The sequence below is a fragment of the Rutidosis leptorrhynchoides genome, chromosome 4 (assembly GCF_046630445.1).
Source record: "Rutidosis leptorrhynchoides isolate AG116_Rl617_1_P2 chromosome 4, CSIRO_AGI_Rlap_v1, whole genome shotgun sequence".
Lineage (NCBI taxonomy): Eukaryota > Viridiplantae > Streptophyta > Magnoliopsida > Asterales > Asteraceae > Rutidosis > Rutidosis leptorrhynchoides.
This window is the reverse complement of record NC_092336.1, coordinates 108,726,664-108,798,752: the sequence shown is the minus strand read 5'-3', so window position 1 is coordinate 108,798,752 and position 72,089 is coordinate 108,726,664. Positions and strand designations below refer to the sequence as shown.

The 72,089-nt window shown below is 32.1% G+C and overlaps 2 protein-coding genes, 1 long non-coding RNA gene and 1 pseudogene across 4 annotated transcripts; 1 reads left to right on the top strand and 3 right to left on the bottom strand.

The window, feature by feature from the left end:
* Nucleotides 1-11,655: 11,655 nt before the first annotated feature.
* LOC139844927 (uncharacterized) lies at nucleotides 11,656-13,570 on the bottom strand. Of its 2 annotated transcripts, none has more exons than XR_011758135.1 (4): nucleotides 13,235-13,570; nucleotides 13,083-13,134; nucleotides 12,878-12,948; nucleotides 11,656-12,333 (listed from the first exon to the last, which is right to left on the bottom strand). It is a non-coding gene; the product is annotated as an uncharacterized lncRNA (long non-coding RNA). The 2 variants fall into 2 exon arrangements; XR_011758134.1 differs by having other exon boundaries at nucleotides 11,656-12,112.
* A 32,879-nt stretch (nucleotides 13,571-46,449) lies between these two features.
* LOC139840319 (putative zinc finger protein At1g68190) lies at nucleotides 46,450-49,907 on the top strand. The gene is made up of 4 exons (XM_071830586.1): nucleotides 46,450-46,867; nucleotides 46,953-47,210; nucleotides 48,748-48,909; nucleotides 49,432-49,907. The coding sequence occupies exons 1-4, from the start codon at nucleotides 46,454-46,456 to the stop codon at nucleotides 49,696-49,698; spliced, it is 1,101 nt and encodes a 366-aa protein (XP_071686687.1). The 5' UTR covers nucleotides 46,450-46,453; the 3' UTR covers nucleotides 49,699-49,907.
* A 9,260-nt stretch (nucleotides 49,908-59,167) lies between these two features.
* On the bottom strand, nucleotides 59,168-60,413 carry LOC139840894 (WAT1-related protein At2g39510-like). Its single transcript, XM_071831135.1, has 5 exons — nucleotides 60,367-60,413; nucleotides 60,041-60,157; nucleotides 59,716-59,959; nucleotides 59,414-59,470; nucleotides 59,168-59,323 (listed from the first exon to the last, which is right to left on the bottom strand). The coding sequence occupies exons 1-5, from the start codon at nucleotides 60,411-60,413 to the stop codon at nucleotides 59,168-59,170; spliced, it is 621 nt and encodes a 206-aa protein (XP_071687236.1).
* LOC139840893 (uncharacterized) lies at nucleotides 59,830-67,532 on the bottom strand (annotated as a pseudogene).
* Between the last annotated feature and the right edge of the window lie 4,557 nt (nucleotides 67,533-72,089).

The window sequence follows — 72,089 nt, the reverse complement described above, 5'->3', positions numbered from 1 at the left end:
TCCGGTTCACTCCTTATATTCGGTTTGATCGCTTTAATTTTCAGTTTATATATTATGTATTATCAATTTATATAATAACATGCTTGTTAATTTGTGATCTGCTTAGGGGTGTTCATCGGTTCGGTTTTCGGTTTGTTCAGTGTAATTGGTTCGGTGCATTCGGTTTTGAATTTTTTTTGGGAAAACCGAAAACCGAATTCAAAGTTAAAACCGAACCAAACCGAAAACCGAATTCAAATTCGGATTCGGTTCGGTTTTCGATTAAAACCGAATATTATGAAAAAGTCGTGAACGATGGTAGTTTAATTGTGGCGTTACCGATGTCTTAGTTATATACAACCCAAAACAATGATGTACTATTAAATTATCAAGAATTCGATGATTTATTAATATTTACAGCTTAATTATGACGTTTATTGCTTCTGTTATTGAAAAGAATAACATAATAATTTGAGTAACATAATTATAATGTGAGCTATCAAATCGTCATATGGGTGAGAACATATTTTATTGATTGGATCCTAAATTATAGTGACATTTGAACATAAATATACAAATTAATTTTATATAAATTTTGAATTCGGTTTTCGGTTAAACTGAATTCAGAATTATCAAAACCGAAAATCGAACCGAAAACCGAATTCAAATTCGATTTCGGTTTGACTCGATCCGAAAACCATTTTTCAAATTCGGTTTAGTTTTTTTCCGGTTTGGTTTCGGTTTGGTTTGCGGGTTAAACGGTTTCAAACCAAATACTGACCACCCCTAGATCTGCTTGCTTAGTTTCATTATATATTTTTACATTAAGTATCACTCAATATGTTTGTAATAATACTATAAATATGCAATGTATATATGTTTCTGACTCTTTTAAGAGATGATAAACTTATGTCGTATTTAAAAAGAACAAATTTCTAGAATATTATGCAGTGTTACGTTATCACGTTTGTTAGAATGGTTATGATTGATCATCCATAAAATTCACTCAATGCACCTACTTATTACACTCTAAGTCATTTTGACTTTTTGAGTAACAACTTTATCGGTGAAATTAATTTAACACATGGTCATCTTTATCTTCAAGAACTTCAACTTATTAGCAAGTATATATAAATAACTTCTAACTTCAATATGATTATTTTATAAAATAATAATAACAATAATAGTAATAATAGTAATAGTAATAATAACACTAATATTTTCTTTTATTATTCAATTAATCCCTTTATTTTTTATTTACTAAAAAACGTGGGATATGTGCTCGTTTTTGTCTCCAGCCGTTTTCCAAACGACATCAAGCAACCAAGTTACAAAAACCCCCCTAAAGATTGTTTAATATGTCAACTTTTCAGGTGTAAAAACCGTTAAATTATTATTTTATGAATAAACTTAAATAAACTCTATCCCAAATTTTTAACGGGTCGTATCTTCTCGCTCGCCACGAGTTAAATTTTTCCGACATCACGGTTCAACTCGAAATAACTTTACGAACACAATGTAACTAACTATACGCGAAACGGACGTTTTTTAAAAATCGCTAAATATTTCGGGTTATCTTTTATACATATATATACAAGTATAATAAACAACTCAAACTAACTACATCATATCGATGGTTCCGTTCCCCTTTTTTTACGCGATTTTCTCGCCGTTAAAAATGTGCAAGTCATTAGATATACTAGGTATTATCCACATGTATTCAAACACACCCGTAGCAACGCGTTTTTTACTCCGTAAACACATAACGCTACACTAAACATGAATATGTAACCCGAAAGGCCCCGCTACATCGCGCGGGCCGATCCGGATCTAGTTATAATTATAATAGGGAAAATTGTTTAAAAATGCATTGAACTTTTACCATATTCCTATTATATGCATCCAACTTTCAAATCTCCTATTATATGTATTCTACTTTCTAAATTATTCTATTGTATGCATTTAACCTGTTATAACAGGTAAACTTCAAGACCTCAATGACAGAATTACATCATTGGTTTGTTTGTAAGATATTGCATATTAATCATTCATATTTGAAGTAAATTATATTAATAGTCCATGTGCTAAAACTGATCTCCTTTCAAAACATGAGAGGGTGATGAAGTCATCATCACATATCTTCTATAGCAAGCTCCCTTAAACACATATGAACAGTGGCGAAAACAGGAATTTTTTTCACCCGGGGCGAAAAATTTTTTAAAGCGTATCAATTTTTTTTTGGTAAAATATAGAGGTTTTGGTGAAAAATACGGTGATTTTTGAGCAAAATGTGGAGGTTTTTAGGCAAAATATGAAAGTTTTGGGGCAAAATACGGAGGTTTTGGGGCAAAATATGGTGGTTTTGGGGCAAATTTTTTTTCCACTGGGGCAAAATCGAAAAACCCAAAATTTTTACACTAAAAATTGCAAATCGACTGGGGGCATCTGCCCCCCCGCCCCATGCTGGTTCCGCCACTGCATATGAATCGAACACACCATCCGTTTACAAAAAAGAGATGATTATGCCACAAAACAAAATATACAAACAAAAAGATGTGGATGACTGTTTATTTTTCAAATCCTAAGAAATAATTTTTATATTATTTTCATATTCTAATTTATATGGTGATTAATCAAACTTCGGTTCCATATTTTTAGTTATGCATCACGTTAAACCACAAAACAACACATCTTCACTATCAAAAGAATAGTTCTCTACAAATTGAATAACACCTAAACATATTTACATTAAATCTCATACAAAGCCTAACCATTCAGATCTGATCGGATAAGCAGGTGGTGGTGGGTGGTGCCGGATTTGCAGGTGGTGGTGGGTGTCAGAATAAGTACTCGAATATGGTCGATTCCGAATATGGTGGGTGTCAGAATAAGTAGTCGAATATGGTCCATAGAATTGGATTGCTGAATTTTGGAGCTTTGGATTGTTAAATTTCGTGGCTAAAAAATTGGATGTTCATCATCTATTCTACATTAGATATGGAAATTGAAATGATTTAAATGTAACTGGTATATTTATGCAACAATCTTTGTGATTCATTCTTGTATGATATGCTTTTTTTCTTAACTTTTAATTATTGATTTTTGTGGTCAAGAAACAATAATTACGTTTATAGTGTTTGGGTTTTAAAAATTAGGTTTCTTATTTTTTGGCGATGAAGATGAAGATTTGAGTGGAAGAGATTGATGGTGAATGTTAAGACTTTCCGTGTCAAAAATAAACATTAGTGACTAATGTGCAATATTAGGAAACATAAAGGACCAATCACTAATTTTTTTATACATATTAACCTGATACCTTTTCAGCAAGTTGCTTATTACATATAATAGAACAATTTAGAAAGCTGAATGCATATAATAGAAGATCTGAAAGTTGAATGCATACAATAGGAATATAGTGAAAGTTCAATACATTTTCAAACAATTTCCCCGTTATAATATTTCAAATTGTAATGTCATTTATAATATTATTTTATATATTAGTTTCATCTTTCAATGCTTTTGTCACCTTCACCATTAATATTTTATTACTCCAATTTATTTATAAACATAAAATGTAAACATAATCAAGTAAACATTAATTAGGGTACCAGATAACAATCCCTTCTAAATTGACTACTAGAGTTTATGAAAGCATTAAGAGCATTCTCGAGTAATCCCATTGTAAGTATCATGATGCGTAAAATTTACGTTTTCATTTTATTATTCGTCCTTGCTAAAACTCAAGTCACTTATGAAACCAATGTTGATCATTCCTCGTCCCTGAACTTTACATCGATTTTGACTCCCTGCCCTTTTTCTTTTTTTTGTGCATCCCTCGTCACTAAACTATGAAAAGAGTACATCCCTCGTCCCCCGTTTACTTTCTGTCTATTTTTCTGTTAAATGAAGTCATGTGCTAAGCATGTGAGGGTAGTTTCGTCATTTTACATATTTCTTTTATTTTATTATTGTAATTATATAGTACAAAATAAACCCAAATTTCCTTTCACCTCTCCTTCACCTACCCTCCACCCTCTTTCTTCCACATTCTTCTACAGACTTCCCTCTTTCTTCAATTATTACAATTTGTGTAAATGGTTTAATTTTATTAGTTGAAATTACTCAAAAGATTTACCAATAAATGTTTTGGAGATGATCCAAGTGGATCTTATAGCATGTCGAAGATAGTCAACAAGAGGCATTTTACAAGATTGAAGAATCTTTTAGATGACCCCAAGGTCAAATCTTCGATCGTTTATGGTGGTTTGTTGGATGAAGAGAATTTGTAAGTTCAACTTTTGATGAAAACGTTATATAGAGTTCATGACCCAAAATGCACGTCGTAAAACATAACCACTATACTGTATAAAAGTCCTTCACCCTCTTGCTATTTTAAAGGTGTATTCTCATGTTTCAATCTCACTATTTGGTTTTTCTTTTTTTTTTGTTTGTTTTTTTTTCTTTAATTTTTTTGCGATTTTATTTTGAAAACTTGGTATAATCTCAGATCTGGAACTCAAGGTGCTGTTCTTGTCTATATTTTACTAGTTAATAATTAACTACTCCCTATATAATAATAAATCACAATACTTGTATTAATTCAAATTTAATTATTAATTTTGGTTGCAACAAATGGTAATGGTGGTGCAGGAAGCTGGGTGTGCAATTGGGAGAAGAATATGGCGTTTTTATTGATAAATTGAATCCATTTTATTTTATTGCAAGTTAAAATAGGAAATAAAAAAAAACAGTGAGCTGTATGAGTGAACGAATTTTTTTTTCCATTTTATGGAATTTGTATGAGAAGCTGTTGATGATACCATAAACTATGTCACCAACGAAAATTTTTTTCAGATGATTTTCGTCATCTTTTAATTTTCTATATAAATATAATAAATAAATATAAATTTAAGAGTAAATTACAAGCGATTCTCTTTGGTTTACACTAATTGTTTGAGCATTTTACCATGATTATTGAAGGATTTTAGTAACGAAACAAGGAGAATCAACCAAAAAAAGATGAAAAAGGAAGAAAGACTAGTAGGGATGAGGAATGATGAAGGGGTAAAGGGAACAAAGAGAAAGAAAGACTGAAATACCCTCACATGTTTTGCACATGCTTGACTTAACGGCTGAAATAGACAGAAAGTAGACGGGGGGACGAGGGATGTACTCTTTTCATAGTTTAGTGACGAGGGATGCACAAAAAAAAGAAAAAGGACAGGGAGTCAAAATCGATGTAAAGTTCAGGGACGAGGAATGAAATTTTGTCTTTTATATATTAGTTTCATCTTTCAATGCTTTTGTCACCTTCACCATTAATATTTTATTACTCCAATTTATTTATAAACATAAAATGTAAACATAATCAAGTAAACATTAATTAGGGTACCAGATAACAATCCCTTCTAAATTGACTACTAGAGTTTATGAAAGCATTAAGAGCATTCTCGAGTAATCCCATTGTAAGTATCATGATGCGTAAAATTTACGTTTTCATTTTATTATTCGTCCTTGCTAAAACTCAAGTCACTTATGAAACCAATGTTGATCATTTAGATAACCCTTGTATTATACTTACTCGATGGCATATTTTCGTCTTCAACGACATATCTGGGGATATTGTTATTCATGTAAGATCAAAAGACGACGATCTTGGAAATCATACTCTTTCTTTTCAACAAAGTTATGATTGGTCATTTTGTAATACAGGGAGAACATTATTTTCAAGTGAGTTTTGGTGGGGTTCAAAATTCCAAGGCTTAGCTTTGTTCGATCAGAATATAGAAGCATCGTGTGGATTTTCAATGGCTGGAGCAAAGAACTGTTATTGGTTAGTAAGAGAGGACGGATTTTATATGAGTTCGTATAACAACCCATGGCCTAGTGATAAATGGGAATTTGTAAAACCTTGGGCTTAAAAGTAATGTAATATGTTAACTTTATAATAAAACATGATCTTTATATTTGCATTTATATATGATCGTTATAAATTGACTATTCCGGATTTATTAGATCGTTATAAGCCATTAAAACATATTTGATTTTCTTCGTGTTGTTTAATAATAAATGTTCATTTAATCTTTATAAAAAATAGTATTAAGGTTGAAATGGACAATTCATTGTTGAATGATGAATCGTTCAACACATTTACTCCGTATTTGTTATCTCTGAATATCAAAAGCTGAATCACAATATAATGTGTACACAAGCGTTCAAATATGGAATACTCTATTAAGTAGTTGTCAAACGCATTGTAGGTGTTCATTTAAAAGGTTAACACGTTACTTTGACACTGTTTACAGTGTTCATTAATAACGATTATCAAACATGTTATTGTTATACAGAACTAAACAAATTCAGAACCTTTGATTCATTTGGATTTTGAGTTATTCAACACTTCATTTTGTTTTACCAAACGAATTGTGTAACACTGTGTTCCTGAATATTTTACGAAGAGAAATGAAGTGAAGAGAAATGAAAGTAAATAAGATAAACGAGTCATTTGGATTTGAAAGGGAGTGTTGGAGAGATTATCGTTCATATTATTCTTTCCACTTTTCTTCTAAAAAAAATGTAGGAACACAAACAAAAAAAAAAAGAAAAATATATGTTACATTCAGTTTTTTTTTTTAATTTATTTCTTCAAATCCAAACATAAACTGTGGAATGGAGTGTACTTGTTTCATGACTTGTTTTCCACACCAATAATAATTCACTTTTCGATAATTAGATTCCCGATGGATTGAATAATAATGCGTACATACTGTACATATTATTGTGTGATCTGGCCCATCTGAAAAGTTCATATTAGATAAAAGCCTTTCAATGTTTTCAGTTCGGCCCAATGTAGCCAATTTCTCAATTGTTTTCTCTAAGCCCAAGTTTGTTAAAGAAAGACTAACGTAGATCATACGGACCAACTTAAATTGTTTTTGGCCCAGCTGCTAAAGTGTAAGGGGGACGAAGTCCTTGGGTAAAAGAATTTTCATTTCTCATTTTCCATCCAACCCGCCTTTCCTTCTTAACCAGCCGCCGCCCCATCAATAACCATCAACCGCCGTCGTTCACCATCAACCACCTCCTATCGCCGCCTTAACTACCACCCTCAGCAGTTTATCTTCTCCCTTCCTTTCCCTTTCTGCCGCTTTTGACCACCACTAAACTGCTGAAAACTATCACCGCAGACTTAGTTCCTGTTGAAATCACTACCAACAAACAATTATTTATGTAACATCAAGCAGATCTACTCTCATCTTCCTCCGTCTCAACTCCGGCCATCTAACATATCTACCACATTCGGTCATAAAAAATGTAAGTTGTTGTTGTCGTGTTGGTTTCTGGCCATCACACAGGTGGTGGTGGTGGTGGTGGTGGTATCTAGCTACAGATCTGAAATAATCCTCCCTCACTTTGCCTGATCTGATTTTCTTAAAAATATTCGGCAACATCACAGGAGTGGTCGTTTTCCGAATAATTAAATTAAAAGTTGAATATTTCAGGGAAATATATCAGTGTTTATTGTTGTTGTAACTTGAATTAAAATGTATAGATAGTTTTAAGGATAACTTTTATGAAAAAGTAAAAATAAAAATTGGAAAGTAAAAAATAAACTTGAAAAGTAGGAAAATATAACTGATAAAAAATGATTGATTGAAAAGATGGTATAATGATGAATGGTCTTAAAAAATTTAACAAAAATAGTGTGATTTTGGACCAAGGTGGTTCATACTTCATACACCTAAACCCCTGCACTATTTTTAACCGTGACGGTTGTAGAAAAATATATAATTGAAAGCTTGGTCGTAGAAAAATAAATAATAATATATATAAATAGGTGTTAAATTGTGATTGGTTAAAATAACAATACGCTTAGTTTTTTTTTACCTCACCATTTCACTAACGCCATCGCGGCGTCAATCCGTACTCTTGGTTAATCGAGTTTGTTGGCGCATCTCATTTTTTTTTTTTTTTTTTTTTTTTTTTGCGTTAGAGAGCACCAATAACACGTGTTTTTTATTTTACAGAATGTAAAGATATTGACTACACTTCGAGGTCAATCCATCCATACTCATGGTTAATCGAGGTCAATGCAAAGATATTGGAAAATAGTAAAAGTTTGTTTTTTAAGGTACCTTTTTTTATCCTCTTTATTTTTTGCATTAAATATTTAATATACATGGAAAATAGTTTTATCTACATTTGAAGGTTAATCATATTTTAATTACCGTCTCAAGATTACGTTTTAAAAAAAGAAAAATTATTTATTTGATTCAGATTGAACTTAATTATTTATAAGTACTCGTTGTGATACATTATTATATGTCAATTTTAGTCCTCTTTATTATTGATCTGTGATACATATAGTCCATAAAGTTTTGACTTTAAACGTGTACTACTACACCTTATTCGACTTTGAGTTTACACTTCCTAAAAGTTCTAGCTTTAATCGATAAAAGATATTATTTGTTTTTTTTCTGAACGGCGATTTTTTTGGCATCAGTAGATCATTTCTTTCAACGACCCTCATCATTTGCACGTAACACACACGTTCGGGCGGAAACCCAAACCTGATCGACGGTACCGGGAACACATCCATTCGGGCAGTGGTTCCGGGTAGGGGTCCGTGAACGAATCCGTTAAAACCTCCCTATATGGTCAATATATACTACCATTATTGGTGTTCAATTGGTTTAAAGAAAATCATGTCATCCCTAAGGATCGAACCCATGACCTCTCCCTATCTCATGACACAAAACACATGGGGAGAATCGTTGGACTATGACCGCAAGTTCAAAAGATATCATTTGTTTGAAAGGGTTTTAGGTTGATAACATTGTTTTAAAAGTTGTAACTACGAATTGAACTTAAACTTCAACTTCACATTAATTTAATCAATTACGGAGTAAAATATTTTAGAGATATGTTAAAAAGAATTTTTAACGGAGTAAAATATTTTAGAGACATGTTAAAAAGAATTTTACAATTAGTAGAAGAATAATTCTAGATAGAATTGTATTCATTTGTATCCTTAATATTTGCATCTTTAATTTAAGTTGAGATTCAAGGGACAAATTCCAGTCCTTGAATCAGATTTCTATCACATGTGATTGAATTTTACAATCACATGTGATTGGATTTGACATGCAGAATCACATGTAATTGGGTTTTACAATCACATGTGATTGACATGCAGAATCACATGTGATTGAGTTTTTTCCAATCGCATGTGATTGAGTTTTTACAATAACATGTGATTAGCTTTTATCGAATTGTACTGATGATGAACAGTAGCGAGCGAGAGTCTTCATATGAACTCGAAGCATGATTTTTCGAAACAAACACTTTCAATCTGTGAGTCCTTCATCAAAGTTGTTCAAAATCAATCCATAAACACACGTGAATTATTAACTAAAGCTAAATCATCACATAATTCATCAATTTAATGATGAACACCTTTGACATTGAAATTAGAATTCGTTTCTTCGATTTAGAAACTGAGATTTTGCACATAGTTTCACGATGAGATTGAGAACACTTCTACAATTTCACATTTCCTCAAATCATTCCCGATTGATCCGAAGATCTAATCGCCTTAACTTTTTGAAGAACGAAGAACACGAATCAAATCTGTAGTTGATTCAATTTAATGATGAACGGGGTTTAGGATTATGATATAGATCATGTATTTCAGCTCAATTCATTGTAAGAATCATCTTGAGGAGAATTCACAATTTGAAGGTGGTGAAGAACATGAACGTACTGTTGCAGTTCCCCACAATTTGAAGGTGATGAGAAATCATTTGCAATTGATACAAGAGTTAGGATTTATTGATCCCTTGAATCTCAACTTAAACTAAGAATTCAAATGAATGTTGCTCGCAGATAAACAAAAGATGCTAAAACTTATATAAAAATGATGATGTATATAAGTGAAAAATTAAAAACATGCCATATGTGTGTAGTAAAACGTGGATTATTTTTTTTTAAGGGCGATGCCCCAAAGTTGTATACTATATGGAGATCAAACTTGAATCTCCACTAGAGATTCACAAGTCTCAACCACTAACCAACGAGCTTATAGCTCAGTGGTACCCGATGCCTTTGATCCCTGGGCCCACAGTGGGGGAAGCTTTGACCCAAGATAGGCGCAAGTTCGATTCTCAGTCTGGGCGCCCCGCATGGAATTATTTCTCCCTCCGGGGGGAAATTTGTGAAGTGTTTCGGGGGTCTAGCTAGCTGGGGTAAAAATCGCCTTGCCGTCACTGTGGGTACTGGGAGGAGGTACTTTGCCGGCACAGGTCTCTTTCGGGGTGGGATTGGTGGGTGCTACGGCACACAGGGTTAGCGTGTCCCTGCCAACTTACACGTTTTGACCCAAGTCTCAACCACTAAGCTACCTCTTGAAGTGATATAAATACATAAAAGCTGTATATAAACCAGCTTACATGTTTTTATACTAGATAGCATACAAGTATCAACTTGAGACAAACTCAAGCCATGAGTTATAAATAAAACTAGAAAGAGGTCCGGCGCACGCGTTGCTGCGCGTTACCCGGTTTTTCCTGTTCGACTGTAATAAAATTATATGTACATATGTTAAGAGTGGCTGCTTATACTACTACTGGTGTTACAAAAGAGTGTGAGTATTTTTAATTACAACAACATCACCTAGCAAAAGATAGCGTATATGGTTCTATCCTAGTACATAACGTAAAGATCAAACAAAAGGGTATTGGTACAACTTGTTTAAACGGTTGTTACTCCATTTTCTTTTCTGCACTTTGCCACTTTATGACGACTTCTCTTCTGCAAACATAACTTCATTTAACATAAAAAAAAAATCTGAACGTCGTGTGAACTTCAAAATCTTAAACTGATAGAAATAAACAAATGATTATTACGGTGTTGATACGGATTACCATAGCATTAATCTTACTGATATTCGGTGTCTCAGCAGCAGTCTCGAGAGCTGGGTTGTTTAGCAAAATGGTTTTTGTTTTAACATGAAATATATTGGGTATATTTTGTTAGTATGTGATATACGTTTTCGCAAAGTAATACAAACATATATTGATGGGTGGCACCTGATGTTTTAGAGTTTTAAACTCACAATGTTCGTTCAATTAAGATATATCATCAAAAAATCTTCTCTTAGAGTAAAGAAACACTAAATACACTAAGTGCCTACCGACGGGACCCAAGATGTGTAGTGTATATGGTTATTGGAATAAGTATGTTTTATTTCGCTACAGTTTTAGCATGTATATTTTTGGTTTTTGGAATAAGGCATGCCTGGTTCTTGGAATAAGGGTCTTTTGGTTGACGTTTTTAGATAGTCTGTTGTTGGTTCCTATGTCTGCGTCGTCTGTTGTTCTTCAGTTGGTCGTGAGCCTGGTGGTATATTAATTGTTGGTTCGATATAGTTAGTGTAATTTTGTATTGTTTTAAGTTCAAACCGAAACTATACACAAATACAATCGTCGTTTTTACAGTCTTGTGTAATTTGTAAAAAAAAAAAAAAAAATAAGAAAGAAAGATTCTAATCTATATAGCCTAATCACTTAATTTTATAAATTTACACAGAAGATGATCATAAACATTAGCTATCCTAGAATCCAACCTAATGTCTTTTATACTACTACTCTTAAAAATATAGACAATATAAAACGGCATGAACATGACAATATTAAAGAAGTTCAACGCAAAACTTTTGACTCTTCATATGTTGAACAAAGTTAGTCATTAAATCATTTAGTAAACAACAAACTATTCAATTCTTAAATATGCATCTAAAGTCAATACTTTATTGCGAACTTTCTGTAGCTTGTGTATGGTAGTAGATCATAGGAATTGAACCAAAATATTGACCTGAGAACAAATTCAGCTATAATACTCTCTATTTAATAATTTGGTATAAGTTGACATTTTTGTTGTACTTACATAATGGCCTAGCATAATGCAGCTGTAGTTCATTTCGACACCGGTTTTGACATTTCTTGTGATCCATGTACGGAAAACTTTAGCGTCTAGTGCTTTGTTGCTGGTACTCGGTCTTATGCCAGTTATTGACAGTGGTTGTTCCAATACTAAAAAGAGGTTCGACGTGCAATGTTGCGTTCTATGTTATAGGCTGCATTCAGGGGGTTATTAACAATTACATTACATATTACATATGCATATATAGATTGCATATTATTATATATATATATATATATTACATATATGTGTATATGTATATGTATTATAGGACACTACATAATAGTCAATCAAAGTATTCACATCTCTTGCGCATCTCGACATTTCTGCGTTCTCGGAAGAGAACTTCAAAGAACCCGCTAATAAAGCGAACTCCTGAAATTTTAAGAATGGGGAAACCAAATTTTTATAAATATATGTATTTGGGTAAAGATATACTGTCAAAGCTGATCACTTAATAATGGTGGAAAATATGACCCAGTCACTCATAAATGGGTTAATTTAGGTCTGCTTAAACCTAATGGGCCATATCATAAAATGGATAAGGAGTATGTTGAAAGTACTTTAAACTATTAGTAATGCCTCAAACTTCCAAATTGTTTGTATAAAAAGAACGTTATAGAGGTAAAAATATTGGTATACCAAATTTATTCATGTTTATTAAGCTATCATTTCTTGGTTTCAATTTCAGGTTTGTCAAATGTTACATTTTTAGTGAAATCAAAAATCAAAATAGTTGGTGCTGAATATTCTTTGTATATACTCCTTTGCAGTGTAAAAAGAATATATATATATATATATATATATATATATGTATGTATGTATGTATATATATATATATATATATATATATATATATATATATATATATATATATCTACTATCTACATATGTAATATGATGTACTTTGAAATCATACCTGTAAGGACTGACTTCTGATGTATCTTCTTTTTATGCAGACTGTATAGAGCTAAGCGAACATAGTGAGAGCTGTAAATTGTTGCAAGAATGTTCAAAAATTTTGTGTATTGATCTACTGATGATACACACACAAATCAGCTTATATAAATCACCAAACTTGATAAATAAAAACCTTTGTTCAAATATAGATACTTTGAACGCACCTCAAATCCCCAATCTTTAGAACATCTCAAATAAGCTTATTTTCCATAAATCCTAGATGTTTCACCCAAATATCAAAATACTAAATTAATATTCAAAAACCACCATTTAAAACACACAAAATTAAGCATATGAGTTACAGAATCAATCAAACCTGAAGATATAATAGCAGCGGTTCCATAAATCAAAATTTTATGACTAAACTTAACCGTGGTCATAAAAAACCCTAAAACCCCCAGTCTTCCGTTACAGACCAACCATAACATCAATCGACCAACAAACTTAAATCCGTAACCTTCTCCAATTTATGAAGTAGACGACCATTCAAAACACCAACGGGAAAGAACCCTAAATTTCCGGCGACGAAAGGAAAACAACAAAAAATTTACCATGAAAGAAGAGGATGACGATGACAAAGGAGAAAAAACATTGATTTCACTGAACGAATTGAGAAATCGCCATGAAGCGGTAACGATTGAGGAAGGGGTGTGTCTTTATTGTGTGTGTGTGTGTGTGTTTTTTTTTTTTTTTTTTTTTTTTTTTTTTTTTTGGCGTGCAACATATACGGGGAAAGAGGAAAAAGAGGTAAGGAAGCAACATTAATTCCATACCTAAAACCATGCCTAATTAGCCAATAGGATCCCACCCGAACCTCTCAAACGACAATAAAAAGACTAAAAACTACAAACCCCTTTTGGGCTGGTATACTTATTAATAATAATTATTTAAATAGAAACTGAGATGAGAATGCCTATAACGCATGTTGCCTCATTAGTTTATAGATTCAAATATCAAAATATCAAATAATTGTGCATATCACGAACGTTTAAAAAATACATGTATCATTCATGGATGACAAGTTTCACTATCATGAAAACTTGTCTTTGTCAAGATGATATCACGTGTTTCTGCAACTTCTTGAATGTCACTTATATAGCAAAGCATGATATAATAACATAAATAATAAATAACATAACATAATAACATATACGAAAACCAAATTCGTTTTAAAAAGGTAGATTGTGATACATTCTTTTTCAGCTTGATGATAATACGCAGCATTAACTTTACGATGGTGTTTGTTGAAAACCAAATTCGTTTACGATGGTGTTTGTTGAGACCCCGAATATGAGTGAGATTGCGTGGGTTTTGGATCCGAATAACTCGGGTATATTTATACAGGAATCTGTTATTTCTACCCATTCGCGTATATTCCCATCAATGGGTTAGAACTTTGAACTTATTTTGGCAGTATTTTTCTATGTACTGTTTTAGACTAATTGTGACGTTTACATGTTTTATACATAATGGTTGAGTTTGATAGCATCAAGTATATGTATGTTACTAAGTATCCACGAAATTTATCAATAAAAGAACTCTCTTTTGTAACAACCCAAACCAAACCACGAACAAACCCGCTTGAAATATCACAAAAAAAAAAAATTTATTTCTCTGTTCACCAAATGGCGCGGCGCCATATGGTAAACAACGAGATGGTAAGCTAACGCTTAGTGAATGCAATAATTACACACATACATATATAATATATCTATTTGCAAACACTTACACGCATACCGTATACATGCTAGCAAACACAATTAGCTTATCGTCATAAATACAAGCTATAACCACCAATAACCAACTAGCATAACAATAACATATTTAACTTGAACAAATATAATATGCTTACTCTACAACACAATAACCATGGTTAACCAATCGAACAAGGAACGGTGTTTAAAAACCGTCGGAGTTCATAACTACCATTAGTGCACTTAACACTTCGTACACTAACCCCACGGGTGGCATCTTAACACGTCGATACTTCATCCTGGGTGGCGTCTTAACACGTCGACACTTCACCCCGAGTGGTGTCTTAACACTTCGACACTTCACTCTTCATTTTACTTGAGGTGGCATCTTAACACGTCGATACTTCACCTCGAGTGGCGCCTTAACACATCGGTACTTCACGCGTTAATCTCTTGGAGTGGCATCTTAGCACATCGATACTTCACTCCGGGTGGTGTCTTAACACATCGACACTTCACCCCGGGTGGCGTCTTAACACATCGACACTTCACCCGTCACATTACTTTGAGTGGTGTCTTAGCACATCGACACTTCACTCGTCACGTGAAATGTGGTGTCTTAGCACATCGACACTTCACATCTCACGCTACAACAAATAAATACATTATATACCTACGCATATAATTATTCCACTCACCTTACGCCTATGGTGAATCAATAAACCAAGCTTGAATCTTCAAGGTAACGCACCTATTACAAAGTACATATAATCAATCAACCATCCAAGTTGGTCAAACCCACAACACTCACCACTACTAGGTCATTTTGACCCATTTGAACACTTAACCCTAAAATTGGGTCATCTTTTGCCAAAACCCTAACATTAGCCAAGTTAGGTCTTAAAACACCTTTTAACACTAAGTTTATGCATTAATCACAAACATTAACCAACCTAGGTCCATTTTGACCCGTTTGACCAATTTAAGGTAAACACACCCATTTCGGGTCACCCATTATGAAATGTCCCATTCTTATTGATTAAAAACGTTTCATATTAATTGATTTCGTTGCGAGGTTTTGACCTCTATATGAGACGTTTTTCAAAGACTGCATTCATTTTTAAAACAAACCATAACCTTTATTTCATAAATAAAGGTTTAAAAAGCTTTACGTAGATTATCAAATAATGATAATCTAAAATATCCTGTTTACACACGACCATTACATAATGGTTTACAATACAAATATGTTACATCGAAATCAGTTTCTTGAATGCAGTTTTTACACAATATCATACAAACATGGACTCCAAATCTTGTCCTTATTTTAGTATGCAACAGCGGAAGCTCTTAGTATTCACCTGAGAATAAACATGCTTTAAACGTCAACAAAAATGTTGGTGAGTTATAGGTTTAACCTATATATATCAAATCGTAACAATAGACCACAAGATTTCATATTTCAATACACATCCCATACATAGAGATAAAAATCATTCATATGGTGAACACCTGGTAACCGACATTAACAAGATGCATATATAAGAATATCCCCATCATTCCGGGACACCCTTCGGATATGATATAAATTTCGAAGTACTAAAGCATCCGGTACTTTGGATGGGGTTTGTTAGGCCCAATAGATCTATCTTTAGGATTCGCGTCAATTAAGGTGTCTGTTCCCTAATTCTTAGATTACCAGACTTAATAAAAAGGGGCATATTCGATTTCGATAATTCAACCATAGAATGTAGTTTCACGTACTTGTGTCTATTTTGTAAATCATTTATAAAACCTGCATGTATTCTCATCCCAAAAATATTAGATTTTAAAAGTGGGACTATAACTCACTTTCACAGATTTTTACTTCGTCGGGAAGTAAGACTTGGCCACTGGTTGATTCACGAACCTATAACAATATATACATATATATCAAAGTATGTTCAAAATATATTTACAACACTTTTAATATATTTTGATGTTTTAAGTTTATTAAGTCAGCTGTCCTCGTTAGTAACCTACAACTAGTTGTCCACAGTTAGATGTACAGAAATAAATCGATAAATATTATCTTGAATCAATCCACGACCCAGTGTATACGTATCTCAGTATTGATCACAACTCAAACTATATATATTTTGGAATCAACCTCAACCCTGTATAGCTAACTCCAACATTCACATATAGAGTGTCTATGGTTGTTCCGAAATATATATAGATGTGTCGACATGATAGGTCAAAACATTGTATACGTGTCTATGGTATCTCAAGATTACATAATATACAATACAAGTTGATTAAGTTATGGTTGGAATAGATTTGTTACCAATTTTCACGTAGCTAAAATGAGAAAAATTATCCAATCTTGTTTTACCCATAACTTCTTCATTTTAAATCCGTTTTGAGTGAATCAAATTGCTATGGTTTCATATTGAACTCTATTTTATGAATCTAAACAGAAAAAGTATAGGTTTATAGTCGGAAAAATAAGTTACAAGTCGTTTTTGTACAGGTAGTCATTTCAGTCGAAAGAACGACGTCTAGATGACCATTTTAGAAAACATACTTCCACTTTGAGTTTAACCATAATTTTTGGATATAGTTTCATGTTCATAATAAAAATCATTTTCTCAGAATAACAACTTTTAAATCAAAGTTTATCATAGTTTTTAATTAACTAACCCAAAACAGCCCGCAGTGTTACTACGACGGCGTAAATCCGGTTTTACGGTGTTTTTCGTGTTTCCAGGTTTTAAATCATTAAGTTAGCATATCATATAGATATAGAACATGTGTTTAGTTGATTTTAAAAGTCAAGTTAGAAGGATTAACTTTTGTTTGCGAACAAGTTTAGAATTAACTAAACTATGTTCTAGTGATTACAAGTTTAAACCTTCGAATAAGATAGCTTTATATGTATGAATCGAATGATGTTATGAACATCATTACTACCTTAAGTTCCTTGGATAAACCTACTGGAAAAGAGAAAAATGGATCTAGCTTCAACGGATCCTTGGATGGCTCGAAGTTCTTGAAGCAGAATCATGACACGAAAACAAGTTCAAGTAAGATCATCACTTGAAATAAGATTGTTATAGTTATAGAAATTGAACCAAAGTTTGAATATGATTATTACCTTGTATTAGAATGATAACCTACTGTAAGAAACAAAGATTTCTTGAGGTTGGATGATCACCTTACAAGATTGGAAGTGAGCTAGCAAACTTGAAAGTATTCTTGATTTTATGTAACTAGAACTTGTAGAATATATGAAGAACACTTAGAACTTGAAGATAGAACTTGAGAGAGGTCAATTAGATGAAGAAAATTGAATAATGAAAGTGTTTGTAGGTGTTTTTGGTCGTTGGTGTATGGATTAGATATAAAGGATATGTAATTTTGTTTTCATGTAAATAAGTCATGAATGATTACTCATATTTTTGTAATTTTATGAGATATTTCATGCTAGTTGCCAAATGATGGTTCCCACATGTGTTAGGTGACTCACATGGGCTGCTAAGAGCTGATCATTGGAGTGTATATACCAGTAGTACATACATCTAAAAGCTGTGTATTGTACGAGTACGAATACGGGTGCATACGAGTAGAATTGTTGATGAAACTGAACGAGGATGTAATTGTAAGAATTTTTGTTAAGTAGAAGTATTTTGATAAGTGTATTGAAGTCTTTCAAAAGTGTATAAATACATATTAAAAAACTACATGTATATACATTTTAACTGAGTCGTTAAGTCATCGTTAGTCGTTACATGTAAGTGTTGTTTTGTAACCTTTAGGTTAACGATCTTGTTAAATGTTGTTAACCCAATGTTTATAATATCAAATGAGATTTTAAATTATTATATTATAATGATATTATCATGTATGAATATCTCTTAATATGATATATATACATTAAATGTCTTTACAACGATAATCGTTACATATATGTCTCGTTTAAAAATCATTAAGTTAGTAGTCTTGTTTTTACATATGTAGTTCATTGTTAATATACTTAATGATATGTTTACTTATCATAGTATCATGTTAACTATATATATATCCATATATATGTCATCATATAGTTTTTACAAGTTTTAACGTTCGTGAATCACCGGTCAACTTGGGTGGTCAATTGTCTATATGAAACATATTTCAATTAATCAATTCTTAACAAGTTTAATTGCTTAACATGTTGAAAACATTTAATCATGTAAATATCAATCTCAATTAATATATATAAACATGGAAAAGTTCGGGTCACTACAGTACCTACCCGTTAAATAAATTTCGTCTCGAAATTTTAAGCTGTTGAAGGTGTTGACGAATCTTCTGGAAATAGATGCGGGTATTTCTTCTTCATCTGATCTTCACTCTCCCAGGTGAACTCGGGTCCTATACGAGCATTCCATCGAACCTTAACTGAAAGGACCCGTTCATATACATTATAAACGATTCACAATAGTTGATTACATTGCGAGGTATTTGACCTCTATATGATACATTTTACAAACATTGCATTCGTTTTTAAAAGACAAACTTTCTTTACATCGAAAATTGACAGGCATGCATACCATTTCATAATATCCACTATCCAACTATAAATTGATTTAATAATAATCTTTGATGAACTCAATGACTCGAATGCAACGTTCTTCAAAATATGCTATGAAAGACTCCAAGTAATATCTTTAAAATGAGCAAATGCACAGCGGAAGATTTCTTTAACACCTGAGAATAAACATGCTTTAAAGTGTCAATCAAAAGGTTGGTGAGTTCATTAGTTTATCATAATCATTTATTTCCATCATTTTAATAGACCACAAGAATTTCATTTTCAGTTCTCATAAATATACGTCCCATGCATAGAGACAAAAATAATCATTCATATGGTGAACACCTGGTAACCGACATTAACTAGATACATATAAGAATATCCCCTATCATTCCGGGATCCTCCTTCGGACATGATATAAATTTCGAAGTACTAAAGCATCCGGTACTTTGGATGGGGTTTGTTAGGCCCAATAGATCTATCTTTAGGATTCGCGTCAATTAGGGTGTCTGTTCCCTAATTTTTAGATTACCAGACTTAATAAAAAGGGGCATATTCGATTTCGATAATTCAACCATAGAATGTAGTTTCACGTACTTGTGTCTATTTCGTAAAACATTTATAAAAGTTGCGCATGTATTCTCAGCCCAAAAATATAAAGGGTAAAAAGGCAAATGAAACTCACCATACTGTATTTCGTAGTAAAAATACATATAACGTCATTGAACAAGTGCAAGGTTGGCCTCGGATTCACGAACCTAAATTAATTATATATATTTATATGTTGGTCAATATTTGTCTAACAAATTAGGTCAAGTCATAGTGTACCACAATCCTAATGCTCGAGACTAATATGCAAAAGTCAACAAAAGTAAATTTGACTCAAAATAATTTCTAAAAATCTATACATGATTAATATATAGTTTAAATATCATCGTTTTATATTTTTAAATATTTTAAAAAGATTTATTAGAGTAAATAATATAATTTATTTATTAATAAATAAAATTTTATATTAAATTTATATAATCAAATATACTTTTATATATATTAAGTAATAAAATTTATAGGGTTCATTTAATATCATAAAGATAATATGATAGGTATTATTAAAGTAAGTTATTACACGTAGTAAAATATGTTTGTATCACATATTTATTTTATAAAATAATATCTATAATGATAGTAAGTAAAAGTTGTATTATTTTGTAATAATAATTATTATTATAAAAATATCAATATTTATAATTACTAAGATGACATTATGATAAAACGATAATTCTAATTATGATAACTTTAATATTTACGATAATTTTTAATATTATCTTTAAAATAATAATTCTATTTAAAATAATAATAATAATGATATTTTATAGTAACAATGACATTTCTATTAAAATGATAATTTTTGTTAAAATGATAGTTTTAATATTAACGATACTTTTAATAATAATAGTAATGATAAAAATAATAAGAACGATAATTTTATCTAAATTAATATCTTATAATATTTTAATTTCATCATGATACTCTTACTCATTATTTCCTAATCATTTCGTTTAATAGCTTTTAATCGTCTTTTATATCGTGTTCATAATAATGATAATAATAGTAATCAAAATATTTAGGTGTTACAATTATTTATTTTAATTACACTAATATTAATAATGATAGTTACTATAATATTATTAACGATAATACTAATAATTATCTTAATGATAATATAGTAATAATAATAATAACAATAACCATAACCATTTTTAAATAATGATATATATATATATATATATATATATATATATATATATATATATATATATATTAATAATGATAATAATAATAATAATACTAATAATAATAATAATAATAATGATAATTGGATAATAATAATAATAATACTAATTATAACTTTAACGATAATAATGATAGTAATAAAAAAATAATTTTTAATGATAAATCCCTTTTATTGATAAAGATAATAATAATGATAATAATAAGATAAAACTAGAACGACGATAAAAACGACGATAATAATAATCATTTTTAATAAAAATATCGAAAATTCAATTGATTATAACTTCTAATCCGTTCATCGAAACCATTCGATATCTAAAGGAAAAGTTCTTAATTTTTCGCTAGCTTTCCAAGGACATGCATATCTTATATCTTATCTCAACCGCAAGTGTAACTAATTCAAGATTCAACCTAACCTGTCTAAGGGCAATATCAAAAGTACAAGCATGCATAATCCTAAATACTCGAGCACTAGTCAGGGATACACTATTAGTATGTAAAAGTTAAATTATGAGTACTCACGCATCAATATTGAGATTCAATATTGCAGGAAAGGTACGTAGACGCAACGGAAATGATAAACACTATATTGACCTCACGAGCATACCCATGAACCATACTCAATCACCTCCATAGCTATAACCCATAATTTCCTTAATCCTATCCTACTCGAAAAACAATTTCGATATCACTCGGACAACACTCCGTCGTAATATTTTATGTATACTAATAATATCTTGAAATAATACGGAGTAAATATATATATGTAAATCGATTGAGAGAGTTTAGAGAAAAATATTTTCAAGTTTCTATGAAATAATGAAACCTATTGAATTCTATTTATAATAGATTTTTGAATTATTAAAATGAATTATTAAAGTATGAATTATTAAAGTGAATTATTAAAGTATGAATTATTAAAGTGAATTATTAAAGTATGAATTATTAAAGTTAATTATTAAAGTATAAATTAAAGTAAAAATAAAGTAAAGGTAAAGTTTAAGTATAGTAAAAGTATAAAACTATGTACGTATTATACGCGTATAAATATATATAATATTAATTTAAATCGTTATATATATTTAATAAAATAAAATATAAATATCGTTATCTTTATCATACTAGTTAAGTAATGAGTTGTCAAAAGTGATTCTAGATATTTATAAAAATTATATACGTTTTAATAATAAATTTCTTTTTAAACTGAAAACGTTTTTGTACGTTTGAAACTAAATAGATCAATCGAGTCTTTATGAGATTCAATCTTCCACTATCCTTTGTCTAGTTCTCAATGATTGACAATTTGTTCTTATTTATAAATTACTTTACCATTTTCCGAATATTGTTAAAATGGAAAGATTTCTTAAATCAACGTGGGCCTTTCAACAGAGACTTGTAATCATAATTTAATATATCTGATAATTCAATCAGTTGATCTTATCTTCTAATTCCATTGATAAATATTTTGAAACAGATACAATCATATAAAGTATTTAATCTAATATTTCGTTTACGTTTCAAGTTATAATATATATATACACATATTCATATATAATCATATTCGTTTAATGGTTCGTGAATCGTTGGAACTTGGTCGAGGTTGAATGAATGTATGAACATAGTTTAAAATTCTTGAAATTTAACTTAACAAATATTGCTTATTGTGTCGGAAACATATAAAGATTAAAGTTTAAATTTGGTTGGAAATTTCCGGGTTGTCACAGTACCTACCCGTTAAAGAAATTTCGTCCCGAAATTTAAGTGGAAAGGTCGTGAATGATAATAAGTATGTTTTCATGATACATACGGGCTGAAAATTAGAGTTTTATCATCAGCGAATAATTTGGATAAACAATCCATTTATATGAAGAGTACGAATGAAGCTAACATAGAAGAGTGAAATGAGTAAGTGTAGATTCATCTTATCATTTGACGTAGATATGATTGATTCCCAGATTTCAAGGGATTTGAAGAAAATCTTCTTAATAAGATTTGACTCTCCGGTAATCAAGGAAATTAGGATCCGCTTTAAATGCGATCGTCCATTTTAATTATTCTGTCGGAGATTTTCTTATAAATTCACCTCCTTCGTTTCCTTACAACTCACACCTTCTGTTGATGCATTTTATGCAAGTCCCTAGACATCTACCCACGTCCATTGCAGGTACAACAGTTTACAGGCCACCATGATTGCTCATTATTATCCTGTGTTTGTATGTGGTTACAGGAACTGCAGGAACGAGATTTAGATGTTTGACTATGTTAGACTTAGTCAGACGTACGAATGAAGCCTCACTAGTACGGCTGACAGGCTCATACGCACGGTTGATGCTGAGCTAAGTCACAATTACAACCTAAATGAGAAGACACGAGTGAGTGATCACCCGTACGGCTGATGAAGCCAACTCGTACGTGTGATGAATGAATCGTATGGGTGAGTCAACAGCAGGGGTATATAAAGTCTTATGTTCTTCATTTTAGGTTAATCCTCTTATTTGTTACACACACTCAGATCTAGTGAGCTCCTCCGATTCTCTCTCAGTCCAAATCACCCATGTGGTGAATAATAGCTCTAGGTGTTGATCTAATCACACTTGATTTAGTTGTGGTTTGACTAAATTAATCAAAAAAAAACTTAACCTATTCACTAGGGGGTTTGATTCACTTATTCTGCCATTGTGTGAGTTAAATCTGTTGATTTCTAAGTTCCTAGTCATGTTTCATCACCTTCTATTCTTTCCCCCTCAACTCATATTTTAAAGTATTCATCAATATGCTCCATCCAGCTCTGATTCTCGATATACTTCTAACTTTCATATCGGTCATTCTTCTTTTTCATCTACCGCCGGAAGAATCTATTTACTTCTACTATACTCTTGGGTTTATAGTGTTTCTAGTTCTCCCGTGTCTTTATATTGCTATATGCATCGATATATGGTTTATAATTTCTGGTTTGTCGTTGAGCTTTATATGTTCCCTTATATTTCAAAGTCTCTGCTTCTGTCTTCTATAATCATTATCATTCACAGTTAATGCTCTCTTTTATTTGCTGCAATTTATACCCCAATTTCTATTTCGGAGTTTTGTCCTTTCGTTTCTTCTTCTTGCGATTAAGCACCGCTTGTAATGGTCCAGAATTCACAGATATGAATTTAGGAATGAACATTGTTAATGTTCTAGGAAGGAAATTGTGATGGCACGATCTTGACTTGTCAAATTACTAGAATACCTTGGAAAAGGCCGAATCATCAAGAAATATTTTCTTGATATTTTAGAGGTTAAATAGAATACAAGAGTCGTATAACATGGCACATGATGATGTTATGATCTGTGAATCATCACGTTCCATTTAGAAACTCAGCATGACTTACTGTAATATAATCACATTGATCAAGTGTCATTATATTATACTAATTCATGCTTCAGTTCTCAACACTACTTCAAAATATTCCTATTTTAAACTTGAATCTTTCAGAATTTAGAAACTAAAATAGTTTCTTTTATGATGTAATACAGATAGCGCGAAGAGGTAAATGATTTCAAATAAGAAAAATTAAGAAAATATCTTCAGAAATATGGAGGATATTTATAATGAAAGATATGATGATATTTTAGAATTTCTAATATCAGAGGATGATGAAGAATATTGTCCGCAGGGGTTTAGAGTCAGGAGCAAGGTATTCGTTAATGACTTCAGCAGGTACTGAATCATTTGGATCCTTTAAAGTCAAGGTTCAGTCTTTGTAATTTGTCCACAGCCTCCTTCCTACTTTGCTCAATCCGTTTTCCAGTTCCAAAACTTCTCTTTTTCTGCGCTTTGCCAGCACACTTCATCATTATCATCCAGCTTTTACCATTTAAAGTCGTTTATAGTTTTTGCTGCTTCATCAGCATTTTTTCCATTTTCGGAGAACCAATTCGTAGTTCGGAGTGTTTTTCAGAAACTTCACATTCAAATTAAGTCCAGAAGATAGACGTTATATATACACATATAACTGTTGGCGCAGACATGCTGCAAGATTTCAAAATACTGATTGCTAATTCCCAATGATTCGTATGGCAATTCTCATTACAAGATGCGAATGAGTAAATGATGGGGTTTCAATGAATAATTATGATGACTTTTTGGAGAGGCTAAAGTCAAAGGGTAATGAAGTTGTTGGTACATCTGCTAATAATATGGTGGAATGTAAAAGGTTCCCTGGTAACGATGGTGTATATCTCAAGGTTATAATAAGGTTAGTCTGACTGAAAAGTCGAAGTTGACTTGCTGGAGCTGTGACAAAACTGGCTACTTTGAATAGGAGTCGCAAAGTTATTTTTGCTAATAAATGCCAAAGAATCTGACGCGGATACGTTGTTTAAACTTTTACTTTGGTTTCAAGAGTTTTTCGGGTACATAACTGTGGGTAACATGTGGTTGGATCATCATCTCGATTGCTCATCATTCTAAGTGTCTTCAGAAATTTTCGAAGGGTTTGAACACAGATTGTAATCGTTAACATACATTTGATGTTCTAACACAGTTTTGAAGTCAAAATATAGCTTGTGAAAGATGTAAGGATCTAAGAGTGATGATTTTGGTCATATCTCAAGTTAAATTTTGAGATTTCAAAATCAGAATATGTAATTAAATTTTGAATGAGTATGGTTGTTTTGATTTCTATAAAAGAATGTATATTGTTGTGAAAGTAGGGAGTATAATGGATGATTTGCTGAATCAGATTCGAAGAATGTAACATATTAATTGTGAATTTATAAATCTCTCGGGTATTACCTACCCGTTAAAAAAAAATTTCACAATTAATATTTTGTACAAAAGAATTTTATTACAGTCTTTATGAAAATATATATATGTATATTTTCTTCAGATGTAACATAGATTTAATGAGTTAATGTTAAATTAAACTCATTTAATTTACGGTTGAAACTAGAATTGAATAATCCCTAAAGGCTTTAAAAAGTACATAACTTTTACGCAGTATTTCTTTAATGACATTAAAATTATGAATCAATACTTCGTTATTTGTTGATGTATGGTGTTCGGTTCGTGGAATTCTTGTGAATTTCGCAAAGTACGAATGATGTTATCTGAAAAGTTTCGGGTACATTGATGATGAAAGTGTAAAATCAAATATATACTTGATTTATTATGAATTGGAATTTGTTGAATTGCGACAGAGATTGTAGTTAACGCTGGTTAAGTTGCGGCCGAAGGACGTACATTATTGCATATTTGTAATATGAATTAACCGAGTAGTTAAGATTCACACACAATAGCTTAGCACTGAAAGATTTATTTCAATATATATATATATATATATATATATATATATATATATATATATATATATATATATATATATATATATATATATATATAATATACATATAATTTCTTCAGAGGAAATGAGTTAATTCTTCATAACTCGTTGATACAATATAAACGTTATTGATTCGTAATGATGTCCACAGTGATTCTTGAACTGACGGAGTTTGTGATGTTATCGGTGTTGTTGATTCGGATGTTGACTGTACTGACGATGCTGGTAACGCTGATGGTACTATTGATGTTGTTGGTAAAGCAAGTTTAGCTTGTTAATCACACACCATTTTTGTCAGGGTTTCTACTCTTCCTTCCATCATTTTGGTTCGCTTAACTGATTTATGGTTAGGGCTAGATTAGATAATCTCTAAGACTTTAGAGATTACATAATCGTCGCGGAATGTTTCTCCAATGAAGTTATGAATTAATACTTCGTCAGTTATTGTTGTTGGTACTCCTTGGTATCTATGGTGCGTATGACGTTGATGCTCGTGGGACAGATTGTGAAGTTGAGGTTTACGACGCGGTTGTGGTTGGAGGTGGCAATGGTACTGTTGGTGTTGATGATGGTGGTACTGGTTATGCTGCTGATGCTGCTGCTGGTGTTTGTAATCTCTGCACCATATTCTCCAAAGCCACTACCCGAGCGCGAAGCTCGTTGACTTCTTCTATTACACCGGGGTGATTGTCGGTTCGGACGAGCGGATAAATAAAATCTAAAATTTGATGTAATATATAATCGTGACGAGATACTCTGGAAATGAGCGAGAAAATGGTGTTTCGGACAGGTTCGCCGGTAAGTGCTTCAGGTTCTTCATCAAGAGGGCAATGTGGTGGATGGAAGGGATCACCTTCTTCTTGTCTCCAATGATTGAGGAGGCTACGAACCCATCCCCAATTCATCCAGAATAGGTGATGACTGATTGGTTGATCTATTCCGGTCACACTGCTTTCGGAGCTTGAATGGGATTCCATTTCAGAATCTGAGTGACTTGAACTGATGACGAATTCCATTTCGTACGATTGGATAAAGGATTTTTTTTTTCGATATGAAATGATTTTGGCTAACGGATGGTATTCTAATTACATAGAATATATATATATATATATATATATATATATATATATATATATATATATATATATATATATATATATATATATATATATATATATATATATATATATATATATATATATATATATATAGATCAAAAGATTTCGTAGATTACGGAGGACTTTGCGGGATATGTCAGGCAAAGTTTAAAGTAATAGATACGATAAGATATGATTTAGCAGATATGCTAAGATATGAATTTTTGTCTATACACTATTCATGCAATCAATACAGCAAGACGTGTCTTAGACTAAAAATGATAAGCAGGTAATTTTCTGAGGATGATAAGTAGTTAATTTTCGACACAAAATGATAAGCAAAACTTTTGACATGCAGATACGGTCGAAGTCCAGACTCACTAATGCATCCTATCGACTTATCAGTTAGACACACTAATGCAGACCTGGTTCGCTAAGACCACCGCTCTGATACCAACTGAAAGGACCCGTTCATATACATTATAAACGATTCACAATAGTTGATTACATTGCGAGGTATTTGACCTCTATATGATACATTTTACAAACATTGCATTCGTTTTTAAAAGACAAACTTTCTTTACATCGAAAATTGACAGGCATGCATACCATTTCATAATATCCACTATCCAACTATAAATTGATTTAATAATAATCTTTGATGAACTCAATGACTCGAATGCAACGTTCTTCAAAATATGCTATGAAAGACTCCAAGTAATATCTTTAAAATGAGCAAATGCACAGCGGAAGATTTCTTTAACACCTGAGAATAAACATGCTTTAAAGTGTCAACCAAAAGGTTGGTGAGTTCATTAGTTTATCATAATCATTTATTTCCATCATTTTAATAGACCACAAGAATTTCATTTTCAGTTCTCATAAATATACGTCCCATGCATAGAGACAAAAATAATCATTCATATGGTGAACACCTGGTAACCGACATTAACTAGATACATATAAGAATATCCCCTATCATTCCGGGATCCTCCTTCGGACATGATATAAATTTCGAAGTACTAAAGCATCCGGTACTTTGGATGGGGTTTGTTAGGCCCAATAGATCTATCTTTAGGATTCGCGTCAATTAGGGTGTCTGTTCCCTAATTTTTAGATTACCAGACTTAATAAAAAGGGGCATATTCGATTTCGATAATTCAACCATAGAATGTAGTTTCACGTACTTGTGTCTATTTCGTAAAACATTTATAAAAGTTGCGCATGTATTCTCAGCCCAAAAATATAAAGGGTAAAAAGGCAAATGAAACTCACCATACTGTATTTCGTAGTAAAAATACATATAACGTCATTGAACAAGTGCAAGGTTGGCCTCGGATTCACGAACCTAAATTAATTATATATATTTATATGTTGGTCAATATTTGTCTAACAAATTAGGTCAAGTCATAGTGTACCACAATCCTAATGCTCGAGACTAATATGCAAAAGTCAACAAAAGTAAATTTGACTCAAAATAATTTCTAAAAATCTATACATGATTAATATATAGTTTAAATATCATCGTTTTATATTTTTAAATATTTTAAAAAGATTTATTAGAGTAAATAATATAATTTATTTATTAATAAATAAAATTTTATATTAAATTTATATAATCAAATATACTTTTATATATATTAAGTAATAAAATTTATAGGGTTCATTTAATATCATAAAGATAATATGATAGGTATTATTAAAGTAAGTTATTACACGTAGTAAAATATGTTTGTATCACATATTTATTTTATAAAATAATATCTATAATGATAGTAAGTAAAAGTTGTATTATTTTGTAATAATAATTATTATTATAAAAATATCAATATTTATAATTACTAAGATGACATTATGATAAAACGATAATTCTAATTATGATAACTTTAATATTTACGATAATTTTTAATATTATCTTTAAAATAATAATTCTATTTAAAATAATAATAATAATGATATTTTATAGTAACAATGACATTTCTATTAAAATGATAATTTTTGTTAAAATGATAGTTTTAATACTAACGATACTTTTAATAATAATAGTAATGATAAAAATAATAAGAACGATAATTTTATCTAAATTAATATCTTATAATATTTTAATTTCATCATGATACTCTTACTCATTATTTCCTAATCATTTCGTTTAATAGCATTTAATCGTCTTTTATATCGTGTTCATAATAATGATAATAATAGTAATCAAAATATTTAGGTGTTACAATTATTTATTTTAATTACACTAATATTAATAATGATAGTTACTATAATATTATTAACGATAATACTAATAATTAGCTTAATGATAATATAGTAATAATAATAATAACAATAACAATAACCATTTTTAAATAATGATATATATATATATTAATAATGATAATAATAATAATAATACTAATAATAATAATAATAATAATAATAATGATAATTGGATAATAATAATAATAATACTAATTATAACTTTAACGATAATAACGATAGTTATAAAAAAAACAATTTTTAATGATAAATCCCTTTTATTGATAAAGATAATAATAATGATAATAATAAGATAAAACTAGAACGACGATAAAAACGACGATAATAATAATCATTTTTAATAAAAATATCGAAAATTCAATTGATTATAACTTCTAATCCGTTCATCGAAACCATTCGATATCTAAAGGAAAAGTTCTTAATTTTTCGCTAGCTTTCCAAGGACATGCATATCTTATATCTTATCTCAACCGCAAGTGTAACTAATTCAAGATTCAACCTAACCTGTCTAAGGGCAATATCAAAAGTACAAGCATGCATAATCCTAAATACTCGAGCACTAGTCAGGGATACACTATTAGTATGTAAAAGTTAAATTATGAGTACTCACGCATCAATATTGAGATTCAATATTGCAGGAAAGGTACGTAGACGCAACGGAAATGATAAACACTATATTGACCTCACGAGCATACCCATGAACCATACTCAATCACCTCCATAGCTATAACCCATAATTTCCTTAATCCTATCCTACTCGAAAAACAATTTCGATATCACTCGGACAACACTCCGTCGTAATATTTTATGTATACTAATAATATCTTGAAATAATACGGAGTAAATATATATATGTAAATCGATTGAGAGAGTTTAGAGAAAAATATTTTCAAGTTTCTATGAAATAATGAAACCTATTGAATTCTATTTATAATAGATTTTTGAATTATTAAAATGAATTATTAAAGTATGAATTATTAAAGTGAATTATTAAAGTATGAATTATTAAAGTGAATTATTAAAGTATGAATTATTAAAGTTAATTATTAAAGTATAAATTAAAGTAAAAATAAAGTAAAGGTAAAGTTTAAGTATAGTAAAAGTATAAAACTATGTACGTATTATACGCGTATAAATATATATAATATTAATTTAAATCGTTATATATATTTAATAAAATAAAATATAAATATCGTTATCTTTATCATACTAGTTAAGTAATGAGTTGTCAAAAGTGAATCTAGATATTTATAAAAGTTATATACGTTTTAATAATAAAGTTCTTTTTAAACTGAAAACGTTTTTGTACGTTTGAAACTAAATAGATCAATCGAGTCTTTATGAGATTCAATCTTCCACTATCCTTTGTCTAGTTCTCAATGATTGATAATTTGTTCTTATTTATAAATTACTTTACCATTTTCCGAATATTGTTAAAATGGAAAGATTTCTTAAATCAACGTGGGCCTTTCAACAGAGACTTGTAATCATAATTTAATATATCTGATAATTCAATCAGTTGATCTTATCTTCTAATTCCATTGATAAATATTTTAAAACAGATACAATCATATAAAGTATTTAATCTAATATTTCGTTTACGTTTCAAGTTATAATATATATACACATATTCATATATAATCATATTCGTTTAATGGTTCGTGAATCGTTGGAACTTGGTCGAGGTTGAATGAATGTATGAACATAGTTTAAAATTCTTGAAATTTAACTTAACAAATATTGCTTATTGTGTCGGAAACATATAAAGATTAAAGTTTAAATTTGGTTGGAAATTTCCGGGTTGTCACATTAACAATTGGTATCTTGTTTTGCTTAAGTCTTTTAACCTCACGATCCATTATTTCGACGGGTTCTTCGATGAATTGAAGTTTTTTGTTGATTTGGATTTCATCTAACGAAATAGTGAGATCTTCTTTAGCAAAACATTTCTTCAAATTCGAGACGTGGAAAGTGTTATGTACAGCCGCGAGTTGTTGAGGTAACTCAAGTCGGTAAGCTACTGGTCCGACACGATCAATAATCTTGAATGGTCCAATATACCTTGGATTTAATTTCCCTCGTTTACCAAATCGAACAACGCCTTTCCAAGGTGCAACTTTAAGCATGACCATCTCTCCAATTTCAAATTCTATATCTTTTCTTTTAATGTCAGCGTAGCTCTTTTGTCGACTTTGGGCGGTTTTCAACCGTTGTTGAATTTGGATGATCTTCTCGGTAGTTTCTTGTATAATCTCCGGACCTGTAATCTGTCTATCCCCCACTTCACTCCAACAAATCGGAGACCTGCACTTTCTACCATAAAGTGCTTCAAACGGTGCCATCTCAATGCTTGAATGGTAGCTGTTGTTGTAGGAAAATTCTGCTAACGGTAGATGTCGATCCCAACTGTTTCCGAAATCAATAACACATGCTCGTAGCATGTCTTCAAGCGTTTGTATCGTCCTTTCGCTCTGCCCATCAGTTTGTGGATGATAGGCAGTACTCATGTCTAGACGAGTTCCTAATGCTTGCTGTAATGTCTGCCAGAATCTTGAAATAAATCTGCCATCCCTATCAGAGATAATAGAGATTGGTATTCCATGTCTGGAGACGACTTCCTTCAAATACAGCCGTGCTAACTTCTCCATCTTGTCATCTTCTCTTATTGGCAGGAAGTGTGCTGATTTGGTGAGACGATCAACTATTACCCAAATAGTATCAAAACCACTTGCAGTCCTTGGCAATTTAGTGATGAAATCCATGGTAATGTTTTCCCATTTCCATTCCGGGATTTCGGGTTGTTGAAGTAGACCTGATGGTTTCTGATGCTCAGCTTTGACCTTAGAACACGTAAAATATTCTCCTACGTATTTAGAAACATCGGCTTTCATACCCGGCCACCAAAAATGTTTCTTGAGATCCTTGTACATCTTCCCCGTTCCAGGATGTATTGAGTATCTGGTTTTATGAGCTTCTCTAAGTACCATTTCTCTCATATCTCCAAATTTTGGTACCCAAATCCTTTCAGCCCTATACCGGGTTCCGTCTTTCCGAATATTAAGATGCTTCTCCGATCCTTTGGGTATTTCATCCTTTAAATTTCCCTTTTTTAAAACTCCTTGTTGCGCCTCCTTTATTTGAGTAGTAAGGTTATTATGAATCATTATATTCATAGATTTTACTCGAATGGGTTCTCTGTCCTTCCTGCTCAAGGCATCGGCTACCACATTTGCCTTCCCCGGGTGGTAACGAATCTCTAAGTCGTAATCATTCAATAATTCAATCCACCTACGCTGCCTCATATTCAGTTGTTTCTGATTAAATATGTGTTGAAGACTTTTGTGGTCGGTATATATAATACTTTTGACCCCATATAAGTAGTGCCTCCAAGTCTTTAATGCAAAAACAACCGCGCCTAATTCCAAATCATGCGTCGTATAATTTTGTTCGTGAATCTTCAATTGTCTAGACGCATAAGCAATCACCTTCGTTCGTTGCATTAATACACAACCGAGACCTTGCTTTGATGCGTCACAATAAATCACAAAATCATCATTCCCTTCAGGCAATGACAATATAGGTGCCGTAGTTAGCTTTTTCTTCAATAACTGAAACGCTTTCTCTTGTTCATCATTTCATTCAAATTTCTTCCCTTTATGCGTTAATGCAGTCAAGGGTTTTGCTATTCTGGAAAAGTCTTGGATGAACCTTCTGTAGTAACCAGCTAGTCCTAAAAACTAGCGTATGTGTTTCGGAGTTTTCGGGGTTTCCCACTTTTCAACAGTTTCTATCTTTGCCGGATCTACCTTAATACCTTCTTTGTTCACTATGTGACCGAGGAATTGAACTTCTTCCAACCAAAATGCACACTTTGAAAACTTAGCGTACAATTCTTCCTTCCTCAATACTTCTAACACCTTTCTCAAATGTTCACCGTGTTCTTGGTCATTCTTTGAGTAAATAAGTATGTCATCAATGAAAACAATGACAAACTTGTCAAGGTATGGTCCACACACTCGGTTCATAAGGTCCATGAACACAGCTGTTGCATTAGTTAAACCAAACGGCATGACCATAAACTCGTAATGACCGTAACGTGTTCTGAAAGCAGTCTTTGGAATATCATCTTCTTTCACCCGCATTTGATGATACCCGGAACGTAAGTCAATCTTTGAATAAACAGACGAGCCTTGTAGTTGATCAAATAAGTCGTCGATTCTCGGTAGTGGGTAGCGGTTCTTGATGGTAAGTTTGTTCAACTCTCGGTAGTCGATACACAACCTGAATGTACCATCTTTCTTCTTGACAAACAAAACAGGAGCTCCCCACGGTGATGTGCTTGGTCGAATGAAACCACGTTCTAAAAGTTCTTGTAATTGGCTTTGCAGTTCTTTCATCTTGCTGGGTGCGAGTCTGTAAGGAGCACGAGCTATTGGTGCAGCTCCTGGTACAAGATCTATTTGAAATTCAACGGATCGATGTGGGGGTAATTCCGGTAATTCTTTCAGAAATACATCGGGAAATTCTTTTGCAATGGGAACATCATTGATGCTCTTTTCTTCAGTTTGTACTTTCTCGACGTGTGCTAGAACAGCATAGCAACCTTTTCTTATTAGTTTTTGTGCCTTCAAATTACTAATAAGATGTAGCTTCGTGTTGCCCTTTTCTCCGTACACCATTAAGGGTTTTCCTTTTTCTCGTATAATGCGAATTGCATTTTTGTAACAAACGATCTCTGCTTTCACTTCTTTCAACCAGTCCATACCGATTATCACATCAAAACTCCCTAACTCTACTGGTATCAAATCAATCTTAAATGTTTCGCTAACCAGTTTAATTTCTCGATTCCGACATATATTATCTGCTGAAATTAATTTACCATTTGCTAATTCGAGTAAAAATTTACTATCCAAAGACGTCAATGGACAACTTAATTTAGCACAAAAATCTCTACTCATATAGCTTCTATCCGCACCCGAATCAAATAAAACGTAAGCAGATTTATTGTCAATAAGAAACGTACCCGTAACAAGCTCCGGGTCTTCCTGTGCCTCTGCCGCATTAATATTGAAAACTCTTCCGCGGCCTTGTCCATTCATGTTCTCCTGGTTTGGGCAATTTCTAATAATGTGGCCCGGTTTTCCACATTTATAACAAACTACATTGGCATAACTTGCTCCGACACTACTTGCTCCGCCATTACTCGTTCCGACACCATTTGTTCCTTTCGTTCTATTAACCCCTGGTCCGTAGACCTCACACTTCGCCGCGCTATGACCATTTCTTTTACACTTGTTGCAAAATTTGGTGCAGAACCCCGAGTGATACTTTTCACACCTTTGGCATAGCTGCTTCTGATTGTTGTTGTTGTTGCGGTTATTATTGTTGTTGGGATGATTGTTGTAGTTGCTGTTGTTGTTGTTGTTGTTGTTGTTGTTGTTGTTGTTGTTGTTGTTGGGCTGTTTGTTGTAGTTGCGATTGATGTTGCGATTGTTGGGATAATTGTTGCGATTATTGTTGTAATTGCTGTTGTTGTTGTATTGGTGATTCTTATCACCGTTTTCCTCCCACTTTCTTTTAACTTGCTTCACATTGGCCTCTTCAGCAGTCTGTTCTTTAACTCTTTCTTCAATCTGGTTCACTAGTTTGTGAGCCATTCTACATGCCTGTTGTATGGAGGCGGGCTCGTGTGAACTTATATCTTCTTGGATTCTTTCCGGTAATCCTTTCATAAACGCGTCGATCTTCTCTTCCTCATCTTCGAATGCTCCCGGACACAATAGGCACAATTCTGTGAATCGTCTTTCGTACGTGGTAATATCAAATCCTTGGGTTCGTAACCCTCTAAGTTCTGTCTTGAGCTTATTGACCTCGGTTCTGGGACGGTACTTCTCGTTCATCAAGTGCTTGATGCTGACCACGGTAGTGCGTACGCATCGTCTTGTCCCACTTGCTCTAGATAGGTATTCCACCATGTTAACGCAGAACCTGTGAAGGTATGCGTAGCGTACTTCACTTTGTCCTCTTCAGTACACTTACTTATGGCAAACACCGATTCGACCTTCTCGGTCCACCGTTTCAATCCGATCGGTCCTTCGGTTCCATCAAATTCTAAAGGTTTGCAGGCAGTGAATTCTTTGTAGGTGCATCCTACACGATTTCCTGTACTGCTAGATCCAAGGTTATTGTTGGTATGTAGCGCAGCCTGAACTGCGGCTATGTTTGAAGCTAGAAAAGTACGGAATTCCTCTTCATTCATATTCACGGTGTGTCGAGTTGTCGGTGCCATTTCCTTCAAAATAGTCAAATGGAACAAGTTAATCATACATAATATTAAGAGTAGTTAATAGTATTTCGTAGCATAATATGAACTCATTTATAAAAAGCTTTTTCTTCATATTAGCATTTTATAAGTTTAAATTCGGGTAGTACCTACCCGTTAAGTTCATACTTAGTAGCTAATATACAATTCAACTACTACAATTCTATATGAAAAACTGATTATAATAATATTTCGCGTTCAAACTTTTACACAATATTTTACAAACTTACAATACCGCTTATTTTACATATAGCATGAAATATAGCACACAATAAATTTGATACAAGATGGTTGTGAAGATAATTCGAGCTAGTACACAAGTCGTTCAGCAAAGGCAATAAAGACACGTAATTCATACGTCCAGAAACAAGTCATGCATTCTGGTTTTACTAGGATTACTTCCCATCCTTGGTCTTGTGGAAAATAACTGTTATGGCCGTTGATAAGACAGCGTGTTGTAACGTGGTCAAAGGGACGAGGGTTACGTAATGTCCAACAGTCCCGTAACAATCTAAAAACCTCATTTCTTACCCCAATTACCGACTCCGTCACTTGTGGGAACGTTTTGTTTAATAGTTGTAGCCCGATGTTCTTGTTCTCACTTTGGTGAGAAGCGAACATTACTAATCCGTAAGCATAACATGCTTCTTTATGTTGCATGTTAGCCGCTTTTTCTAAATCACGAAGTCCAATATTCGGATATATTGAGTCAAAATAATTTCTTAACCCATTACGTAAAATAGCATTTGGGTTCCCCGCAATATATGCGTCAAAGTAAACACATCGTAACTTATGGATTTCCCAATGTGATATCCCCCATCTTTCGAACGAAAGCCTTTTATAAACCAAGGCATTCTTGGAACGTTCTTCGAATGTCTTACAAACTGATCTCGCCTTAAATAGTTGTGCCGAAGAATTCTGACCGACTCTAGACAAGATTTCATCAATCATGTCTCCGGGTAGGTCTCTTAAAATATTGGGTTGTCTATCCATTTTGTGTTTTTATACTGTAAAATAGACAAGAGTTAGATTCATAAAAAAAATACTTATTAATACAAGCAATTTTTACATATATCATAAAGCATAAGCACACTATATTACATATATTACACCACACGAAGACAACTATCTTATTCCGACTCGCTTGTTTCTTCTTCTTCGGTTTTGGTTCGTTTTGCCAAGTTTCTAGGGATATATGATGTTCCCCTAATACGAGCCGTCGTTTTCCACATTGGTTTAGAAAAACCTGGTGGTTTAGAGGTTCCCGGGTCATTGTTACAACTTAAGGACTTCGGGGGTTGACGATACATATAAAGTTCATCGGGGTTGGAAATAGATTTCTCTATTTTTATGCCCTTTCCCTTATTATTTTCTTTTGCCTTTTTAAATTCAGTTGGGGTAATTTCTATAACCTCATCGGAATTCTCGTCGGAATCCGATTCATCGGAGAATTGGTAATCCTCCCAATATTTTGCTTCCTTGGCGGAAACACCATTGACCATAATTAACCTTGGTCGGTTGGTTGAGGATTTTCTTTTACTTAACTATTTTATTATTTCCCCCACCGGTTCTATTTCTTCATCCGGTTCCGATTCTTCTTCCGGTTCCGATTCTTCTTCCGGTTCCGACTCTTCTTCCGGTTCCTCTTCGGTAACTTGTGAATCAGTCCACGAATCATTCCAATTTACATTTGACTCTTCATTATTATTAGGTGAGTCAATGGGACTTGTTCTAGAGGTAGACATCTATCACATAATATCAAACGCGTTAAAAGATTAATATATCACATAATATTCACATGTTAAAAATATATAGTTTCCAACAAAATTTGTTAAGCAATCATTTTTCAAGTAAACACGGTCGAAGTCCAGACTCACTAATGCATCCTAACAAACTCGATAAGACACACTAATGCAAAATTCTGGTTCTCTAAGACCAACGCTCGGATACCAACTGAAATGTCCCGTTCTTATTGATTAAAAACGTTTCATATTAATTGATTTCGTTGCGAGGTTTTGACCTCTATATGAGACGTTTTTCAAAGACTGCATTCATTTTTAAAACAAACCATAACCTTTATTTCATAAATAAAGGTTTAAAAAGCTTTACGTAGATTATCAAATAATGATAATCTAAAATATCCTGTTTACACACGACCATTACATAATGGTTTACAATACAAATATGTTACATCGAAATCAGTTTCTTGAATGCAGTTTTTACACAATATCATACAAACATGGACTCCAAATCTTGTCCTTATTTTAGTATGCAACAGCGGAAGCTCTTAGTATTCACCTGAGAATAAACATGCTTTAAACGTCAACAAAAATGTTGGTGAGTTATAGGTTTAACCTATATATATCAAATCGTAACAATAGACCACAAGATTTCATATTTCAATACACATCCCATACATAGAGATAAAAATCATTCATATGGTGAACACCTGGTAACCGACATTAACAAGATGCATATATAAGAATATCCCCATCATTCCGGGACACCCTTCGGATATGATATAAATTTCGAAGTACTAAAGCATCCGGTACTTTGGATGGGGTTTGTTAGGCCCAATAGATCTATCTTTAGGATTCGCGTCAATTAAGGTGTCTGTTCCCTAATTCTTAGATTACCAGACTTAATAAAAAGGGGCATATTCGATTTCGATAATTCAACCATAGAATGTAGTTTCACGTACTTGTGTCTATTTTGTAAATCATTTATAAAACCTGCATGTATTCTCATCCCAAAAATATTAGATTTTAAAAGTGGGACTATAACTCACTTTCACAGATTTTTACTTCATCGGGAAGTAAGACTTGGCCACTGGTTGATTCACGAACCTATAACAATATATACATATATATCAAAGTATGTTCAAAATATATTTACAACACTTTTAATATATTTTGATGTTTTAAGTTTATTAAGTCAGCTGTCCTTGTTAGTAACCTACAACTAGTTGTCCACAGTTAGATGTACAGAAATAAATCGATAAATATTATCTTGAATTAATCCACGACCCAGTGTATACGTATCTCAGTATTGATCACAACTCAAACTATATATATTTTGGAATCAACCTCAACCCTGTATAGCTAACTCCAACATTCACATATAGAGTGTCTATGGTTGTTCCGAAATATATATAGATGTGTCGACATGATAGGTCAAAACATTGTATACGTGTCTATGGTATCTCAAGATTACATAATATAAAATACAAGTTGATTAAGTTATGGTTGGAATAGATTTGTTACCAATTTTCACGTAGCTAAAATGAGAAAAATTATCCAATCTTGTTTTACCCATAACTTCTTCATTTTAAATCCGTTTTGAGTGAATCAAATTGCTATGGTTTCATATTGAACTCTATTTTATGAATCTAAACAGAAAAAGTATAGGTTTATAGTCGGAAAAATAAGTTACAAGTCATTTTTGTAAAGGTAGTCATTTCAGTCGAAAGAACGACGTCTAGATGACCATTTTAGAAAACATACTTCCACTTTGAGTTTAACCATAATTTTTGGATATAGTTTCATGTTCATAATAAAAATCATTTTCTCAGAATAACAACTTTTAAATCAAAGTTTATCATAGTTTTTAATTAACTAACCCAAAACAGCCCGCAGTGTTACTACGACGGCGTAAATCCGGTTTTACGGTGTTTTTCGTGTTTCCAGGTTTTAAATCATTAAGTTAGCATATCATATAGATATAGAACATGTGTTTAGTTGATTTTAAAAGTCAAGTTAGAAGGATTAACTTTTGTTTGCGAACAAGTTTAGAATTAACTAAACTATGTTCTAGTGATTACAAGTTTAAACCTTCGAATAAGATAGCTTTATATGTATGAATCGAATGATGTTATGAACATCATTACTACCTTAAGTTCCTTGGATAAACCTACTGGAAAAGAGAAAAATGGATCTAGCTTCAACGGATCCTTGGATGGCTCGAAGTTCTTGAAGCAGAATCATGACACGAAAACAAGTTCAAGTAAGATCATCACTTGAAATAAGATTGTTATAGTTATAGAAATTGAACCAAAGTTTGAATATGATTATTACCTTGTATTAGAATGATAACCTACTGTAAGAAATAAAGATTTCTTGAGGTTGGATGATCACCTTACAAGATTGGAAGTGAGCTAGCAAACTTGAAAGTATTCTTGATTTTATGTAACTAGAACTTGTAGAATATATGAAGAACACTTAGAACTTGAAGATAGAACTTGAGAGAGGTCAATTAGATGAAGAAAATTGAATAATGAAAGTGTTTGTAGGTGTTTTTGGTCGTTGGTGTATGGATTAGATATAAAGGATATGTAATTTTGTTTTCATGTAAATAAGTCATGAATGATTACTCATATTTTTGTAATTTTATGAGATATTTCATGCTAGTTGCCAAATGATGGTTCCCACATGTGTTAGGTGACTCACATGGGCTGCTAAGAGCTGATCATTGGAGTGTATATACCAGTAGTACATACATCTAAAAGCTGTGTATTGTACGAGTACGAATACGGGTGCATACGAGTAGAATTGTTGATGAAACTGAACGAGGATGTAATTGTAAGAATTTTTGTTAAGTAGAAGTATTTTGATAAGTGTATTGAAGTCTTTCAAAAGTGTATAAATACATATTAAAAAACTACATGTATATACATTTTAACTGAGTCGTTAAGTCATCGTTAGTCGTTACATGTAAGTGTTGTTTTGTAACCTTTAGGTTAACGATCTTGTTAAATGTTGTTAACCCAATGTTTATAATATCAAATGAGATTTTAAATTATTATATTATAATGATATTATCATGTATGAATATCTCTTAATATGATATATATACATTAAATGTCTTTACAACGATAATCGTTACATATATGTCTCGTTTAAAAATCATTAAGTTAGTAGTCTTATTTTTACATATGTAGTTCATTGTTAATATACTTAATGATATGTTTACTTATCATAGTATCATGTTAACTATATATATATCCATATATATGTCATCATATAGTTTTTACAAGTTTTAACGTTCGTGAATCACCGGTCAACTTGGGTGGTCAATTGTCTATATGAAACATATTTCAATTAATCAAGTCTTAACAAGTTTAATTGCTTAACATGTTGAAAACATTTAATCATGTAAATATCAATCTCAATTAATATATATAAACATGGAAAAGTTCGGGCCACTACACATTAACCCACACAACGCCCATTTACATATATATAGGTGTGATAGCAATTTACTAACTACTTAAGGTTCATTAACAACAATTAATACTTGAAAAACCCTAGTTAGTCCTCCTTTAGTCAACATAACCCAAATTCACCCAAAACACCCAATTTACTAACAAAGTGGGTTTTAAGTTCACCATAAACCCTAACTCTAACCCTTACACAAAATTGAATCAAGATATCAAGATTAAAGCATACAACTACCACCAAAACGTAGCTAGGAAGTAGATGAACAACTTTAGAACTTGAGCTTAAGCAAGAATCCTCCTTCTTCTTCTCCAAAATGAGTTTTCTCTCACTAGGTTATCACTCTCTCTCTAGAATTGAATGGATGAGGTTGAAGTAGATGGAAATGGAGTTAATGAGACTCCATAAACTGATCTAAGGCCTTAAAGTCGGCCCTTTTGTGAATTTACCAAATTGCCCTCAAAATATCTAATTTAAAAGAAAGAAGGAATCTGTCACAGACAAACGGCGCGGCGCGCCAAACGCCCAGACCAGATTCTGCCTTCTTTTTAAATTATGAAACGAACACCCACACTTCAAAGATCATATTTACGCATATGTACGGTGAAATATTTGGGTCTTACATCTTTGGTGACCGAGGATTAAAGTAATCATTCGTGATTACATATAACCTCGTTAAATTCTCTTGTCTTTATAGTTTTTTGCTAGTTTCTTCATATACATTAATTATTTTCGTTTATTGTAAGTGAGTTTGATAATCTAGGGTTATCATGTCTTGTTAGGGCTCACGTGCTTTATTCCTAACATAACTTTTTGTTAAACTGTGCTAATCTTGTTCGAAATGTATTCTGTTTACATAAAGTTATTGATAAGTTATCTTAATTGAATAACTTATTCAACATGAAAATACAACAATGAGTAACAACAAGCTTTTACCAATCGTATTAATATTATTAATAGTATGATTTACATTGACAACAAATTTCACTTATTTGTTCCTGCCCTCTCGCTCCATCTTTCACGTCGCCGGATTCGGTTCGGAACGGTCCGGTATTGTTGCCGCCATAGCGACTCTAGGGTTGTTAAGCGCCAAAAGATTGGTTTTTTGGAGTATTGTTCTCGGTTGTCTCCCGACCTTCCGAAGTGTAGGGGCTCGACATGTTAGGGTTTCTGGGTTGACTGCTATTTGGGGGTTTGCTCGGATGTGCTGCTAACGGGGGTTTTGTTCTGGTTCTCTGATTGATGCGGTCTCGAGGCGGGTGTTGTTGGGTTACCCGACGAGTGATGTGTTACAGATTAACGGGCCTGGGGAAGATACGGTTTAACGGGCCTGGGGAAGATACGGTTGGTTGTGGGGGCTTGTGGATTGAGGTACGCTGCTGCAGACTTCGGTTCAGGTGAGGACTTTTTTAGGATTCGGTGGTCTAGGTGGGGGTTACTTCTCAAGGAAGCAGTAGCTTCTCGGTATCGGCCAGAGGTTGTTTTGGGGTTCTTCGACCTTGGTGTTTATCAATCAATGTTATAGTTTATTTCAATCAAGTTCATGTTGAACATTAGATTTACTTTCAAATAGATTCAGTATCTGTATTTGTAATACTTCATGTAACGCCTAGATCATTGGATCTTCTTTTTATTTATTTATAATAATATGTTTTTCGCAAAAAGAAAAAAAAAATTCACTTATTCTTAACAGCACATGGAGTTGTACTTTGAGCATGATTTTTAAGACCTTTATTTAGTCTTTAGAACCACCAAAAAATATCACTTTATATCACATGTTTTAGAAAACACAATTTCATCTCTGTCATGAAGTATCCACCCATGACATTTTTTTCATATCGTTTGGTGATAAAGGGGAGAGGGGTTTTACTTGGCCGTGCCCTTGGATCGGTTTCAAGGTGTCCTCTCGGGCAGTAATGGGGGCGAAGTTATTATCGCTACATCGGCATATTCGGAATGGGAAATGATTGCAACGGGTGGTTTAGTCCCCCTCGGTGATCTCAATCGTTGTTAAAAAAAAATCATGAGCACATTTAGTCAACAATTTATATTGCTAAAGTCTCTATGGAGTTCACATTCGTTGACATCAGGCTTATAACACCTCTCCTATTCTCTTTCATTTACAAACATACAAACACAAATGGGATCAATGCTAATTAATACCAGCTCAAAATTTGAGAAACTAAAGAGATACTTGAGAAGCAACCAACAAAAGAACAGCACAAACAGGAAGAAGATGGAGACAGTGACGCTCGGAAATGGTGGTGGGACCACTAAACATGAAGCTTCTGGGGTTCCAGGTTTGGATTGCGAAAATGAGAAAATAAACTCTTCAAGGCTCAGAGCTTTTCCAATGGCTTCGAGTAGGACGGGTACTCGAGAGATAGTGGACGGAAATCTTGTTGTTGAGGTTTACAAACGAATGATCGTCTCTCGTGATCCATCTACAGATTCTTATGATATTTGATAATTTTTTTGTTTAAAGAGCAAAAAAATAAAAAAAATTATAATTAATAATAATATGAAAAAATCCTTCATGTGTTTTTTAATGATCAGTGGTTATGTATTCTTTAAGTAAAAGTTTGTATTTAGGTTGAAATGGATGATTGTTTGAGTTATTTTTCAAGTGTTCTTGCATTGCATGACTTGTTTTCCATCATATCCCAACAATTGTCACTTTTCGGTAATTAAATTTCTTATGGATCGAATAATACTTGTGTAATCAACGGTATCCGAAGTTCATATTTTTAACGGGAACTGTACCAAAAAAGCAAGGAGCTATAGAAAAGTTACAAATAATGTTGGCCAAGTTAAGTGTTACAGTTTGAAACATAACTATGTCTAGCTTTTAGTCAAGAAAAAAAAGATAATCTAATACAATTAAATATATCTTGTTTCTTGATATTTTGAAAATCGAAAATGATAACATCATGAAAACACCATAGGAAAAGAAAAAACGACGCGATGATGCAGTAGGTTTAGTATAAGTTGTAAAGTCTTTGTGTTTTCAACTAGGCCTTATGTAGCCCATTTCTCAATTGTATTTATATATAGCCCAAGTTAGTTTAATATATGATACTAGAGTGTAGAGGACTAACGGAGATCATTTTAACTTGCAATTTTTGTCACAGTCAAAGTGTAAAAAGATGAAGTACTTTTATAAGATCACTCCCAACCATGACGTGTTTCCTCCTCAGGACACACCGCCACATCACCTTTCTCTCTCCATTAATTTTTCACTTCCTCCCCATCATACACCACTACCAACCATGACATTCTTCCTCCTCATCACATGACTCACATTTTATTATTATTATTATTATTATTATTATTATTATTATTATTATTATTATTATTATTATTATTATTATTAATTATTATTATTATTATTATTATTATTAATGTCTTTATTATTATTATTTATTATTATTATTATTAATACAATTTTTTTAAACAACACTTTTATTGATAAACATAAATACGATTACACTTTTTTTTAATAAAATTACACAATTAAGCGAAAACGAAACATAAACTTAATAAACACATAATAATAATGAAATCAATAATTTTTATTAATCGTGTCATCGCTAACCCATCCTTCTTCATCGCTACTCTCTCTTGGCGGACGATAATCGTAATCAATGAAAAGAAGATACACGTTTATGGGTTCATTTCTCGTAATTGCTCTATTTTTAACTTCATCCCAGTCTTCATCCGTATCAAGAAACCTGTATAGTTTCTCAGCGTCATTGTAATATACCAAGTCCGTGAACCGGTACTCCACTTTTCTTTGACAAACTCCAACAACTTCGGAATATCCATTTCACTAACGTCAACGTTTTCGAACGATTTTCTTTCGCCAAGTGTATACCATTTCCAATCATCCGAAAACTCACCCTTGTAGTAAACATAAATTGGGACGAGAGTGGGTGACATTTTGAGTGATTTTTATTGTAGTGAAATTGTTTGATTTTGGAGTAATTTGATATAATTTTTATGGTGTTGAGATATGGAAGAATGGATTGTATTTATATAGGAGAAAAAGAAAAAAAAAAATAAGCCGTTGGAAGTGGGTAACGGCTAAATGCATTCAAATGTACGCCCTCACAATATTATACCCATGACATGTTGCAGGACGGATGGATGAAAGAGAAACGAGGGCGGCCGAGGGCGGGGGAAATGCCATCGGCGCTCTCGAGGGCGGGCCTCATGAAGGTGTAAGGGTGGAGCCCGTTGAGAGTGGTCTAAAGAGAGAATATATATATATATATATATATATATATATATATATATATATATATATATATATATATATATATATATATATATATATATATATATCGTGATAGATAAGAAAAAAAAAAAAACTCATCCAATATGGGCCCAGCCAAAATGCCGATCTCACATGGCAAACTCCCATTCGCCTTAAACAGGGACCAGACACGTGCACTGGATAACACTAAGGGACCCACAAATGGTCTTACATGTCAAAGAGCACGTCATAAAAGGTTTGACACGTCAGACCAAAAAAGCCTTTCCAGGATAGGGTCTTTCCTTTTTCGCAGAGCTTATTTACTTTTATCCAAAACACAAGTATATATTTACTTGTACACTACCCTATAAAGCTTATACAATGCTCTTAAATAAAAGATTTAAACTCTGGAAAATGAAGTAAACTTGGATAGATGGATAGATAACAATCTTTCCATCAGTTTCACTTTGCATAAGTAAGCGAATGGTGTACGATGATCATAACCATATGGAGCGTTATCTCACTCCCAATATTTTCTCAAGCAGCAATATTTATCACTTATATTGAGGTATAAGTTCAGCAGGTTTAATTTATTTAAATCTTGGTTCCACTATGTTATATAAGTTGAATTCATATATTTCTATTTATAGAGGTTTTTTGTGAAATTTAAATTTCTATCTGTTAAGTTTCCACTGACTCATAGCAAATTCAGTATCTAAAATACGAACAGATAAAATTCAAATATGTATCAACCAATGAATTAAGTAGTCCATTTTTTATAATAACTTAATAAGCATATTAAATTAAGACCATATATCATTTTTCAAATCCTGAGTTACAACAAAGTGGCTCCTTTATAGTATGGGGGATGATTCTCACACACTGTTTTTTGATCCTCACACACCCTTTTACCCTTTATAGTGGCTCCATTATAAGATTTGATTTTATTTCATAATTAAAAGACAAATATATTTGACCAAAATCAACTCAAGGTGTATATTTGTTTCAGGTGATTTATGATGGATAGATATTGTGAATTCTGTGTGAATTTAAGATCAGTTGTTTTCTGTAAAGCAGACGCAGCCTATCTCTGTCTTTCATGTGATAATAAGGTTCACTCAGCCAATCCTCTCTCGAATCGCCATTATAGAACCCTCATTTGTGACATTTGCAGACGACGTCCGATTTATATCCATTGTTATGATCATCACAAGTTTATGTGTCGCGCTTGTAACCTTAATCAACATAATGTTTCTTCTCAACGTAGAAAAAGATTTGTAAATAGTTACATGGGCTGCCCGACAGCCTGCGATTTAGGGGTATTATGGGGAATTGACTTAAATAAGTTTGTTGATGGTAGTATCTGTCTTAACCATAAAGTTGATTCAGCTTCAAGTCCCTCAACAACCCCATGTTTCACCGATATTAAGGTATATGCTCCATAATTATTGTTCATATAAAAGGGTATTTTTGTAATTTTTACATTTCATGAGGTATTGTCTATGTTCGTAACAGGAAGTTAATGTTGTTCAACAACTTGTTGATTTGTTAAAGATCCAAACATGTGATGTTGATCGTAGCTCATCTATAATTCGTTGCCAAGAACAAAAAGTGGATAATGTAGATGATCAATTTTCTCTCTATCTTGATCACTATGACATGTGTCTAGAATCATGTTCGTCGTCATTCTCAAAAATGGATCACTTAGAATCTGAAACCGACCTCCAAGGTGACACGTATTGGCAATGCAAAAGTCCGATTCTAAGCAACCAGGTTTCACCGTTAATATACATGCTCGTTTTAGTCATTTTATATATCTGAATTGTTCATTAAAGTGAACCGTTTGATCTTAACTTTTTTTTAGAACGACGACTCTCACACTTTACATAAATTTATCCACGAATATGCCCACGATGGAGGCTTGAACCGTCAACCTCTTTGGTTAAAAGGCTCCTTGAATACCGCTAACTATAAGTCATGGTGTTAACTATTACTAGTAAATTATATTCTTTTTTTCTAACGAAGATATCGGCATCACTTAGAGGGACTCAACCACGCTCGCGATCATATGCCACCTAATGGTGTATCCTATAGTTTACACGCATGAAACATCATTTCTATGCGGAAGAAACGTTCCGAACATATAAAAATGGTGTTAAAAGCATTTTTAATATTTACCCATTTAGGGTGGTCCGTCAAGAACAATATATAAATTACATATCAGGCCGTCCAGCGTTTTGCGTAAGTCCTGAAGGCAGCTTTTTATGCTAAGGCCTTAAGTAAGCACGTGAGAAGCACACATGTCATTTCACTATTTAGCATAAAGTCGGTTACGTAAATTTTGCGTAAATTAATCAATAGCAGCATGACACGTGTCTCTGAATATCACGGAGCATTCATGCATATAAATAGGCCACCTAGGCCATCACTTTAACCAACTGGACTTGTGGCAGAGAACACACTTTATCTCTCACATAGTACTTTCTCACTCTATAACATATGCACTTAACCGCAGAGCGCTAGACGGACCAACTCACACTTTGGCTCCACGAGATTGATAAAGCCACCCCACGGCATTCTAGCCGTGAACCGGGTCTGCAGGGATCCGTCCCGAGGGAAAACATCAATCAGCAATCTACCTCATCACACTAAGTAGTTCTAGCTTTGTACTGATACTTGTCAGCCGTTAGACGGAAATAGGTATCAACACCATTCACACACACGTTAGGAGAAAACCCAATTCGCGACGATATTGACAGTACCTCAGCAGACATAGATCTTACGATCTACTTGTTTAGAATAGGCTAACACCATTAAAACATAACAAACTCAAGCAATTACATTTTAAAAAAATCGAAAATCAAATTGGGTTACAGTTGTTATAGACCTCAGCAGACATAGATCTTACAATCTTACATGTTGAGACTAGTCCTAACACCATTAAAACATAACAAACTCAAGCAATTACATTACATACAACAATACAACTTGGATCATAATCAAGATGTACCCAATTAAGATCGTTAAAATGTTTTTTACTTTTCTATTTTGGGCCGACAAGAAAAGAAAAGATATAGAGTAATATAGTAGCTCAAGTAACAAGCTACTATGTTTTTGGGCTAATAGGAAATCCAAAATGCTTTCTGATATTTTTCTATATTATTATTATTAAATATTATTTGTTTATAATATTGTAATGTAATAACTTAATTTGTACTCCGTTAGTTTACCTGCTTAATCTGAGGTTCTTTTAATAATGATCATCATATTTGTTTCGTCATATAGCTAATGTGTTAGAAACTTGTTGCAGCATTGGTCTCAAAATATGCAAGATCTTGGTGTATGTGAACAAGAACCGTCTTGCTTGGATGATTTAAACATGCCTGATATCGATCTCACTTTCAAAAATTTCGAAGAACTGTTTCGAATCGACCATGAGTCTACTAGAGTTGATCCAGTAATAGCCATGAAGGTAACATTTCAAGTTACAACTCTTTTTCATAAATAGCACATGTTGGAGTCAACATCATTTTTTAGTCATGCACTAGAATTGTGAACTACAAAACAAAGGGCCAATGTCTTTGCGTTATCGGGATGCCCTTTGACTTTGAGGTCATAGGTTCAAGTCCTGACATGAACTTTTGTATATATTTGTTTAAAAAATTTGTGTAGAGGGTGGGTGTTTGACTTTATAAAAAATTGTGAACAATAAAACCTAATAAGCATATTGTGTTATGTATGACTCAAAATGATGTATACAAATCACCTTACATTTGTCAATTGATAACAATTTAATGCATTCTTAATTTCTTATCTGCTTTAAATAACTGGTTCATAATTTACGACTTCGTAAAATAACTAATAATTATAATTAATTATTAACTAGTTATATAATTCATATTATAGATGAGAAATATAGGGCATAATTATGACTTTTAATATATAAGAATATTATTATATTTTTTTTTTTTTTTTTGCATTCTGGTTGTGACAGGATACGTCTATAACTAATCGTCTAACAAATAACTCTCAATCATCTCCAAAGAAAGCACGTTATACTTCACAAATCATTGATGAAAGCATTGGTACAATATGCAATCACGATGCAATCATTTCACTCTCGTGTGGATCAAATGAGCATATTTCAAAGGATACAAAACCATGCCAGTTCGGTTACAGAAAGGCTCGATCAAACACAAGAAAAAGAACAAAATCTCAAAGTTGGAAGTTTGAGAACTATGAATCAGTGACAAGAATCTAATACTCAAGTTTCTACGTTATATTGTATTTTTAAAGATAAATGTCACAAAGTTACAACCGGTGAAAATTAAACTTAAGTCTTCATTATAAATTCTCAAGCCTCCAATCACCATATTGCCCCTCAAGGTTGTTATATTGTTTGTTGTAGGTTGATCTTAAGGTACACCAAGAACATGGTCTAATTATATTATATGACAAAGACGAATCACTTATAATCTCGGTTCCCGAATTAATGTCTATTGCCTATCATATTGTTTACAAGGTTTTAAGACGTCCTACCACGAATTGAGTTACGATCCTAAATTACTTAAAAACAATGACAATACACAATCTCACCTTTGGCGGGGTTCTAAATTACTCAACTTAAAATCATATACATACACGATCGGTATTGACCTTTATAAATTAGGTTATGCTGATCAAGCGTATCTAAAACATAAATTAGGTTATTCAATATTTGAATATTGTCGTACTTTCATCATAACATAAAAATCCAATATCTATAGTTTCTATTAAAATGCTATAATGATGATGTCATTATTAGATTAATTCATTTGTTAAGAAAAAATCAAAAATAAAAAGAAAAAAAAAATCTAAACAAGGTGGTTGATGTTATTAATCTAATATTTTTAAAATAAAATTAAATCTTATTAATCAATTATTATCATTATTATTAAATCTTATTAATAATTATTTTAATTATTAAAATTAAATAATTTTAATTTATTTTGTTTTTATTGAGTACGAGAAGGTATAAAAGCTAGGAGAATGAAAAATCAATTTTAAATTTATATTTTAATTATACTTTTAAAATAAAATGACAACCAATATTATCTTTTATGATTGAATGTGGATTGTTTAATATGCATTTTATGTGTTTGAAGAAATATCAGCTGACGAGTTTCTTAGTCGGACTATGTGGTTTCACGGGTCATTAAACTAAATGACTTTAGCATTTACGTTCACTTAATACCTAAAACATATCATTAAACTGCTTCATTTAAACAAACTCATGGTTCCACAGGTCATTTCAATAGTTTGTTAGTATATGTTTCAATTAGCATTCTTAGAACACACATGTACACAATATAAAAAGATTGTGGCAATAAAAGCTAGCTTACTCTCTTGTTTTGCTTTCTTTAGTACTTTCTCCGTCCCATTTTAATAATTCAGTATTTTATATTGGGTTGTTTCAAATTAATAGTTTACTTCCATATATAAATAAAAATAATGAGGTAAAGTTCTATTATACCCTTAATGTATGTGGATAAAATTAAAAGAGAAAGAAAAATTAAGGGTAAAATTGGAAAATAAACAGAAAGTACGGTATTTTTATTACATTTTCTTAAACTTTATGTTTTTTATGACATGTTCTTAAACTTTATGTTTTTTGTCTGTGGACTATTAATATGAGACGGATGGAGTATGCCTCAAGACACCACCACCACCACCACCACAACAAGAAGAAGAACAACAACAATAACAACACCTACAGCAGCAACAGCATGGCAGCGGCATCAGCAACGACGGCGGCAACAGCGACAACAACAACAGCGACAACACCGTTAAAAACAACAACAGTTTTATTATATTTTTAAATAAAATCTTTCTTTTCAGTTTTTGTTTAACTGCAGTACGGGATCACCCAGGGGGACTTAACCACCCACGTGTTCATCTCCCTGCAGTTGCATAACTCGCCCCCAACTGCTGCCCAGGAGGAAACCCGGCCCAATCCGCAACGCGATGTGCGAAAGGCACCCTTGGTGGAATTCAAGGGTAAATGGACAACATTGTGTGCAATGCTGCACTCCACGAGAGTCGAACTCCTGACCTCTCGTTATGAATCTACAAAGTTAATTAATTAGATTTAATATTCAATTGACTAAGCGTAATGTTGTTACATTATTATATGCCAAATATTATAAAAATTATATGCCAAATATTATAAAAATTAATATATGTATAGGATTTTATATACATACTAGTTAAAGACCCGAGATTTCGCGGGATTTTTGAAGGGTTTAATCATTTATGCTATAAAATTAAATATATAAATTAAAAAACTATTAATATGTCTAAATGAACATTAAACGAAATGTTTTTTAGGGGTTGAAATTTTTAAAGTTTCAAAATGTACTAACGAACTATTATTAAGTCTTTGATGAACATTAAACCAAATATTTTATAGGGGATTTAAATTTTATGTTTTTGCGATTTCGCGGGATTTTTGAAGGGAGAAATCATTTATTAATACCATATTATATTGTATTTGTTATTTTGCTTTGAAAATTGTAAAGTGTGTCGAAAATTGTAAACTAACCTAAGTGGAGATCAAGAAAACAGACAAACCTGATTTCGTTATGGTGGAATGGAAGGTAGTTGAGAGGATTTTGTAAATAAATTAATGGTAGCAGGTGGAGATCTTTTGCTTGTGAATATAAAATATATACTGCCTTTGTCGTTTCCAGTTTAATTTGGGTCGGATCAAAACTATCCACTAAATATGCTATATTCATTGGACTACGAATTGGGCTTGGACAAAACAACTATTAGATCATAAATATTGAATGTGGCCAACTAAGCATTGTTTTGAAATACTCTATATTTATTGGGCTACGAATTGGACTTGGACAAAACAACTATAAGATCATAAATATTAAATGTGGCCATAACTAAGCAGTGTTTTGAGTATGGTTTCCATTTGCATTCTAAAATATCAAGCAATTGAAATAAGTTGATAGGAGTGAATGCTTATGTAAAACAAAAGTTTAAACTTTATTTAAGCCATTAAATATGATTTTTTTTACCAGTTCATAGTCTTATATCCGATTAATATTATTCTTATATCCCATTTCAACCGTTCATTATTAATAAGACTATGACGAACATTAAAGTAAAGTTTTTTTATTGGCTACACATTTTAATAGTTTTAAAATATATCAATGAAAATATGAAAAAAAAAAAAAAAAACAAAGAAGTGATTTAAAATAAATAAATCTTCTTACTTTCTTGATGTTAACCCTAAACCCTATACACTAAACTCTAAACCCTAAACCATATATCTAAACACTAAACCCTAAACCAACCCTAAACCTAAACCACCAACCCTTTACCCTACACACTAAACCCTAAACCCTAACCTAAACTCTAAACCCTAAAACCTGTACCCTAAACCTTACATTCCAAAATCTAATCCCTAAACTTTAAACCCTAAACCATATAACATAAACCCTATACACTAAACCCTAAACCCCAAACCCTAAACTCTAAACCCTAAACCTTAAATTCTAAAATCTAAACCCTAAACCCTAAACCCTAAACCATATACCATAAACCCTATACACTAAACCCTAAATCCCAAATCTTAAACTCTAAATCCTAAACCCTATATATATATATATATATATATATATATATATATATATATATATATATATATATATATATATATATATACTTTAAACCATAAATTGTAAAAACTAAACCCTAAGCCCTAAAACCTATACCCTAAACCCTAAACAATAAATTCTAAAATCTAGACCTTAAACCTTAAAGTCTAAGCCATAAACCCTATACACTAAACTCTAAACCCTAAACTTTATATCTAAACCCTAAATCAACCCTAAACCATAAACCACCAACCCTTAACCCTACACACTAAAGCCTAAATCCTAAATCCTATACCCTGAACCTAAACCATAAATTCTAAAATCTAAACCCTAAACTCTAAAAACTAAACCCTAAACCCTATATCTAAACCCTAAACACTAAACCCTAAACCATAAACCATAATACCCTAAACCGTAAACTCCATGCCATAAATTCTAAAAACTATACCCTGAACTCTAAAGCCTAAACTCTAAACCCTAAACCCTTAACCCTAAACCCTATACACTAAATCGTAAACCCTATACACTAAACCTTAAACCATAAACTCTAAACCCTAAATTCTAAAATTCTAATCTTAAACCCTAATTCCTAAACTGTAAACCATAAACCGTAAACCCTAAATAGGTAATGACAATCTTCAATCATGATAACACAAATAAACAATCAAACAGTTCAAATGTGTTAAAAAAAAAAAAGGAATAATCTTGTTTAAATAAAAGTAAGAGACATTTGAGGCTAGGAGATAGTAGAGCAAGAATAAAGTGATTTTCCAATTCAAATCAGTAACTTCCACCTTCACTCCTTTTAGCGGTTTAACAGTCACCATCCCTAAATCTTATCCATACCTCTAAAACAATGAGATTATCTTTTGTGATCATAACTAAAATATAAGTAGTTACTATAAAAATGACGAGGAAAATGACACGTTAAAAATACTTGTTTGATCATAGTAAAATGCAGTTCCTACAATGAGCAATAAGTTAGCAAGTAAGCTTATTGGCATATATATGACTTAAATAATGGTGAGCTTGGAGCATGATGATTCCAAACCAATAGGTAGAGGAATGAGTTGTCAAGAAAGCTAGATCTTCTAAATAACGCAATGCTTTAATTTGGCATTCGAATCGCTATATAAACCAATCAAATATCTAATCCGTTTCAGTTCCAACCTGACCATGAACCAAAGCACCCTCATTGGTTCGATACTACTACACTTCAGATGTTAAAACTAATGGCAATTATAATGAACTAACGTCAATATAAGCAGAAGAAAGTCAAAAAAACATTTGTATATATGAATATATGATTTCATGCAAGGCATAAATTATAATTTAGTATGTACTTGCTACTTACCAAAAATAGAGAAGCAAACCGCTTAAAGCTTTGACACCACAGGTAAACACCTAAACCTTCAGAGCCAATTTTAAGAGAACCACCCACAAAGTGTCTATCATGTCTGTTAAAATTGACTATCAAAATTTACTTGGGTCATAATTAACCAGTTCATAAGTAAATGAATCAAAGTTGTCACCCTTATTAAAACGCTTTGAATAGTGTAACCCTGTTGACATCCAGTTTCATGTAACTACTACTATAACCTAAGAATATACTGGAATTTTCAGCTGTATATATCCAGATGTCTAATTTGAACAATTGTAAATCTACATTTGGAAAAATTACCATCCACGTATGTAGAACTAAAAAAGTGAGCCTTTTTTACTATAAAAATTCATATTTTTAATATGTATGTATATAACAATTTTTAGATGATAAATCATATATGTATCATATTCAATGTTGTGTAGTGTTTGATATATATAGTGTAGTGTAGACATTGGTAAAGTCAGTTGATTTTGAATACCGAACATAATTAAGGAAATAATAATTAAAAATTATTATATAGCAGTAATTACCCAAAAGATACCCATTTTAACCCCACTAGACAACCCATAAATCTTGCAACCTCTGTGTAGGGTTAGCGTGTCCCTGCCAACTTACACGTTTTGATCCAAGAAAAAGACATACCACAGCAGGGGTATCAAGACCACGGAGCAGTTACATCAGTACATAACAAAATTCCTTTCTCTACTTTGCAAAAGTCGAAGAATGATACGGTCTCTTCGAGTCGACCGCGAACTCCTAAGATAGAAGCCGATTCGAGATGGCTAATCTCCCAAGAAATATAGAGTAAGAAGAGACTTTGGTTCAAAACCACTTTTTCATTCATATCTTCCTCTATGCAAATTACAGAATTTAAATAGCAAACAAACGGTTACTACTATGAAATGGAAATTTGCACTAAAGTAACCCACTTACCTACTCTTAAGGGAATAATGGAAACATGCTAGTAATTTAAATAAACTACAACTAAATAAACTGACTACACTTCTAATATCCTAACATAATGGAACATGCATGAAAACACACACGTACAACCACAATTACTCTTCAACTGCTACCATTTGACCCATTAAACCAATATAGATCGATCCATGAGCCACTTATCCTTGCTCGTATCAATACCCACCCGTTAAAAATCAACCTTGTCCTCAAGGTTGGAGAAATATTCCATGGTGGTTTCGGAGGAGGTCGTCCATTAGTAGACTGAAAAAGTGATTTTCCGATGGCACGACAGTGAGCAGCATCAAAAGCACATAGTAGCATTTGAAAAGTCATCCACGGTGGTTTAGACTCGGTTTGAAGGACCACAAACTTTGGTGGTTTGTATTAGTGACCCGAGTCAACGAGAAAGGTAACAGGTTGATCACCAAGACGACCCTTATCATGCAAGGAACACGGGTAAGCAGATGATGGTGTGGACTGACACTACAAGAATATGACCCTTTAGGGAGGACAAAAGTCCTCACAATAGGTGCAAAAGTCCTCACAATAGGTTTATTGTGAGAACTTGTCCTCACAATAGAGTCCTCGCTATAGGCCCGACGCAATAGGTCAATTGTGACGACTATGTTCACGCTATAACATTTTTAAAAGAAAAATGAAAATGAAACGTTAAATACCTATTGTGAGGACAATGTCCTCACGATAGATAAATAATTAAAAAAACTGTCATCTACAAAAATACATAAATACAAACATAAATACATACATACTTACATATACAAACATAATTACATTAATACAAAAAAAAATTTGTGGGAACATGTCCTCACAATAGGTTAATTAATTTGTTTTTTCAAATGGAAATCGTGTCCTCGCAATATTCCTATTGTCAGGACGTGTCCTCACAATAGGTAAGCTGTAAATAAATCAGAAAGCTGCTGTATTTGCAGCTTATATCCCAGTTTGTCGGGTCGTTTTCCCAGTTTCATGATTTCCAGATTATCAACAATACAATATTAATAACATCAACATCGTCAATATCAACAACCAAATAAATAACGTTATATATCATTAAATATAATATATAGTTTTGCATGTTAAAATTACAAGTTTAAAACTTCTAATTCGAAAACTAAAAGTTTAAAACAAAATAACAACCTCGGAATAATACATTAAACTTTCTAGTCCTCGTCATTGTGCCTTGATTGCCTTCGCCATTTTACGGAGTATCACATTTCTTCTCTTGACGGTACTAATTTTCCCAAGCACTGACTTTACCTATGTAGGTATAAATATCTATAAGTAACACACATATACAATGAGGACCTTTTATTATATTTTACGTTCTAAGTTAAAAGAATTACTTGCGTCTTGTAGTTGAGTCACTCCCTTCAACAGGATAGTCCCATATCGCGAGTATGGCTTATCGAACAAGAGTATGGCTTATCGAACGAGAGTATGGCTTATCGGACGAGCGTATGGCTTATCGAACGAGAGTATGGCTTACCGGGTAAGCGTATGGCTTATCGAACGACCTTTAGGCTCATCGGACGACCTAAAGGCTCATGGGACGACCTTTAGGATCATCAAATGACCTTAAGGCTCATTGGACAACCTTAAATTCTGCCACCACAAATACATATATACTTAATTGTCTTGTATACATCTACAAGCATACAATATTAATTGTCTTGTATACATACATACATACAATATTAATTCTCTTGTATATATACATACATACTTACATATACAAACATAAATACATTATACACACATACATTCATATATATATACTTACACATATATATACTGTATACCGAGCTATATATACATAGACACATTCATACACTGTACATACAAACGTAGTTACATATACATACATTCATTATAGATATTGTAAATGACATTCATTATACAAACACATATATACACACTCATTCATTTATTATACAACCGTAATGTATATGACATTACGCATATACATCATAGATACATATATACGCATACAAACATTATACATACATACATACTTACATATACAAACATAAATACGATATACACATACATACATATATACTTACACACATATATACTATAGACAGAGTTACATAAATATATACACACATTAATACATTATACATGTATTAATGTATAATGTATTAATACATTAATACTTACAAACATACTTACATATACATATATTCATTATAGATGTTGTATATGACATTCATTTTACAAACACATATATACGTACATGCATAAATACATCATTATACATGATTACATATACAAATATTCATATACATATTTACATATACATACATTTATTAAAATTATTAAAAAGGTTAACAAAAAATCTATCAAAGATCAAATATAATAATTTTAATAAAAATATACTTAAATTTTTTAATTACCTACTGTGAGAACAAGTACTAGCAATACTTTAATATATACATACATACATTATACATGCATACGCTAATATAATTAGTTTTAACAAAAAGTATTAAGAAAATGAATTTAATTTCCTATTGTGAGGACACGTTCTCGCAATAGGTTGCGCGGGTTTTTATTTTAATTTAGAGGGAACTAAAAATTTAAATTTAATTCGTTTTAATAAAATCAGATTATTTTAAAAAGGTTAGTTACCGATTGTGAGAACAAGTCCTCTCGATAGGTTCCCAGCTTTTATTTGTTTATTTTTGAGGAAACTGAACATTTAAATATAATTCGTATTAATTATAATTGATTTATTAATTATCTATTGTGAGAACATGTCCTTGCAATAGATCTGGTCGAAAAAAATATTCAACGTTTCTTTAATTTTTCTTCTTTGACTAGAAAAAGAAAATCAAAAATAAAATAAATAACACCTATTGTGACGACAAGTCCTCACAATAGTATTAGTCAAACTAAAAAATCAACTTCAACTCTTATTTTTGTCATCTAGCTGCCTTTCTGTGAGGACATTAGTGTCCTCCCAAAAAGTGTCGTCACAAAAGGTCCATATTCTAGTAGTGTGAACCGAAGTACGACTGGTGGAAGTGAAGGGACTGTTGGTAGGGATTTCATGGTTTGTATTGGTGAGGACTTTTGTGACTTGTAAGTTGACAAGAGGAACGGTGTCAAGGGTTAGAGAAACTTGTGATTTTGTTGTCATGATTGCAACATTTGGGACAGGTGGAGCGTTGACATCGATGGTCGGTGGAGTGGAGTCGATGGTAGTGGTGGTGGTGACATAGGTAGAGAATTGGTTGGCTAACAATTCAAGTCGGGTGTTGTTGACTAGATAAAAAATGTTCAGCTTATCCATTTTCTCCTTCATTTGCTCAACGAGGACACTCATCTCCTCAACGAAAGTCATAAATGACTCACGTTGACTCAATGAAAGCACCATTGATACGGTCTCTTCGAGTCGACCGCGAACTCCTAAGATAGAAGCCGATTCGAGATGGCTAATCTCCCAAGAAATATAGAGTAAGAAGAGACTTTGGTTCAAAACCACTTTTTCATTCATATCTTCCTCCATGCAAATTACAGAATTTAAATAGCAAACGGTTACTACTATGAAATGGAAACGTCCACTAAACTAACCCACTTACCTACTCATAAGGGAATAATGGAAACATGCTAGTAATTTAAATAAACTACAACTAAATAAACTGACTACACTTCTAATATCCTAACATAATGGAACATGCATGAAAACACACACGTACAACCACAATTACTCTTCAACTGCTACCATTTGACCCATTAAACCAATATGGATCGATCCATGAGCCACTTATCCTTGCTCGTATCAAAGAACGTAGAAGTTCGTTTCTGCTGCTTTTGTTTCCCGTGAATATCAAAACATTCCACTTGAATATAACTATATAAGTAAGAAGCTACGAGTGAAATTTAACCGAATTACATGAAGAAAAGAAAACCATCACTTGATTTGACAGATTTCTTTTCAAGAAAGAGTAGAGAAGTACGAATCTTTTTGCACTTGGCACCACACAGTAACCTTGATGTAGACCTTCATTAGTCCCCTACAACATCCACAACATCAAATTAGATTGACGATTCGTGGGAAAAGGCGTAATTTTTGGCTACCAAATATAACAGTTTGTTTAACCTGGACCTCTCATCATATACATCAATGTAAACAGGAGTATTCCGAAAGGATAAGCGGGCCCGTCGACAAAAATTCATGGATCAGCCATTGACACCCAGCGTTCGTGTTCTTGAATTCATAAATGATAACCATATATAAACTGAGTGGAATTTATCTTACTTGGACTATGACAAAGCTAGCCCAAGAAAAGCAACCAGCAGTAATCATGAGAGATCCCTTAATCTGATCATGAGAACTTTTGGTGTTAACCGAAGATTGTTGATGAATCGTATGCTGATATGTCCATGGAAATTGAATCACGGGGCCCGTTATTAGTGTCATTATCATCGCTCCCCCAACCGTCACTAATGTACCTATGATCTTCCCTTGGCTATGTAAACTCTCCATCTTCACCTTCTCAAGTCTACCAAAAACAAATAAGCCCGGCCCATTTACATGTAGCCATAATAAACTGCCTGATTAATTAGAGAAAAAAATTGATTACCTTAAGATCCAAGCCATAACAAAAGTAATGGCAGGGACGATGTTACACATAGCCGTTGCAAAGGTTACCGTTGTTAAATTCATTCCAGAATAGTACAAATTCTGGTATATCACAGGCCTATTGTACAATATCAACCACCATATAACAATTATATATGCTTAAAATACTCTCTAGCAATTCAGACTTGAAAATTTATAACATGGACAGGCTACAATTTACAAATATAAGCATATTGTATTGTTTTGCAACGTGTATATATATATATATATATATATATATATATATATATATATATATATATATATATATATATATATAATACATACTCTAGTAGTCCCAGAACCATAATCTTGATGAAGATGGAAATAGTCATTTTTGGCCTAACTTTCCTGTTTGGGTCAAAAAAGCAATGATCAAAAAAATGATAGCATACAAGAAATAATTAACATGAAAGATCATACCTTTCAGAGAAGAAAGCAAAAGAAGCAAAGCAGAGAACTGCAAACGTGTTTCGATAAACAGCGAAAGTGTAATGATTTAAGTCTTTGTTTAGTGCAGACTTAACCACTAATCCGTTAACTGCATATGAAGTCTGCAAGAAAATCATGAATATGAAAGGCTTGGTACGAACATACACCCGCTTAAAACACTCTTTAGACATGTTTCTGAAATTTTCGAGTTATGTATCTGTGAGTACAGAGTGGATTCTGGTGGTATATATACTAATACAGTTGAAAAGTAGTCTTCATGGATGCATGCGCTTTGATTTTTTCTAATTTATGTTTAAATATTATCTGCTTCTTGCAGAAATTTTAGCTATAAGGATCTTGCAGATAAGTAAGTTATAATAGTAGATATAAATAAGTAATACAGCTTATCAAGTTAGTCAAGAATAAAATAAGTAAATACATAGCATAATGCGTAACAAATTAAAAATGGTAGATCATCTAATTTATATAATTCACTACAAATTCATTAAGATATTGCTGTAAGATACCTGTAACAAAGTTTTAGAAGGTTGAAGGATCTAATAATCTCTGCAAATAAGTGTAAGACGTGGCACTCGTTGAAGCATGTCATGACGTACCACTCATGGAAGCGGCTGCACTTGTAACCTTTTGTTGACATAACTTTAGCAATCAATAAACCACTCTTGTAACATACAACCAACACAACCATTAAGGAATCACATTAAGAATAAAACTAAGAGGGTGTTTGGTTTTTTATTAGATTAAAATACCTTTATTGCATCTCCAACCATTTGAGGTGAGAGGTACAACCCTTGAAAAAAAGTCTTCATGATGTCGCCAGGTGTCGAGCCACAATCAACCCCGAGTCCCCGAGCAGAGAGTCGAGCTGCTGCAGCCTTAACCCATTTTTCTTTCCCTGCAACGGACCCACCGCATGGTGAAATTGTTCCACCGGGATTTTTAATCAAACTTCCTGCAATAAGATCTGCCCCATGTTTATCCGTTATCATAAATATCCGATTCGTTTCTAAGAAACGAAATAAAAAGTAAACGTAACACCATCGTAAGTTCAAGGGCTTTTGTGAATTCACCATAGCAATTATCCACCATAACCATACAACTTGGATTTTGCGTCTGCATTAACATTATTTTGTCACATAACACATGGAAATAATAAGAGTATAATGAAAAGAATAGTATAAGAGTAAATTAAAAACCTTGATAATGTGTATTGCCCTAGCTATTTCGTTGACACTTAAAACTTTTACGCCAAGAATATCCATATGATCTTTGATTAAGGGCACATTTAGTTTGAGGTTTTAAAGCAAATTCAAGAGCATCCCAATCAAGCCCCCCATCATCTGCAAGCTGAAACAAGTTGAACGGTTAATTTCCTTTAATAAGTTTGACCAATTAGAGAATTAAAAGATAGCCAAATTGACAGGTCCAAAAGTAAACAAGCCGAAACCAAGCTAAGTAACAACTTACTGCAACTTCTCGATACTTGATTCCAAAATCTTTGAGAGAACCTAATCCATTGCCATCTCTTATTCCTATAACTTCTTCCAGAGTATCGTAAGGAGCAACAACAACCGACAATAACTAAAAAACCGAATCAATCATTACAAAACTCATAATGATAAAATGCACAAAAAGATACTATAGTCCTTTGACGATTTAAAGTAAGAAAATGAAGTGTTACCAAAATGAAGTGTTACCTCATCACCCAGCCTCAAGAAAGCGAAAAGTGCACAGGTAATAGCATGAGTTCCTGAAAAAAACTGAATTTAAACATATTAAGTCAACTGAGCATGTACAAATAATGGTAGAAAGAACCCATGATTGATTATTTATGAACTTGGTGAACCTGTGACCAGAAAATTGCAGTTTCAGCACCAAATATAATAACAATCACACATCATACATACTAATTATAAAACTATTGAATGAAAAATCAAGAATGACTCAATTATCATGATTTGATTCCAAATTACGGAATCATTATAGTACGTACTAATCTATAAAAGTAAATTTTATGCAACAATAACAAAGACATACACAAACAACATACCGATTAAAATAGAAAAGGGGAAACAGATCGAAACCCTAAAAATAAGCTCAATCATCATCAGAAAAATCATCACATTAAGTTACAGTATCTGCTCGAAAACATCAATAATAAGAATAAGAATTAATTATTATAAAATACCTGCAAATCGATGAAGATTAAAAACGGTTGATCGATGCTTCGTCGATTTTGATATAGATAAACTGAGAAAATTTGAAGGATAAGTAGCAAATACTTACCGAATTAAATTCTAGGTATCCATTAGGTATGGAAGAAGATTAGTCGATGGATGAAGAAGATAAATTGATTTAGGTCATTTAGTCCTAAGTTTGGTCAGGATGATGGATCCGATTAGAAAATTTTAAGGTCCCGTTTTTTTTTTTTTTTTTTTTTTTTTTTTTTTAAGGGGAGGTTCTTCCACCATCTTTTTCCAATTATATCCTTCATTTAAATTATAAGAACAATTTGTATAAGACATTATTAAGGGCAGTTTAGTATTTTTAAGTGGAAGTAGTAAAAATGGAGGTGGATATATCAATTCCCTTTTTAAGGGTATTAAGGGTATAATATTGATTAAGAATGATTTATTAGCTAATATTTTAAGTGAATGATTAAGGACCGTTAGATCAAGGGGTATTGTAACGTAATTTTCTAATCTAACGGTAAGTAAGGGGGTTTTGAAAACAATTATTAGCTAAACTCTCTTTTAATGTATACTAGTTAAAGACCCGCGATTTCGCGAGATTTTTGAAGGTTGAAATCATTTATTAATACCATATTATATTGTATTTGTTATTTTGCTTTAAATTTAGTTATCCAGACAATCTCACAATAGAAGATCATCAATATGAAGTTGTTGTTTCCATAATAATACTATTTTTAATATATTTATATTGACAATTTTTTTTAATATACAGAAGAATAATCTTATACAAAGATATAATATCTTACATTTTAGTTGTTTAGTTGCAACTTGTATTTAATGATAAAATCTGTAGCGAATCAAAATTACCATCATTCATCGATTGACATATCATAAAATTCAATTACATGTCAAACTATTCATTGGTTACTAAACTACCATAAGTTATATATTAAAGTGTTTAATAATTACATACCTAAGCATCAAAAAAGAAAGAAACTAAATCCATATTCATTAACACTTCTGCACAAACTAACGGACAACCTGCATAATCAAAGACTTTGATACCGAAACAAATTGTTACACCGGGTGAGTTCCATCTAGGACCATGATGAACCTGCGTTCGTCAAGCATGAACGCAATCAAACTCTGGTCGTCCGGAACATACCCATTTACAGTTAAGAACTTTAGCCACCCTTTAGAAACATACTTTTTCTTTTATCTTTTTTCTTGCTTCAAACCCCATATATGAGTTTTGTTGTTCAGATCGAGACACTTATAGTTACAATTACTTTGTAGTTCAAGTAGTTTTTGAAGCTCTTCCGGTAGCCGCTAAATCACACTCATATTTTTATCGTTAAACATTCCATAAACATTTGTCAATAACATGTTCAAAAAAAAAAAAGAAGATTCTCAAATGTACTTATGAATGTGACCTATCAATGGTTATATCATATTTGGTAAAGTATATTTTGTCCCAAAGATTTTCTTTTCGGATCTTGAAGAAAACGTACGTAGTATGACCGCTGGTCCAGGAGTGGAGTCTTTCAGCTTCAGCGAGTTGTTCTCTAATATTCAGACTTGTATGATCGGATGCATCAGGATTTCTGGTGGCATTGAGAAATTCGGTCTTACTAATTTCTACAAAATCCGAAATATCATCAAATAGTTCAGTGTCTTCCAAATGTCTCTTGTGTGAAACCAATGGACCATGAGAAGTCGATCCTGTTTCCCATTTGTTTGGCTGAGAAGTCTGAGCAGAATTCTGTACTTAAGGAATCAATTGTTACACGCGCAATATATGAAGTAAATATTGAACAGAAATTAAATGTATACAAACAATATTGTATGATACTAAAGTGAACATGTATTGATCAACTTTAAAGCTAAAAAAAAAAAGAATTAAAGGTGTTGGCATAAAAAGCCTAAGCATTATATAAGATCTAAACTGATGAAGACTTCTATAACCACTTCTTGAAAATTGAAACAAAGTTAACAATTTTAAAAAAACCACACATTTAATACAAATGAAAATGCCAGTGACTTCAGATATAAGTTATTATATAATGAAATATTAATCCAAAAACATTACTGTTTTAATAAATAATTACGTTCATCGTGTGGATCTTCAAGTCATTACATGTGTTGAGATTAAATCAATTTATGTGCAAAAAAAAGAACATTAGTTGTATTTAGGGTGCAGATCGATTGGTTCATTTAAAAGTCTTGACTAATATATGTTTTTTTTATAAATCATAAGCAAAATCAGTTAGTAATCCAGCTTTAAAGGGCACTATACAATTTGTTAGCATATTAAGTCTAAGCAATATCATTGGTGTTAGCATTACACGTCTATGTGTGCATTTGTAAGATTCAATCCATTTATGTCCAAGCAAAGAACACAAATTGATTTAAAAGTGCAGATCAATTGGTTCATTTAAAAGTGTTGAATAAAATATATATTTTGTTATTATATTCCCGAAGTAAAATAAGTTTGGTTTTTAGCTTTAAAGTGTAAAATACAGATTGTTGGCATATAAACCCTAAACATCATCACTGGTAGAATTCTGCACATAATTAAAGAATATATAGAGATGCAATATGAAAACTGAACAGCTGATATGAACTTTATTTACAACACAGTTCACATCATCACACCTACATGTGTGAAGTTGTGACTGAAAAGATTGATACTAATCACTCATTTTTAAGTGATGTTAAATAGATTTATGTGCAAATAAATAACATAAATCCATATAAAGAGCAGATCCATTGGTTGATTTTAAAGTTGTTTAAATAAAAACTTGTGATGATAAACCCTAACCCAAATTCATCATGTTTTGAAATCGATATACCCTATTATCAATGCAAAATGTGTCAATAATTGTAAACTACCCTAAGTGGTGATCTAGCAAACTGACAAACCTGATTTCGTCATGGTGAAATGGCTGGTAGTTGAGAGGATTTTGTAAATAAATTAATGGTAGCAGGTGAAGAGATCTTTTGCTTCTGAATATAAAATATATAGTGTCTTTTTCGTTTACCGTCACTTTAATACAGGTCGGATCAAAACTATCCACGAAATATTTTCTATTCATTGGGCTACTAATTGGGATTGGACAAAAAAAAACTATAAGATCATAAATATTAAATGTGGTCACAACTAAGCAGTGTTTTTAAATACTATATATTCATTTGGCTACGAATTGGGCTTGGACAAAACAACTATAAGATCATAAACATTTAATGTAGCCACAACTAAGGAGTGTTTTGAGTATGGTTGCCATTTGAATTTTAACTTATCAAGCACTTGGAATAAATCAATAGGAGTGAATGCTTATGTAAAACAGAAGTTTAAACTCTGTTTAAGCCATTAATGTGATGACCCGGGAATTTCCGACCAAATTTAAACTTAAATCTTATTTGATTTCGATACGATAAGCAAAGTCTATAATGTTGAGTCTCAAAAATTTTGAACTGTTTCATATATTCAATTGACCTTTGACTATCCCCGACGATTCACAAACAATTGTTTGTAAATAAATATGTATATATATTTATAAATGTAAGTATATCTAATAAATCAAAATTATAAAATATAATTTAAATATTAGAAATAAATATGTAAAGTAATATGTGATGTAATTTAAACTACTATTATGATTATATAGATATGTATATATATGTATACATAAATATTTCTTGTATATATATATATATATATATAATTATATTAAATCTAATTGTTTAAAAACATATAATATATTTATTTTAGTAGTTAAAACTTGATATTTAAAACTGTTTGCATATAGAAAGAGAATATATTAAAAATAATTGATTTCGAGCCTAATCAGTAAACGTCAGTGACACTCGGTTGACGTTTCGTTAGTTTTAATATAGATATAATACATGTTCATGAATGATTAAGATAAAAATTGGACTGTAAATTGATTACGAAGATTTTAGAATTTGTCAAAAATATTTTTATCTTTTTAGTTTAAATTTTAGTACTCCGTACATATTATTTGGTACAGAAAATAAATAACTACCGAACCTTTTGATCAGGTTTCAAACAGTTAATGAGTGAAATAATTAGATATACTTAATCTAAAAGTTTGGGATTTTTAGGAACACTTTTATCCGTAACTGTTTAGCAATGGACACGACATAATACCCTAATTAAATATATCAATTAAATAGTGGATGATGGCTATACTGTACTAAAAAGTTCCGTGAATGGTGATGGAGAATCATTAGGATATTATTGCTATTAATTATTATTATTATTAGTTACTATTATAAATATATTATCATTATATATGCGTATGATATGTATATGATCTATACACACACATGTTTTGCCTACAACCATCACCACCTCACGAGCCATCACCTATCATCACTGCCGCCACCCCCAACCACCATAGTTGTCACCATAAACCACCATGGTCTTCATTTACTACCCTCACCATTATCACCCGAACCCACAACCGAACCTATCATCAACTAAACATCATCGAACCACTCTTCACCCTCACCCTCTTCGTGAACCACCACCGTCTGGGAATCACCACCATGAGCCACCTAAACAACCACAAACCACCATGATACCTATCTCAATCTCTCTCTATCTCTCTTACTCTCTCTCTCCCTCTCTCTACATTTTTTCGAAAACCTTGAAAACCGCCATTTTATGTTAAGCAATGAAACCTGCAGCTGCTGCTGCACTTTCTTTCTGTTTTTAGATTGCAGTTGAACAACAACCCTACCATGATGACCACCATCCACCGTCACAACCGCTATCACCAACATAGTTATATATATATATATATATATATATATATATATATATATATATATATATATATATATATATATATATATATTTTTCTTTTCTTTTTGCGTTCAAAACTCCACACAACCGGCACCATAAATTCTCGGGTCACCTTCACAATCATCAAACCCATTTTCTTGATTATGTCTATTTTTCTCGTTCAAAACCCAGACCAACCAAACTGTTCGATGTTTTATATTTTTTTTGCTGCAGCTGCTATTCTCGTTTCCATAGCCTGTTACAACGACGACAGTACGACGATGTGATGATGAGCTGTTGTTGTTGTTGCCACTATCGCGTTTTCTGTTTTGGAGATACAACGATGATGGTGAATCCGATGAGAATGATGATGATATGATATGGCGATGAGTTTGTGTGATGATGATAATGAAGACGATTGTGAGGATGATAATGATGAACGGTATTAGGATGATAATGGATAAAGGATGTTGACGTAAAGATAAATACATTTTTTTTAAACCGAACCCTCCTAAAATCATCTTATGGATCATTCACAGTTGGTGTTTGGGCCGAGAGTTACTAAAATGGTTGTGACCCTTTAGCACTAATTGTTGGGCTTATATTTTGATTATTCTAAGTGGGCCGAAATGAAGGTATACGGGTTTATATATTTATCTAAGTGAGTAAAATCAGAAAGGAACAGGCGGATGGATGGTTTATGTGGGTTTTGGGGTTTCGAGAGGTCGCGGGTTCAATCCCAGGGAGTGACAGTTTCATTCTTTTTGAGGATTATCAATTCTCTTAAGGTAGTATTATTATTATTGTTATATTTATTGTTATTATTGTTATCATGATTGTTATTAGTATCATTTGTATAGGTATTATAAGTAATATTATTATTATAGTTATTATAATTATTAGTATTGATATGATTTTAAGATTATTATTATTATTATTATTATTAGAATTATAAGTATTTTCGTTTTTATTTATTATTTTTAACATTATCATTATTATTAAAATTTCATTTTATCATTATTAAAATTATTATTAGTTATTAAAATCTAATATTATGAAAATAATACAACTAAACATTTTTTTATTATTATGGTTATTATTACTATAATAATTATTATTATTAAAAGCACTTACTATGATTATTAGTAAAAGATAATATCACCTTTTAATTAATTTATCAAACAACTACTAAAAACTATACTCAATACATATCACTTAATAATAATAATATATATATATATATATATATATATATATATATATATATATATATATATATAATGAATATATTTACTTTATTAAGGAAACCTATAAATTTTAATATAAAATTTATATCATTAAATATATATAATTTTGTCCGATTACAATTATATGTGTTAATATACATATACTTGATATAGGTTCGTGGATCTGAGGCCAACCATGCATTGTTCAGTTTCGTCGTATGAATCTTTTTACTACAAAGTGTTGGATTGTGAGTTTCATTTGCCTTTTTACCCTTTATATTTTTGGGCTGAGAATACATGCGCTGCTTTTATAACTGTTTTACGAAATAGACACAAGTATCTAAAATTACATTCTATGGCTGGATTATTAAATCGAATATGTCCCTTTTTTAGTCAGGTAATCTAAGAATTAGGGAACAGACACCCTAATTGACGCGAACTCTAAAGATAGATCTATCGGGCCCAACAAGCCCCATCCAAAGTACCGGATGCTTTAGTACTTCGAAATTTATATCATGTCCGAAGGAGAATCCCGGAATGATGGGGATATTCTTATATGCATATTGTGAATGTCGATTACCAGGTGTTCAATCCATATGAATGATTATTTTTGTCTCTATGCATGGGACGTATATTTATGAGAAATGGAAATCTTACTGTAACGACCCGGAATTTTCCGATCGTACTATACTTATGAGATTAATATTTACATAAATTAAACCTTACCAACATGATAAGCAATCCAAACTGTTGAGACTTATATTTTTGAAAAGAGTTTTACACAACGTTTGACCGTCCAATTTGACCGATGATATCACGAACTATATAACACACGATAATTATACGATTATGTATATGTACATATCTATACATATTTAACATGATTTAAGGATGATTTAACATTTCATTGTGAACTAACAACAATGAGTTATAAGTATACTTTGAGACCACTAACTTAAGTTTTCAAAACGATAACTATATGTAACGTTCTTTGACATATATACTTACAATCTATAATGTGTTGTGATTTATGTCACCAATATGATTTAAGTGTAATGGGATTAATTTGTAACCAAAATAATCTTGATAAATATCGAACAAGTTTGGGGAAGTGTGGAGTGCACACTTGTTTGAACTTATCTTGATTATGACGGGGGTTCGGGGGCAGCGCCCCCGATAAGCGGGGTCCAAAGGGTGGCAACCCCTGGCGGGGTCCAAGGGGCAGAGCCCCTGGCTGGGGTCGAGCTGCCAGGTCAGCTTGGAAATTTTTTTTGGGCTAACATTGCTTTATTAAAAATGTCTTAAAATTTTATTTTTGGCCCGGTTGGACCCAAAATAAAAGCCCGATTTTGAGCTTCTTTTACCATATCATACCCATCATCCATACGTATTTACTATTGGTAAATACACATCAAATCAATATCCTTATCAGGTTTAGATCTGCCCTAGATAAGAGGGAATCTTATTTGTAAGCTAGCATACATTATTACTCAAAAATTCAACACAATAATTTGTGTCATAATCTTATTCGATTCATATTTATATAGCTATCTTATTTTGTGTTATAAAATTTTTAACAACAAGAACATAGTTTGAAATATTTCAAACCTGTTCGCAAACTAAATAGATCCTTCTAATTTGATTTTTAAAACACTTCAAAACCTGTAATATATCATATTATGACAAAATCGGATTAATCATATCTTGGCTAATTAACATAATATTTAATATATATTTACTTATGATTTGATTTTATATATTCCAGGACCACCCGTAAACAACACGAGAAGATTAATCATAAGACCTCATGATTGTACGCAACACGTCATCTGACAACACGGTACTTTATGTACGCAACACGTCATTTGACAACATGGTACCATGGGTCGAGATTAATTCTGATCAATACGAATACGATGGGGTCTTTATTTATTTTATTGAGCAACTAATTATGGACCATTAACAACAGACTGCTAACTACGGACTAAGAAAATATTAAAAGTATTATAAGTATATATATATATATATATATATATATATATATATATATATATATATATATATGTGTAACGATTACTTGAAAAGAAAATATGTTGATATATTATATATATGGTTAGGTTCGTGATATCTATCGGAGACCAAGTCGAGTTAAATACCTTCAAGGAAAAGGTGAGTATATAGTCCCACTTTTAAACTCTAAATATTTCGGGATGAGAATACATGCATTTTATGATTTACATTATGGACACAAGTGATTAAAAATATATATTCTACGTTGAGTTGTACCACTGGCATACTTCCCTGTAACTTGGTAACTATTATTTACATGAGGTATTGTAAACGCGAATCCTGTTGATAGATCTATCGGGCCTGACAACCCCAACCGGACTGGACGACCAGTATTCAACGGTTGCACAGTACTTCGTTTCGGTAACTACACTTGGTACGGTGTAGTAAGATTTCATAATAAAGGGAATATGCGACGTTGATTAAATGTTAAGTATGGTTATCAAGTGCTCAACAACTTAGAATATTTTTATTAAAACGTTTATATATGAAATCTTGTGGTCTATATTTATAACGCTGCCGGCATTAAACCTATATCTCACCAACTTTATGTTGACATTTTAAGCATGTTTATTCTCAGGTGATAACTAAAAGCTTCCGCTGTAACATGTTGAATTTAAGCAAGATCTTGAGTATGCATATTTGTGTCAAAAATAAAACTGCATATCGGAGGATTTGTAATGTAAAATATGTTGGAGGTCGTATTGTTATTATCACATGTAAAGTTTTAAGTCTAAGATTATCGCTAAATGATAATCATTATTAAGTTGTTTAAACCATGTATTTGTAATAAAAGCTATGGTTTGTATTGTAAAAACGAATGCAGTTTTTGAAAAATGTCGCATATAGAGGTCAATACCTCGCGATGAAATCATATGTTATTGTATTCGTCCTTATGGTTAAGGTCGGGTTATGACACTTGTAGTCTATTAAAATGATGGAAATGATTATTTATGTTAAACTAATGAACTCACCAACCCTTTAGTTGACACTTGAAAGCATGTTTATTCTCAGGTATGAAAGAAATCTTCCGCTGTGTATTTGCTCATTTTCGAGATATTACTTGGAGTCATTCATGACATATTTCAAAAGACGTTGCATTCGAGTCGTTGAGTTCATCAAGATTATTATTAAGTCAATTATAGTTAGATATATTATAAAATGGTATGCATGCCGTCAACGTTCGATGTAATGAAAGATTGTCTTTTCAAAAACGAATGCAATGTTTGTAAAATGTATCATATAGAGGTCAAGTACCTCGCG

Coding starts and splice junctions, on each gene's coding strand:
- LOC139840319 (XM_071830586.1), top strand. CDS start 46,454: ATGATGGATAGATATTGTGAATTCTGTGTGAATTTAAGATCAGTTGTT. Junction 46,868..46,952: donor CATGTTTCACCGATATTAAG/GTATATGCTCCA, acceptor TGTTCGTAACAG/GAAGTTAATGTTGTTCAACA. Junction 47,211..48,747: donor GTCCGATTCTAAGCAACCAG/GTTTCACCGTTA, acceptor AACTTGTTGCAG/CATTGGTCTCAAAATATGCA.
- LOC139840894 (XM_071831135.1), bottom strand. CDS start 60,413: ATGACTATTTCCATCTTCATCAAGATTATGGTTCTGGGACTACTAGA. Junction 60,158..60,366: donor ATGGTTCTGGGACTACTAGA/GTATGTATTATA, acceptor ATTGTACAATAG/GCCTGTGATATACCAGAATT. Junction 59,960..60,040: donor GTTATGGCTTGGATCTTAAG/GTAATCAATTTT, acceptor TGTTTTTGGTAG/ACTTGAGAAGGTGAAGATGG.